The 72,089-nt window shown below is 35.0% G+C and overlaps 2 protein-coding genes and 1 non-coding gene across 4 annotated transcripts; all 3 read right to left on the reverse strand.

The window, feature by feature from the left end:
• Positions 1-3,374: 3,374 nt before the first annotated feature.
• TRNAC-GCA (transfer RNA cysteine (anticodon GCA)) lies at positions 3,375-3,446 on the reverse strand. Its single transcript has one exon. It is a non-coding gene; the product is annotated as a tRNA-Cys (tRNA).
• A 3,905-nt stretch (positions 3,447-7,351) lies between these two features.
• LOC100265153 (MATH domain and coiled-coil domain-containing protein At3g58260) lies at positions 7,352-11,027 on the reverse strand. 2 transcript variants are annotated; one of them, XR_009465395.1, is made up of 7 exons: positions 9,691-11,027; positions 9,440-9,611; positions 9,069-9,354; positions 8,813-8,973; positions 8,472-8,661; positions 8,179-8,251; positions 7,352-7,889 (listed from the first exon to the last, which is right to left on the reverse strand). XR_009465395.1 is itself a non-coding variant. In XM_059735954.1 (6 exons), exons 2-5 carry the CDS (start codon positions 9,465-9,467, stop codon positions 8,504-8,506), a joined length of 633 nt encoding a protein of 210 aa, XP_059591937.1. In that variant the 5' UTR covers positions 9,468-9,611; positions 9,691-11,027; the 3' UTR covers positions 7,352-8,248; positions 8,472-8,503. The 2 variants fall into 2 exon arrangements, 1 of the variants encoding a protein (XP_059591937.1); XM_059735954.1 differs by having other exon boundaries at positions 7,352-8,248.
• A 109-nt stretch (positions 11,028-11,136) lies between these two features.
• On the reverse strand, positions 11,137-18,692 carry LOC100259955 (uncharacterized). The gene is made up of 15 exons (XM_059735377.1): positions 18,440-18,692; positions 18,306-18,353; positions 18,017-18,146; positions 17,767-17,936; positions 17,395-17,680; positions 17,106-17,287; positions 16,812-16,966; positions 14,259-14,468; positions 12,958-13,066; positions 12,821-12,871; positions 12,529-12,658; positions 12,277-12,446; positions 11,906-12,191; positions 11,609-11,790; positions 11,137-11,484 (listed from the first exon to the last, which is right to left on the reverse strand). Exons 1-15 carry the CDS (start codon positions 18,540-18,542, stop codon positions 11,330-11,332), a joined length of 2,367 nt encoding a protein of 788 aa, XP_059591360.1. The 5' UTR covers positions 18,543-18,692; the 3' UTR covers positions 11,137-11,329.
• Positions 18,693-72,089: the final 53,397 nt, after the last annotated feature.

Consider the following 72,089-nt stretch of genomic DNA (forward strand, 5'->3'; position numbering starts at 1 on the left):
CAAGTTGACAACCCATTAAAAACCCTTGAATTAAAAAAGAATGTGCAATGAACAATTGCCAAAAATGCTCATTTTGTCTGGTACATTCAATAATCATCCCTGGATTAATGTCTACCAATCTATGACATAACCATGGCAACAAGATATATGAGTTTTTTGGAAGACCATATATTCTCTCCTTTGCCATTTCTTTGTATGTCCAAGCTTGCTTATAACTGAATGAAACACCATACCGACTCCTGAAATCTTTGCAAATTTGATGGGGCAAATACTGAGGGGTTGCCCTTATTACTTTCTCTATGACACGAGCACCTCTCTTTCCCCGCATTGAAGATTGGCTTGAACACTCAACATCTACACAATGATTGTGTACATCATTGAAGATGTTAACCTTCAAAATTTTGGTTATGCCTACTGAATTAACAGTAATTCTCCAAGGGTACCCATCCACTAAACAACACACAGATATTCGCTTTGGAGAGTTCTTTTTGAATTTGTATTGAAATCTACCAACTAATGACATCGTATATAATGCATTTCTAAATTCATCTGCATTAGGAAAACTATGCCCACACCCAATATTAGGTTGAGGACAAAGACTTAAATCATGTGGCCTAACTTCAGTTTCTGCACATTTGGACATGAAGCCTTGAGAAAGTCCTAAATTAGACTCATTGTTTGCTTGGCATGATGCAATTGAATTGTGTGTCTCCTCCATACTATTATGACTGCATTTTATAGCACACTTAGTTAATTAATATTATAAGCACCTTGCATCATGGAATTAATGACAACTAATACAAGATATATCACTTACCAATAATCATTTTGCACATTGACTATACCTCTTTCAACTTCTACTCTTCGAGTCCGTTTTAATACATCAATACGAGCATAGCCATAACTATGGGATAACATCATATGCATGTCCTCATCATCATCCAACTGTTGAAGTGCAGATGGATCAAACTCAAGGGTATAATGAAATGTATATTCATTTGAATTAATATCCAATCATTCACATGCCTTTGAAACAAAATCAACATATGACATCCCTTGTCCAATGTACATGCCTTTTTGTTGCCCACCCTTGTATTGTATTTGTTTATCCTTCTTAGGTACAATCTCTCCTCCTTCATGAAGGTAGCCATAAATGGATTTTCCCAAGTCCATTTACCAATTCAGAAGTACATTTTTTTCACCAACAATCAAATCAATCTATTTCACAATATTACAACCAAGGAAAATTTTTACAACAAATACAAAATAAACAAATGAAAATTATAATCAATTGAGACATATTTTATATAATAAAGAACAATATTTGTTGTATATTAGACATGTTAGGGGTATGCTAAAGAACCCACAACTGCCCAGTTTCATAAGAAATTTGAAATTTTCAAAATTTTACCTTATCGTAATGTTATTGTATTTGTATTGTAATTGTAGTGTATTTTTATTGTAACTCTATATTTTTATATATATATATATAAAAAAATTTTATAGATTTTTTTATCCATCATTGGATTATCATGAACAACTTCATGTATTGAAATTACAATAGTGTATTTTTATTGTCTTTTTATAATTTTGGCTTGCAAGGATGCTTTATGATAGGAATACAACATGATACCCTAGAAATGCCAGTTCAGTAAAAAACAATTCAATAGTTTGTCATTTTGGTATATTGTAATGTATCGTAATGTTAATGTTTTTTCATTGTAACTGTATTGCATTTGTATTGTACTTGTACTTTATAACTGAAGTAATGGTTCTTTTACACAACCTTCAAACTATTAGGCATTCAACTCATCATACCAAAATAATACTTATACAAAAAGGTAACAAATTCATAACAAAAATATAGTGATCTTAACTTTTTAACAAATTCATAATAAAAGACAAAGTGGTCCCATACAAAGGGGATTTCAGTTTTCAATGAAAATCCAAATATGTTCATAAATACACAAACAAAGTGGTCCCAAACAAACATGAAACAATTGAGAAAATTTTTTCTTCTATCATGTCAAAAAAGTCTTAACAACAAAACTAAAGTGCAAACATTTTCAATGGAAATAAATAATAATCATATCAAACAACCCACCCAGAAAATAAATTAAAAATAAAAATACATCTTCAATATGACCAAAATAATATTAAAAAAATTCAAAATAATAAATTTAAATAACATTTTACACAAAAAATGTAATTTCTTTCTCAAAACCTCCTTCAATATTTCAAATCTAATATCTTAGATCTACATTGTTAAAATTATTAACTTTTCGTTCTTTCAATCTGATTTTTAAATTATTTATTTATTTATTTGCATAAACTAACGTATTTTTGTTTTTTTGGCATTTAAAAAAAAACTTACCTTTAATGGATTTCTTGCTAGATTCACACAAAAAAACAAACTTTGTGTAAATGTTTTAGATCATGACCTAAAGTGCTGAACCTTTTTCCTTTTTCCTTTTTTTCTTCTACAACACAGACAAACTGCAGGTAGGTTAAAGAAGACTCTTTTTTCTTTGCTGTTGCTTTTCACTTATTAATGGTAGTTTTGGAATTTAAACAAAATAAGGACTTTGGAAGAATTATCATAATTTTACCATACCCTTCAGAAGAATTATCAAATTTACCCACCATTTTTTATCATATTTTTCCCTAGCCTACCCTTAAGGGTAATTCTCCCATTTATCTATTAGGTAATTTAATGCAATAAAATATTAAAAGTTAGGATACAGATCAACTCTGAGGTGTGGAACTCAGGTTAATCTCGTTAGACCATGCATTTTGATTACCGTAAGACTATTAAATTACATACCCTTGTTTTGACTAAAGGTTTATACTTGAGATCCCCAATCTTGATTAATTGAATCACAAATCAATAATTATTTTATAATTTAAATAGGTTTATTTAGAAAATTTTCATCTACATCTTATTCTAATTTTTTTGAATTATATATATATATTTGAATCTAAGAACAAATAAACATATTAAAACTGATCTCAGAGGACGACAATGCGAAATACTATAAAGCCGTGGTAATTTTATCTCTGGTTTTTCTTGGTTAGAGTTATCATGTATTTAGGCTTTAGTATTTTATTTACAACAGAGATTTATGGTCACCCATGTCTCTAAGATTAACCCTTGTTTGATTCTCTAATAATATATGTTTGTTTGATTGCCACTAACATTGTATTTGATTTCTCATAAAACAAATAAAAGATGTTTGCTTTATTGCCAACAACATTGTACGTATTTGATTCTTCATAAGTAGAAAAATAAAAAAAAAATAAAAACCCAATAATTCTTTTCATTGAAATTCATATATAATCCACAATCTAGAAAAAAAAAAAAAAAACAAACAAAAAGGGCCCAACCGGGTTCGAACCGGTGACCTCTTGATCTGCAGTCAAATGCTCTACCACTGAGCTATGGACCCTTGATGGCTTGAACAAATAGATATTTATAACCTTAACTCTTATTTCAAAACTATGTGATCTCAATAAGGATGCAACCCACATTTTTTACTTTACAACCAAAAGAAATCAAGTTGATCCAATAATCCTAAATTTTTACCATGAAAGTGTTCATTGTAAATAAAGAACAATTTGTTATGATTACTGTATTATGATGAAAAATTTTCATCATAAGGTTTATAGACAAAAATTCATTACTAATTATCATGATATACAAATCTCTTGTTTTATCATAGAAAGTTAAGCAATGTATGCAAAATTTGAAGTATCACTGAATGATCACATTTTATGATGCAAGAAATCTTCATAAAAAATAACAAACTTTTGTCATTAGATATTGTCATTTCATCACTAAAGAGATATTGTTGTAACAAAAATAATACAATTTTGATAGAAAATGCCTATTTTTTATGATGAAAATTATCATCACCAAAAATATATCTTTAGTAATATTTTTGAGCTTGATTCCATTTCGAAAGTCATGATGCCCATCTTAAGTATATAAGGAAGACATTTTATCCCTTTAATAATTAAGGTATTGACTTGTAATTCCCGTGATTCAAACTCATGACCCTTCACTTTATAATCATTTTGTTTTGTCATATCTTCTATGAAGCATTTGATATTTAAAGAGATATGCTAAACTTTTAATTAAATTTAACATTACCCTTATCTCTACACCTATCTAAAATTAAGATTATTTTTCATAGTTATATTAATAAAATGGTTAAAAGTTGAAAAAAAAAATTAAAGATCTCAAAATAAACTTCATAGAATGATTAATTCTTATGTGTATGCAAACATTTGGTACAACAAATATCCACTTTTACCACAAAAGTGTTTGTCGTAAATAAATAATAGTTCATCATTATGAGTGTTTTGTGATGAAAAAGTTTTATCACGAGGTCTATAGACAAAAGTCTATCACTAAAAATCACGATTTACAATTCTTCTCTTTCATCATGAAAATTTAAACATTGATGACAAAATTGGAATTATTATTGAATAATCACATTTAATGTTGCAAAAAAAAAAAAAATTCATCATAGAAAATAATAAAATTTGTCACTAGATACTACCATTTTGTTACTAAAAGAGCTATTTTTTGTGACAAAAATAATACAATTTCATCACACAAATACGTATTTTTTATGACAAATAATTTTTCATTAATTATGAAAAATGTATCTTTAGTAAGTGAATATTATATATATATTTTTAAAAAGATCGAAGATAAAATGTAGGAATTATGTGAATTGAAATATAAGGAAAGTTAAAATTTTAAGTAAAGAAATATTTTGAAAAATATGGTACTTATGTAATTGAAAGAAAAGGAAAGTTAAAATTTCAATATATATATATATATATATATATATATATATATATATATATATATATATATATATATATATATATATATATATGTTTAGGTAAAAAAATAAGAAAAAAAATTTATTTATTTATTATATGTTTTGTCTTTTATCATAGAATATATGCAATCTCAGACATCATATTCATTTATTTCTTAAATTTTTTGTAATTAAACATCATATGATACAATGGTAAATACACATACAACAAAATATATTTATCAAATAGGATAAAATAATGAATCAAATTCATGACATTATATGTTTGTGAGGTATCCTAGTATTATAAGAATCAGACTTACTTAGGTAAGGTCATGATTTTTATTACTAAATAGAAATTCTCTCAAATTAATCTCATTGTTTTAAACTAGAAAGTTTATAAGACAAGATTTACGTACCTTCTTATTTTATACCTAACTATGAAAGTGGAACTACTTTAAGCAATTCACTTCCATATCTAAGTTAATTGTCTAACCATTACCCTTGACATCATCGTTACTAAATAAAGAGTTTCATCTTAAGAATTAGTCACTTCAATTATTAACATGTATAGTTCAATCAAAATGAAAGTCTACTTCCATTGATTCCTTATTTCAATCTATTTTTAGTCTAGTGAAAAAATAAAATAAAAATGGACTTGAAAATGGAGGCTATGGGCTTGCCAAGGCCTTCTCTCACTTATCTATTAAAATTTAAGAGCTTTTGAAAGTAGCCATCCTTGTTAATAAATTTACCCAATTGCTATTCGCAACACCAATTTTACTAATGCAGCATTTTACATTCCTAAACTACCCTCCCTTATTTCTTTCTCCTCCCCCTCCTCTCCCACTCTTCTCTCTTTTCTCCTCTCTCCTCTCTCTTCCCAACCTCACGTCCCAATTGCACCCTTTTTTTATTTTCTTTTTCTTTTTTTTTCCCCAACCCACCCCACATTTTAGCATTTTTTTCTTTTACTTTTATCTTCCTTTTCATCTCTACCCACCCAACCCTTCACCCCATGTAAACTTTGTTTTTTTTTTTTTTTTTTTTTCATTTCTTTTATTTTTTCACACACAATTGTTTTTCATATTCTTTTTCTATTTTAAAACAAAATAATTTCTTTAAATAATAAATTATAAAATAAATCTTACCTAAAAATTGTCATTAAATGATTGAATTTCATCATTCATTGTCTTTCATATGTTATTTGTAGTCTTAATCAACTAGAATTTAGGTTTAATATGTTGAGAGGAAGTTAAAGAGAGTTTTTTATTTTATTTTATTTTATTTATTAAAAAGGGAATATGTGAAAAAAATATGACAAAAAAGTGTTACGTTTAACAAAATGGATGTTGCGAATAGCAAACCCCCTAAATTTATCAACTAGGGAGAATCTGATTAATTTTAAGGCAATATCTATTTACCTAAATTAGAGATCTAGTGTAATAAAGAAAGTCCCCTTTAAAAATTTGAAAATCCAAAAGAAAACTGAATTTTTAAAAATAAAAGGCATTTCTTAGAAAAAAAAATCATAAAACACTTCAAGAATACTTTATAAGGAAACTTGGCTTTTAAAGAATTCAAGAAACTCTGTTTTTAAAATTTACTTATCTTACAATATTCCAGTTTAATAGACATTCTTAATTGGAATATGAGTATGAAATTATTCATGATAACTCTATTTCAATCAAGGATATATTAGTTTCAATTATCATGCATTCAAGTGCTTGTGCAGGCGCGCATGTGCGCACACACACAAATAGCACGAGATGCAAAATCAAGATAATTGGTGATGTCATATGCAAAATAAAAGGAAGCAAGATGATTGGTCATCCCATATACAAAATATAAGGAAGCAAGATAATTGGTGATCCCATGGCTATAGGTTTCCAATTTTCCTTAAATTAGCAATCATTTGTGGATCATTTTCGACCCTTGAAAAAAATAAAAAATTTTGACATAACTTTTTACCATTTAAAGCCCATATTGTATCCTGATTTCTATCCAAAAACGTAGACCAAATCTTGGCCCATGAAGCTCTAAAAAACCAACAGCTCATGGATGCAATGGGTTTTGGGGACTTGCATTTCTTTGTTCCCATACCCTGAATCAAATAGGTACATGATAACTACCTAGGCCTATGCAATGGAAGTGAAAAATAACAGTTTTAACATTCCAGGATCTAGATTAAAGGCATTAGAAAACTTCAACTCCAATTTGGGTACCGGTGATCCCCAATCAATTTGGGGGACGGGGGGCAGTGGTGAGGGGGTGGGGGTTTATTTTTTTCCTTTCTGGTCACAGTTGTGCAGTTCACTTTCATATCCACAATGGTTACTGTTGGTTTGGGAAAGTACTCCCAGTTTGCATTCTGCATACAATTTTTATGAGAAATGGTTTTAGAGGGATATGCTTTTGCTCTTTGCTGAAAGAACCTTTGTGATAGAGCATTAACTTCATATCTCATTAATATGGAAAGCAAAAGTTAATTGATTAGATCTAGAATCAAGTCTAATAGATTGGATAGAATATTAGCTAAATTAAGAAGATATAAAATATACCAATTGAAGTTTCCAAAAGTAAATGAACAAGAGTGGATAAGCTCCTCTTGTATAGTTGAGAATTCACTCATTACCCACAGAAAGGTACATAAAATTAACAGATTCCATTACCATGTTGAAACACTCGGTGGATTCAGAAACAAAAACTTCCGCTCCAAACATGCATGAGTCATCAACAAGGTACCATTGTTGATGTACCCGGCAAGAGCAGTTTCGAAAAATGCCATTGATTAGTAGGGGCATGTAAGTGCCTTACTTTGCCATTGGCATCTAAAAAGCTGAGATTTATTGATAAATATTAGTGTAGTAATAGACTAAGATGAATTAAAGTTCTGAGTACTTATCATGGATATGATTAAACACGATCAACTTCAAGTTGGCATTCGCCCTCCAGCCCAGGGAAAGAATCCCTATTCACTATTGACAACTAGAGACAGATGTGCGACCCTTCCCATCGCATATCTTGTTTCCATTTGGATAGTAGAGACAGAAGCTCCTGTAAATGTAACAATATTGGATGAACAAACTTGTTTTGAAGCAGGAGTTTGAAAACCATGCTTCTGAACATAACAAGCTTCAAATTCACCAGATTCATATTATTCAATCTGTGTTCAAAAGTAGATAGTAAGAATCTTCCAAATGTGTAATGCGCTGGTGGGATGTATCTCCATGTTTTTAATTTTTGCTGCCATATATTTAGAACAATCATGCATCATGTTAAGGTATATTTCTATTTCAAAACATAACAAGTAGTGTAGTGATGTGCGGTAAATATAAATCTTCACCATGGAATGAGTCTGTTGGGCTTGCTGGTTACAGACAAGACAGGGAAGTGATAATTCCAAAGCTAGCTAGCTGCTAAAAGGAAAAAAAAAAAAAAAAAAAACCAGGAGTTATCTAAAATAAATTAAAAAAAAATTAAAAAATAAAAGAGAAATGCACCATGGCATTTTGTTGTGCAAGTTGAAAACTGCCTTTTGAAATAAGGCAAAACATGCCATGAGTTACTCTCAGCTTCTCTATAATGCGATACATACTTTGGCCTAAACATAATGTATTTAGAATAAGGACATCTTACTTTTTTAATTAGAGATTTCTTTAAATGCCTTATTAGATATTCTTCAAATGCTTCATGAGTGTAATCTGCACTTCAACCATCAAAGTATCCTTTAATATGTAGCCGTTCAGTTTGTCGTGATTGAGATCACTCAGAGAGACCATATCTGGAAATACCCAAATTTTTATCGAGTCACAGAACCAAATCTCAGCTGCAAATAGAGAAATAAAAAGACAGTCATGCTTTTTAGTTAAACAAATCAAACTTCAGAAGGAGGAAATTAAGGATTAATATTTTGTGTAACAAAATCAAAACAATGAAAACAATAATACTAGTTTAACAATGTAAAATATGTAGCTTACCATTTGATTTAGCATGCCTACCGCGGCATTGATTCTTTGTCAACAACTCAAATTCAGCATAAAATTTTGTTGGATGATGAAGTGTTTCAGCCAGCCCTAGAAAGAGGGACAGGCTTTTGTTCTTTGCCTTACCATTACCTTCTGGGTAGAGACTCAACTTCCTGAATCATTTAGGTAGAGCAAGAAATAAACAAACAGCTCAAATTTGCTATACTGTAATCAAGAAAGAGAAATAAGGGAAGTACATAACACATGCCCTTTATATTCTTTAACGTTGAATATTTCAGAGTGAAGGACTTCCTCATTCAGTGTGGAGAAATTCTTAATCACCCAAGTGAAAGTACCACCAACAGGATCCTTTAGCATGGAAGGACACTCCCCTTTGCCACTATATTTAATAACAAAAACCTCTGCTCCGAAAATGCAAGAATCATCCATCAAGTATCCATTACGAGGATCCTTGAGAACATCCAGTGAAAGAAACCGAGCAAACCCACATGGAGTCTTCATCACATTGAAGTGCCTTACCTTCCCATCAGCATCTAAGTAGATGAGTGCATAATATTAGTACATGCTGTCTTCATCATAAAACTGTAAAAGAGGTGTATTAGCTAGGAAAAAGACTACCTTGGACAGTTAAGTACTTTTCATCCATATGATTGAACACAAAAAATTTGAAGTTGACAGTAACCTCCCACCCAGGGGGAAGATTTTGAGCATCTGATATTTCTAAATAGAGGGATATCTGACCTTCCCCGTCACTTTTTTTTTATTCCCATTTAGGTAGATACAGATTCTCCTGCAAATGTACAAGTATTTTAATTTTGAGCAAAAGCAGTAATAAGAAAAGTGGAAAAGAGGATTCAAAAGAAATCCACCATTTGTAGCCACCCGCTTCAAAATCCCCTGAATCATATTTTTTTAATGCTTGTGTTTAGAAGCACGGAAACAGACTCTACCCTGAATAAGTAATGGGCTGGTTGGATCGATCTTAATGTTCTTGAAACTTCTGCAAAATATTCCAAGCATGTAAACATCGTATTAGTGTGTACTTCTGCATGGTAAAGTAATGGCTTGTAAAAACTAATGTTGAAATGTAATAAGGATTGATTTCAAGATCTTCTCTGCCATTAGTAATTGAACACTGTATATTAGCTTTGAGAATATGTATACACACACATGAATATGTGTATGTGTGTGAAGACGTTGAGAGAATGAAGAAACAAAACTGACCAGGTAATTCCTCCTCCATGGCTAGAAACCTCTCTGATCCGAAAGATTGTAAAAGATAAAGATTTGTTAACGAAGGGAGAGGTAGTTTCAAGGGTACAGTGAAGAGACCAATGGTTGTGGTTGTTTGGCTGCAGGCGTGTGGGTGTTTTAATGCTGGGTAAAGTTTGGTTTGGTTGTGGCTAAGTAACCCTATCCATTGTATCATGTCAGTTGGTTCATTTGATACAACATTCCAATCAAAGTTTTGTACCTTCATCATGGGCTATTGTCCCTTAGGTTCCCATGGAATTCCATCAGTCCACTTCGTTAAATGGAACAGTCCCCATTATTAATTAGGGTTGCATTTTTTTTCACAAGTGTTTTCGGCAAGCCAAACACAACACCTCTTTCCCATCTTAGCTTACTCAGCCCATTTTTCATATTGTATTCTCTGTTGTGACTCACTTCTTACTTAATGCATGCTGAAGGGAGTTATGTCTTCAGCTAGCAGTTAAATTTGGTAATATTTTTTAGATTTGTTTATTTCATTTGTTTGCATTCAACCAACTGTTGATGCAAGATCGCTTAAAAGTTAAAGAGTTCGACTTGAGTGGGTAACATTAAACATGGTTAAAAACTTATCGGGGATGTGATTAAACACAAACATTGTTAAGTAATCATTCTCATTGATTTTCTTAATTCCGTTATTCTCCTGCGAATGTAATGATACTGGATGAGCAAATGCTTTGAAGCAGGAGTTAAGAAAACCATATTCTTAGCAAACCCACCATTTGTGGCCACAAGCTTCAAATTCACCTGATTCAAAATTTTCATTCTTTCTATTGAAAAGTATGCATGGTGAATAGCTATGTGTAGAATGGGGAGTTCAGGATTGGGTATAGATCGATATAAGGACTCATGTTTTTATCATTTGTAATATAGTATAATAAACTCTCTTATTCGTAAATGTAGACATGGTTGGTAGAATCACATTATGCTCTTCAGAAACATTAGTACACCTCATTGCTGAGTGGGGAATTGAAAGATACATACTGTGTCCTAGAGCTGAACTGAATTGTCCCTGCTCAGAATCAAAGATTTACTTTAACAGATTGAAACTGGCAAACTAGAAGTGAAATATAATTTCAACTTAAACCAAACAAGCCAAACCATGACATGAGTTAAAGCAGGGGAATATCTCTCCGCTTCTCTATAACTTACTGTAATACATACCTTGGTATAAACACAATGTAATTTAGAATAAGGACATCATACTTTTGCAATTTTGGATCTTTGAATCCATCATTAGATATTCTTCGAATGCATCATGAGCAAAATCTTGGCTTCGACTATCAAACTATCATTCAATAGGAAATCTTTGGATTTGTCATTGAGATCACTCAGAGAGACCATATCAGCAAAACCCCATTCTTTGTTCGAGTCACAGAACCAAACCTTAGCTGCAAATAGACAGTCAAATAAAAAGAAGGAAAAGGATTAATATTTGTTTGACAAAAGAAATATCTAAACATAATACATGGAAAACAATAGCATTTGTTTAAGAAAATAAAATATGTAATGTACCATTTGATTTAACATGCGATGGTTCAACATTTTCATCATTGCATTGATCCTTTATCAACAACTCGAATTCCATATACAATTTCCTTTGATGATGAAGTGTTTCACAATCAGCCAGCTCTAGAAAGAGGCACAGGCTTTTGTTCTTTACTTTACCATTACCTTTTGGGTAGAGACTCAACTTCCTGAATCATTTAGGTAGAGCAAGAAATAAACAAACAAACAACTCACATTTAGAATTTAATCCACTTCACTGCAATCAGGAGAGAAGATAAATGAGGGAAATGCATTAACACATGCCATTTGATTTCTTTAATAGTGAATGTTTCAGAGTATAGGACTTCCTCATTCAGTGTGGAGAAATTCTCAATCACCCAAGTGAAAGTACCATCATCGGGATCCTTTATCATTGAAAGACACTCCCCTTTGCCACTGTATTTAATAACAAAAACCTCTGCTCCGAAAATGCAAGAATCATCCATCAAGTATCCATTACAAGGATCCTTGAGAACATCCAGTGAAAGAAACTGAGCAAACCCACATCGAGACTTCATCACATTGAAGTCCCTTACCTTCCCATCAGCATCTAAGTAGATGAGTGCATTCTATTAGTGTATGCTATCTTGACCATAGAACCGTAAAAGACGTGTATTAGACAAGAAAAAGACTACCTTGGACAGTTAAGTACTTCTCATGTATATGATTAAACACAAACAATTTGAAGTTGACAGTAACCTCCCACCCAACAGGAAGCTTTTGAGCATCTGATATTTCTAAATAGAGGGAGATGTGATCTTCCCCGCCACTTTTTTTATTCCCATTTGGGTAGAGACACAATCTCCTGCAAATATAAAAGTACTTCAATTACGACCAAAAGCAGAAAAAAAAAAAAAGGTAAAAATTAGGATTCAAAATAAACCCACCATCTGTAGCCACCCACTTTAAATGAACCTGATTCATATTTTTCAATATCTGTGTTAAGAAGCACTGACACAGATTCTACCCTGAATAAGTAATGGGCTGGTTTGATAGATCTTAATGTTCTTGATATTGCTGCAAATTAAATATTTAAAAGCATGAAAACATAGTATTAGTATGTACTTGTGGATGGTAAAGTAATGGCTGACCAAAAGTGATCTTCAAGTGTAATAATAAGGCTTGAATATCATCAAGCTTGAAGGCAAACAAGTCATAAAGAAGGAATATAGAGCATACAAGTGGTACTGTTACAGATAGAGGTAGGATGCAAGGTCTTCTCTGCCACGACTAGTTCAACAGTGGAGATTAAGTTTGAGAACTTGTCCGTATAAACCTATCAAGATGTTGAGAGGAGGAAGGAGAGCTACACTGACCTGGTGGTTTTTCATCCGCCATGGCTGGAAACCTCTGATCCCCAAAAGATTGTATGAAATGAGTTGGTAAAGTAGACTTAGATGGGAAGAAAACTGCAGAAGGGGTTGACTAAAGGAGACTAAAGGTTTTATTCTTGTGTGTTTGGCTGCAGGATTGTGGGTGGACCCTCAATGACTTAAATCGTGATGATTCATTTTATTATTTCAATAAATAAAAAAGTAATAATTTTTTATTTTGTAGTCCCACTGAGTCTTTTAACTTCTTTTGCTAATAGCTAGAGAAAGTGAAAAAAATAGGAAACATCATCTACCAATGTTATGGAGCTTGACCACATAAACAATTTTTTTTTTTTTTTTTTGTCTCTCTTAAATTTTTATTTTTTACAATCTCAATTTCTCATATTTCCTTATTGGCATAAGTATTTTTATTTTTTAAAATTTAAATGAAATTTTATTTCCCTCTTACTTTTTCCACATTTCTAATTTTTCTTTGAAACATGCTCATTAAAATTAAGTTCCATATGTTTGTTTTTGTACTTTTTACCTTTTAATATAATATTAATTTTTTTTCCCAAACTTACAATGGTTTTTCACTTAAATGATTACTTATGGTTGTTATTTCCTTAAAGAATATCTTTATTCTTTTTCTAAACTTCAAAGGATTATCCTTATTATATTTTAACTTTTTTTTTATAAGAAAAAATAGCTTATCATGAATGGATATATAATAATATGTCCATGGATAAAGGATAAAGCAAAAGAAATGTTATTTGGTTTTATAGGTTATGTTTGGTTCCTGGAAAATGTTAAGGAAAGGAAAAAAAATCATGTGGAAAATGATTTTCTTTAGTTTGGGTTACATAGAAAATATGATGGAAAAAAAATATAAATGAAAATATTAAAGAAAATATCATAACATTTTTCCTACTATTTTCCTTAAAAAATAAGGGAGAAAATAAGAGAAAAGAGAGGGGAAAAGTTGGGGAAAATTTTATCCGGGTGGTATCGGCTTGCCAGAAGTGAAGGCTTTGCGAATGAGGGGACCGAGATCTTCATTGTTGCAGATGGCGGAGGAGAGGAGAAGTTGATCAAACTTCTCAGATGAGTAGCCGTTGGTGGTCGTCGGGACCACTTTGCAGCGCATTTTCGACGACTCCATCATTGTTTAACCGTTGGAGACGGCAAAGGAGCAGTGGTTGTATCGCTCTGGGTTTCATCAGGAAACTCATTTTCTCGCTCTTTCACTTTCTGGGTCTCTTCGATTTCTTGGAAACTGACGTTTCATGGTCCGAAATGCAAACGCAAGTGTCGGAATACCAGCTTGTATCGGCGGTTCTGATTCGTGAAATCTTTCTGGTGATGAAGTTCGGGGAGGCGGTTTGCGATGGCAACGCGTCGTATGTCTGTACGACTTCGAGGTAGGAGAAGAGATCAGGCGGTTGACCAATTGTAAACACATTTTCCATCGAAGCTGTTTGGACCGTTGGATGGATCACGATCAGAAGTTGTGCCTGATGAGATGCAAGATGAGTTTAATCAACGGCTCAGGGCTGCCTCTGGGATCACATGGGTTTTATTTTATTTTTAAAATTTTGGTATGGTGAGGGTGAGAGGGTTGAACTGTATATACACGAAGAAGGAAAAAAAAATGCCAGGTACCATTAAAAAAGGGTAAGTTTTCAATAGTTATTGAACAATGGACTCCCATAAAATGCGTTCTTCTATAATTATTTTTTAGAAAGTAAGAGTACAAAATTTATTTTATTATTTAATAAATTGATAATCATTTAAGACAAATTATTGATTTTGTTTTCCTTCTATTTTTCCTTAACTTTTTTTCGTGGTTAACCAAACAAAAGAAAATGAATTCAATTTTTTTTTTCCCTGAATTTTTCATAGATAATCAAACAAGTGAAAAAATTTATATTCCTCTCCTTAGTTTTTTCTTTCCTTCCATTTTTTCTCCCGATTTTCTTTCTCTCGCATTTTCTGGGAACCAAACATAACCATAAAGTCTATTTTGAGTTATTTAGAGATTGTTTGGCCTTATGATTAAAAGGTAAATCGTAGTTCTTTGTTTTCGATTCTTAAAAATAAACTAATAAAGTGAAATAAAAAGTAGCTATTGACCCCTCATTTTGGGTCGGGTAAGAAGGCTTTTTTTATTTTTTATTTTATTTTATATTTTTATTTAAGGCCAGCTGGGGCTGTTAAGAGCTATGGAGAAGATATTCTTCGGGGTTCAGATGAGAACACGTGGCAAAAAGGGGATATTCTGGTGGTTTGTTGAGGCAGCTGATATTCTCTGCAGGTGAGGACATGTTTCGTAGGGGGATTGCTTATTCTTTTGGGGTTGGTTAGTGAGCTGAAAAGCAAAAGGAACCAGTAGAGCTTGGGGGTAGCAAGATTTCTAGGGGGGAGCCATTTTTGAGAGGAGGGGAAAACCGGTGGAAGCTGTGGGAAGCACATTCAGAGCTCTTGAGAGAGAGGACTGATACATGAGAGAGCAAAAACAGAGATCTGGAGTGTGTGTCTTAGAGAAAAGAAGAGAAGAACGAGCAGAAGCAGAGGCTGGAGCTGACTGGATTTCGGTTTTAGGAGAAGAAGCAGAGCACCTTGAAGCCAAGTAAATCTTTGTTTGAGGGAAGCTTTCCAGGTATGACTACTGTGAGCTTCTTTTCTTGTCCCTGGTTGTGGCTCCATTGTATCATGTCAGTTGGTTCATTTGATACAACATTCCAATCAAAGTTTTGTACCTTCATCATGGGCTATTGTCCCTTAGGTTCCCATGGAATTCCAACCTAATTATGCTCTAATGTGTAAATTAATAGAGCTTTTGATTCTATATTCTCAATAAAAATATAGCTTTTTCAGATATCTTTGGAAGTAGGTGAGCATTTACAATGATTTTAGTTGATATTTATAAACTCTAATACATGTCATTGCTAAAATGATTCAAAGTTTTTCTTTCCAAAATGAATGAATGATCATTATTGAAGTAGCACTTGGTCACTGAAGATTTTTCCTTTCATAATAATCTAATTCATTGAAGATTTTTTCCATATAAAAATTAAGAGTAATTAAGTGTGAAATTGAAAGATACATATTTAGGGATGAGAATAGGATGGGTTTAGGCGGGTCATCCTCGTCCCAACTCTGCCCTGTTTATTTAAAATAATTTTCATCCCTATCCATTTAAAAATTTAAATAGGTGGGGTGGGGTGGGGTGGGTATAGGAAATTCCCATACCCATCTCGCTATGCCATGTTTAATGTTTTTTTTGAAAAAAAATTAAAAAATTTAAATTACATTAAAATAAATATATTTTATAAATAATTAAAATATTATAATTTTTATAATTTATTTTATTGAAAATATTTATTATTATTCATATTATAGGAAAATATAAATTAAATTAAATTAATTTTATATATAATGAGGATAGGGCGAGGTGAGACGAGACAAGATAATGCTTGAATCCATGTTAAGTTTTTAAAAAATCTCAAACCCACCCCTAATCCGTTTATTTAAACTTCAAATTCATCTTATTAGGGACAGGTACTCGAAACCCCCCGACCCTTCCCCCATTGCCGTCCTTATACGTACTGTGTCCTAGAGCCAAATTGAATTGTCCCTTGCTCAAAATCAAAGATTTACTTTAACAGATTGAAACTGGCAAAGTGGAAGTGAAATATAATTTCAACTTAAACCAAACAAGGCAAACCATGCCATGAGTTAAAGCAGGGTAATATCTCTCCGCTTCTCTATAATACAATACATACCTTGGTATAAACATAATGTACTTTAGAATAAGGACATCATACTTTTGCAATTTGAGATCTTCGAATGCATCATGAGATATTCTTCGAATGCATCATGAGCGAAATCTTGGCTTCGACTATCAAACTGTCATTTAATAAGAAGTATTTGGATTTGTCATTGAGATCACTCAGAGATACCATATTAGGAAAACCCCAATTTTCGATTGTGTCACGGAACCAAACCTTAGCTGCAAATAGACAGACAAATAAAAAGACGGTTAAGCGCTCTTAGTTAACAAATCAATCTTCAGAAGAAGAAAGGATTAATATTTGTTTGACAAAAGAAATCTAAACATAATACATGGAAAAGTAAAATATGCAATGTACCATTTGATTTAACATGCGATGGCATAACAATTTCATCATTGCATTGATCCTTTATCAACAACTCGAATGCAGTATACAGTTTCCTTTGATGAAGTGTTTCACGATTAGTCAGCTCTAGAAAGAGGGACAGGCTTTTGTTCTTTGCCTTATTATTTCCTTTGGGGTAGAGAACCAACCTCCTGCTTCATTTACATGAGCAAGAAATAAACAAACAGTTCACATTTGGACATTAATCCACTTCACTGCAATCAAGAAAGAAGAGAAATGAAGGAAATGCATTAACACATGCCATTTCAATTCTTTAACAGTGAATATTTCAGAGTCTAGGACTTCCTGATTCAGTGCGGAGAAATTCTCAATCGTCCAAGTGAAAGTACCATCAACAGGATCCTTTATCATGGAAAGACTCTCCCCTTTGCCACTATATTTAATAACAAAAACCTCTGCTCCGAAAATGCAAGAATCATCCATCAAGTATCCATTACGAGGATCCTTGAGAACATCCAGTGAAAGAAACTGAGCAAACCCACATCGAGTCTTCATCGCATTGAAGTGCCTTACCTTCCCATCAGCATCTAAGTAGATTGAGTGCATAATATTAGTACATGCTGTCTTCATCATAAAACTGTAAAAGAGATGTATTAGCTAAGAAAAAGACTACCTTGGACAGTTAAGTACTTTTCATGTATATGATTAAACACAAACAATTTGAAGTTGACAGTAACCTCCCACCCAAGAGGAAGATTTTGAGCCTCTGATATTTCTAAATAGAGGGAGATGTGACCTTCCCCGTCACTTTTTTTATTCCCATTTGGGTAGATACACAAGCTCCTGCAAATATAGAAGTACTCCAATTACGAGCAAAAGCAGGAAAAAAAAAGGGTAAAAAAGAGGATTCAAAATAAACCCACCATTTGTAGCCACCCACTTCAAATGAACCTGATTCATATTTTTCAATATCTGTGTTCAGAAGCACTGACAGAGATTCTACCTTGAATAAGTAATGGGCTGGCTGGATAGATCTTAATGTTCTTGATATTGCTTCAATATTTAATTTCAAAAGCATGAAAACATAGTATTAGTATGCACTTATGGATAGTAAAGTAATGGCTGATGAAAAGTGATCTTAAAGTGTAATAATAAGGCTTGAATATCATCAAGCTTGAAGGCTAACAAGTCAAAAGAAGGAAGAGAGCATACAAGTGGTGTTACAGAGAGAGGTAGGATGCAAGGTCTTCTCTGCCACAACTAGTTCAACAGTGGAGATTAAGTTTGAGAACTTGTTCATATGTATGTATCAAGATGTTGAGAGGAGGAAGGAGAGCTACACTGACCTGGTGGTTTTTCATCCGCCATGGCTGGAAACCTCCGATCCCCAAAAGATCGTATGAAATGAGGATTTGGTAAAGAAGATTTAGAAGAGAAGAAAACTTGCATAGACTTGGAAGACAAGAAAAGACTAAAGGTTTGGTTCTTGTGTGTTTGGCTGCAGGATTGTGGGTGTCCCCAGTATTGCTTAAATCGTGATAATTCATTTTATTATTTCAATAAACAAAAAATTAATCTTTTATTTGATTTTAATTTATTTTATTTTTAATCCCACCAAGTCTTTTAACCACCCAAATCATCACCTTTAGTTAATCTGTTTTTTCGGATGATGAAAATATTTGTGATCAGAGATATATTAGTATTTCAATTTTATGGATATATGACGAATATTATTATAAAAATATCTCTAATGTAAAAACTAATTAAAATTATGAAAATATTAAATAAAAACTCTAAAAATTATATAAAAAGTAAAAATAGATATTTTAAAGTTATTTTTTAATTTTTAATATATATATATATAATTTATCATAATAATATCATATACATGGATAAAAAATATAAATTTTATAAGTGTACATTTATTAAGTTGCATTATATTTATTTTACAATAATATTATGACAACATGTCTAATTTTGAAATATATTTAATATTAAAATTATGGTCTATTTTAATTTAAATGTATTCAATGATATCAAATAAATAATAATATATGTATAATTTTTTTTAATATTCTTATTTTTTATATTTAATAAATATATAGATTATATAAAAAAACAGAAAATTATGTTTTTATATAATAAATTAAATCAAATGTAAAAATAAAATAATTAAAATTAAATCATTTAATAATCCAAAAATTAAAAAATGGTGAAATATCGATAAAATATCCAAAAATATCGATTGAAACACGGAAAAAAAATTGAAATATAGATACAATATCAAGAAATATGAATTGATGAATATATCTTTTCAAATTTTGTATCGGGGTTTATAAATATTGGATATATAAAAAATATATCGGCCATATATCCGAATATTTCAAACTTGGTTTTTACTTTTGTATTTAATTATTATATCTCTTTCTTCCTAATGAAGTTATGTTGTTCTTTAGCTAAAAGTTAGAGAATGTGGAAAAATTGACAAAGAAAAGGAAACATCATCTACCAATGTTATGGAGCTTGCACACATAAACAATTTTAATTTTAATTTTTTTTTCCCATTTTGGTCTCTCTCTTAAATTTTTATTTTTTATTCTTTCAATCTCAATTACATCTTTTCTTATTCGCATAAGTATTTTTTTTTTTAAAAAAAAAGATTTTATTGAAATTTCATTTCTTTATTACTTTGTCCACATTTCCAAATTTTCCTATTTTGTTTTGTTTTGTTTTTTTTTTTTGAAACATGCTTGTTAAAATTAAGTTCCATATGTTTATTTTTCTACTTTTTACCTCTTAATATAATATTATTATTTTTTTCAAGTCATGAACTAGCAATGATTTTTTACTTAAATGATTAGTTATGGTTGTTATTTCCTTAAATAATATTTTTATTCTTTTTTTTTTTAACTTTATAGGATTATCCTTATTACACTTTAACTTTTTTTATTTTTTATTTTAGCATATCATTAGAGCATAATAATATATTCACAGATAAAGTAAAAGAAATCTTATTTGATTTCATAAACTCTATTATGAATAATTTAGTTTATTTGCCTTAATGATTAAAAAACATGTCGTGATTCTTTACTTTCAGTTTTTAAAAACAAAGTGAAATAAAGAACATCTTTAAGAGAAGAAATATAAGTTTGTGGACCCTACAATTTCACGCGCATTCCCACTCGACGGTGTGACTCACTTTTTATTTTATTTGGTGAAAATTAGATTTTTTGACAAGACTTAAAGTCATTACTTATTTTTGTTTTATTTTTTAAGGGAAAAACAAAATAAGAAATAAAAACCCTAAGTGTGACTTCTAAAGAAAAAAAAAAACAGGTCTGTGAAAAACCGAGTCTGGGTCCGAGGGTCAGGTTACTTATTGGGAAGGTACAGTGATGAGTCGTAGCACCCCTCTAAGTCCGTATACGTACAACCTCTACTAAACGAATTGAGGGAATTGTGGCAATTAATTAACTCATTATGGATACCAAGAAAAATAATCAATGTACAAGTCATGGTGAAAATTAATATACACAAAATAATGATGAAATCTAATTATAAGAATATACAAAATAAATGACGACGAATTATGCAAAATGATTTATTGAACTAAAAAAAATTAAAAAAAATAGTTTTCAAGAAATTTCAAAGGATTTTATAAAGAATGATTTCGAATTATTGATTTTAATTTATTTATTTACAAAAAATAAGTTTCAATTTATTTTCAATTGATGATTTGTTTCAATTTCATTTGTATTTAATTTTCAAAAAAAGTTATTTGTATTTATTGTATAAAAAAAAATTTATTACAAAATTTTAATTTGGCAACAAAAATTATTTTACTTGCTTTTTTTTAGAAAATAATGAATTTTTACAATTTTATTTACAAAAGTATTTTGATTCATTTTCATTTAAAAAAAAAAGTGATTTTTACAAATTATTTAAAATGACATAACTTTATTTGCAAAAGAAATTTTAATTAAAAACAAAAACAAAGATTTAAATCCTCTATTTCTAAAAAAACACTTTTAATCCCATTTTAATTAAGGAAAAAGAATCCATTTTTAAAAAATATTTTTGGACAATTTTTATCAAACAAAGAAATTTTTGGACAATGTTATTAAAAACAATTCTTTTGGATTTTTCTAAATGCATTTTTCTGAATTTTTATAAATAAATAAAAACTTTCTTTTATTAAAAATAATATTTTAAAATTATTGTTTTATCAAAACACATTTATTGAATTCTTCCTCTCATTTAAACAAAATTTCTAATTTGTTCGATGTTCAATTCTGTACACACTCAATAAATATATACAAACGAATATTTACAAGAACTAAAAAAAATACAACCAAATAAAAGTGAAAAATAAAATATATACCCAAATAAACTTACAACAAGCTCTACGTGTCATAAATTCGTATTAAGCTATCAAGATTGCAGAATGAACCCATGCAAAAACAAAAATAGCACAAATGTAAATATCCAAAAATATGTAGAATCCAAAATAATTATTCAAGTTTCAAATTAGTCCAATAAATTTTAGCAATTAAAAATGGGCTCAAATTAACAAATATAGCCCTACAAAAATATCTCACATGTCATAACCCCTAATATAAAATTTTCAAATTAATAACCAAAATATAAGCTCAATTAATCAAACCCAAAACATGATAAATTAAAATAAATCTAATTCGGTCTAAATTTAATATCTTATAATCCAAGCTCAATTTTATATGCAAACTTAAATCCACAATCGAAATCAACTTAATTTAATATGCAAACTCACATCCAAAATATAGTACAATATTATATCATATCCGAATTAAATAATTAAAAGGAGTATAACCATATAAATTATCAATTAATTTAACCTAAATTAGCCAATTCTAAATTAATTTACCAACAATAAATTATCTCAAATTTTATATTAATTTACCAACAACAAATTAAACTAAATTCCATACTAATTAACAAAGCCCAAACATAAGGTCCATCAACAAACATATAGTGATAACAACAGCAATAACAACAAAAATAATAATAATAATAACAATAATAACAATGATAATAATAATAATAAATGCAAGTGGTGAGTGGCAGTGTGTGGGAAGGACCGTAGGGAGAAGAAAAATGGAAGCTAAAAAAATGGAAGCTGGCGTCTCGATCAGAGTCGTGGAGAAAGGCCAGAAAAGAGGGAGAGAATGGACGGGGGAAGAGAGAAAAGTGACAGTGGGTGTTCGGAGGGAGAAAAAAATAACCAGAAAAAATAGGGAAGAAAAAAAATCTGGAACTGGTCCCCGGCTAGCCGTGTGGAGCAAAATGGAGAAAATGGGGAGGAGGAGAAGAGAAATGGAGAAAAAAAATCGGTTGCCCCCTGTGAGAGTTCTTAGAGAGAAGTAGGGAAAGAAAAAAAAATCCAGCCAAGAATGGGGGCCCGGGCGGTCTTTCTTTTGGGATAGGTGGTTGTGTGTGGGAGGATCTAGAGGAAGAAAGGAGAGGGAAGGGAGAAAAAACCAAAAAAATGGGTGGGTGACTGTTCTTGGGAAATGAGAGAATGGGAGGGAAAAAAATAGGGGAAAAAAATGAGAGGGCCATCTAAAGGGAATTGGGGGTGAGAGAGAAGAGTAGTTGGGAAAGAAAAAGGTTAAAAGAAAAAGAAAAAAAAATGGGATGGTGGCCGATGGTGTTGGGAATGGGGGGAGGTATGGGAGGAGAGAGAAAAAAGAGTGGGGTAGGTGGGGAATGTAAGAAGAGAGGGGAGAGAGATGAAAAATAATAAAAAATAAAATAAAATATAATAATAATAATGGTAATAATAATGATAATAATAATAATGATAATAAGAATAATAATAATAATAATAACAATAATAATAATAATAATAATAAAAGTAATAGTAATAAAATAAAATAAAATAATATACAAAATAATAAAAGCTAATAATTAGATGGTGAGTGGGCAAAAAAAACATATGTGATTGGAATTTAAAATCTGAAGACAAAATTGGGCTTAAAATTAATGTAAAAATAAAATTGAGACAAATTTTAAGGTCTACAAATATGTCCCTCTTCGGTAGAGTTCACGAGTAAAGTAAGTGTATACACAAACGAAACGAAGTGAACTTTGCCGAAAAACAAGAAAGACCACCAAATTTGTCCCAGTATAACATGGGCTCTCTTAAACAAAAACAAGAACAAAGAGGCTCTAAAACCCGGGTGACTCGAAAAATTGATATCGAAGTCGAGTAACAGTCAAACCACCAAAGTGCATTGGAACGAGCACAATGGGAAAAACCATACATGCACCATACGAGGACACAGGGTGTAGGGTGTCTAATAATACAATCAAGACACAAGCTACTAGCTCAAGGGCCATATCACATACAATGGAGAGGGACAAACTCTGGAAAATCACAACTTCGAACGCCCGAAATATGGCTCTAAAAACCAAGACTGAGACAAATGATTTTGAACAACTAAATTATGGATTTGAATGCCTAACTGTGAGAAATGGCTCTGAACACCAAACTATGAAGAGATAGTGGCTCTGAACGTCTGAAACTGGAAGAGATGAGTGGCTCTAAAGGCCTAAAACTGATGAAAGAAATGGCTTTGAAAGCTTAAAACTGGAAAAGCGCCTATGAAGGAAAATGGTGGCTTTGGACACCTAAAGGGTGAAAATGGCTCTAGATCATGAGCTTAAAGCCCTAAATGCTAAGAATGACTCTGGCCATGAATAAGAAGAACGACTCTAGGTCGTGAGCTCAGGGCTCTAAATGCTAAGAATGACTCGAGGTCATAAATGAGAAGAACGACTCTGGGTCGTGAGCTCAGGGCTCTAAATGCTAAGAATGATTCTAAGTCATAAATGAGAATAATGTCTTTGGGTCGTGAACTCAGGGCTCTAAATGGAAAGAATGACTCTGGGTCATGAATGAGAAAAACGAGTCTAGGTCATGAGCTCAAGGCTCTGAATGCTAAGAATGACTCTAGGTCATAAACAAGAAAACAACTTTGGGTCGTGAGCTTAAGCCTCTGAATGCTAAGAATGACTATGGGTCATAAATGACAATAAAGACTCTGCGTCGTGAGCTTAGGGCCTTAAATGGAAAGAATGACTCTAGGTCATGAATGAGAAAAAACGACTCTAGGTCGTGAGCTCAAGGCTCTAAATGGATAGCCGATCAGGATGCTTTCTGGCTCGTGGTGCCGGGTCGAGGCCACTCATAGGTGGCTAGAATGATGAAAATGAAACATCTCAGGGATGTGAAGGATAGGAACGACTTCAGGTCATGAGCTCAAGGCTCGGAATGCCGTGAATGACTTTGGGTCATGATGCAATGAGTAACTCGGGGTTACAATGAATAGCTCAGGGCTAGGTGAACAGCTCAGGGCTATGAGCTCTAGGCTCTATGACTGATCGGCTAGAAAGAGAATGCGATACGCAAACTCCAGGTCATACCACTCATGAGCGACCAAATGATGAAGGCTCAGCTCAGGGCTTTAAATGGAAAGAATGACTCTGGGTCATAGATGAAATGAACGACTCTGGATCATGAGCTCAGGGCTCTAAATGGAAAGAATGACTCTGGGCCATAAATAAGAAGAATGACTTTAGGTCGTAAACTCAGGGCTCTAAACATCTAAAGTGGAGAAGATGACTTTGAACGCTAAACTAAAAGAAAATGACAACTCTAAATGCTAGTAATGTAGCTCTGAATGCCGAACTAAAAGATAATGGCAACTCTAAATGCTAGGAATGTGGTTTTGAACACCAAGCTGACTAATGGATTTGAATGTTTGACTGTGAACGATGACACTCTAAATGTCAAACTATGGAGAGATGGTGGCTCTGAATGCCTGATTGTGAACAATGACTTTAAGTGCCAAACTGTGAACAATGGCTCTGAACGCCAAACTAAGATATGATTCAGAATGCCAAACTAAACAATGGCTCTGAATGCCAAACTAAAAACATGGCTCTAAATGTCAAATTGAAACAAACAACGGCTCTCTAAACGCCAAAATGAAGATGCAGCTCTAAACATCGAACTGAAATAGATATGATGGATTTGAATGCCTAACTAAAGAAAGACATGATGACTCTGAATGTCGTAACTAAGAAGATATGACAGCTCTGAACGCCAAGCTGTAAAGAGATGATGGCTCTGAACACTCAAATTGAGAAGAGATTGTAGCTCTGAGCGCCGAAACTGAGAAGAGATAGTGGCTCTGAATGCCAAAATAAAAAAAGATGGTGGTTGTGAACGTCATAACTGAGGAAGGATGGTGGCTCTAAATACCAATCGGAAAAAAGACATGATAACTCTGAATGCCGAACTAGGAACAAACAATGACTCTGAATGCCAAACTGAAAAAACGGCTCTAAACATCAAACTGAAAAAAAATGGTGGCTCTGAACATTGGAAAGGTGACGACGAATGCCCGATCGTGATAGGATGATGGCTTTGAACGTTAAACCGTGAAGGGATAGTGACTCTGAACACCAAACTAAAAACATGGCTTTGAATACCAAACTAAGAAGATATGGCGGCTCTGAATGCCAAACTAAGAACTGATATCCCTGAATGTCAAACTGAGAAGGATGACTCTGAATGTCGTAACTGAGAAATGATGATGGCCTTAAACATCGAGTTATAAGGAGCTGGTGGCTTTGAACTCCAAAACTGAGGAAGATGACTCTGAACGTTGTAACTGAGAAGCAATGATGACTCTGAATGCCGAGTTGTGAGGAGATGGTGGCTTTGAACGCCATAACTAAGAACTGACATCTCTAAATGCCAAACTAAGAAAGATGACTTTGAACGTTGTAACTGAGAAGGAGTGGTGGATTTGAACGTCAATCGGAAGAACTGACATCTCTGAATGTCAAATTGAGAAGGACGACTCTGAACGTCATAACTGAGAAGAGATGATGGCTTTGAACGCCAAACTGGAGATGCGGCTTTGAACGCCAAACTGAAGAAGATGAAGGCTCTGAATTCCAAATCGAAAACATGGCTCTGAACACCGAACTAAGAAGGATGAAGGCTCTGAACGCCAAACTAAAGATGCTGAAAACTCTAAATGCTAGTGTGGACCCGCATTTTTCACATGCGCCCCCACTCGATCCGCGAGACTCGCTTTTTATTTGTGAAAAAATATTTAGTTTTGGAAAAGTTGGAGCCGCCACTTATTTTATTTTTATTTTAAAGGGAAAATAAAACAAGAAAGAAAAAACCCTAAAATGTGACTTCATAATTTTTGGAAAAAGCATGTCTTTGAAAAACCCGAGTCTAGGTCCGGGGATCAGGTTACTTATTGGGATGGTACCTCTAAGAGGTAGCACCCCTCTAAGCCCTAAAAAGGTCTCTACTAATTAAGTTGAGGGAAATGTGGTAATTAATTGGTTAATTATAAGTACCTAAGTAGGCTAGGTGATTCCAAATAAAATAGCATGCCAAACAAGATCAAATCACAATAAAGGAATGTTAGGATGCGTACCTGGACTGCCTCTCAAGCGCTATCACAAAACATCAGAGTTAGTATAGAGGTATAGCACTCAACATGCATTTTATCCAAGCAAGTCAAGCATGCATCTAACATGGACATAGTACACGAGGACATAGATATTCCTGAATTTTGAAAATAGGGTGATGGAGAGCATACCTGGATAGTAACTTGAGCACTTTATTGGGAAGCAAGGTTAGCTCAACAATAAATATAAAACAAATTCAAACATATCTCCAAGAAGAATCAAAATCAATCAAATACCAAACAATCACCTTTAGAGTCAAAATCAGAGAAGATATCAAGAATGTAGGACTCCCCACCAAAGTCCATATTACTTTTGCACGAATTGATTCAATGAATTCCATTGTTTGGAATCATGAAGTGTATTCATGCTTGTTGAAAATCGAGAAAATCACGAAAATAGTTAAAAATCAAAGAAAACAGTGAAAGTGCATACCCGAAATAAAGTGGCAGCAAATTACATGTTAAAATCTGGATTTTGTACCTAAATGCTTCTAAGGAACCTTAGAGAAAACCAAATTCATTTTTTGATAGAAAAAGGTTTTGAAATCCGGCTTTAAGACGTATAAGATCATAAAAAAGAAGAGGAAACAATAGGAGGAGTACGATGTGAGGCAAGGCGGCCAAGCTGGATTAGTGTCTAAGCTGCTTTTGAGACTGAGTTACTTAGGTTGCCTGATGGAGTGGAGTTCGGGATAGAAAGACCCAATTCGTTGCCAAAGTATTCAGTGATCAGAAGCATTTCCATTTATATGATAACTTGGTTCATAAGCTCAGATGGATTCTTCCCGACACTGGTCAAACACTGAACATGAAGCTCAAAATTCTTACTTTTCTGTATTATTATATTTCCTGCATTCTGTGCTATTTTCTCATCATCAAGGCTTGATTCTGCAGCTCTGTTAGAATACATACCCTTGCTGTTGCCATGAACCAATCAGATTTCATATTATTCAATTTAGCTGTAGTATGATTTATCAGCTCATGAATTCCTTTTACTGAAGCAAAATTCCATTGCCCTTTTAAAAAATGATTGATACCTATTCTGTCTCTTCAAATGTAGAAAGAAAAACAGGGAGCCTTTGCAATTCTCTGAGCTGCAACTATCTTTGCATCACCATCTTGATAGAATCAGCATTATGACCACGTGTGTTTTTGTGATAAACTGTCCAAATTCCTTTGCAACCAGGTAGTTCAACCTCAGTGATCCTTTCTGGACGAATTGATTGCTGCAGAATACAGAGAGCACCATTCTTTCCATGACCGGAACAACACATCAGTTCATAATTACTTTGTTTAACAATGCCAGTTGCTTTTAGGTCAGTATTAATTCGGAGACCATAGGCGAAGTCTTTCAACGGACCAACATTGATGAGTGAATCACTCACTGAAAATGAAAATGTCTTCTGTGATGTGTCTGTGCTATTTGGAGCCAAACCATACAATGGCAGCTTATCACCGTTGTCCATATCTTGCAAAGCATCAGAAGAGGACCTGCGCGATCGCTTTGTTGAAGGCACATCACCTTCACTATCTCCAACCTTTTTCTCCACACTAGAAGACGGTATGGCAGTAAATTGCACAAGCAAACTATCTCCCAACTGACTGCCTGGAAAAGATAATGAACTTCCAATAGCAGCAATTCCCGAAGTAAACACTGATGCCCTAGACTTTGAAAGACCGAGTTTGTAAACCACCCGTCCATCACAAACCAGTGTCAGTAAAAGTAGCTCTCCTGTTTTTGTTTACAGCATAGCCATATCATTTGATAACCAAGTTGCATTGGCAGCATCAAGCTCCACACTAAAAATTTGACTTGGGTATCTCTTGGCTGTTATCAATTGGAGGAGGCACTAGAAGAAGCTTGTAAGCATTATGTGGGAGATCAACAGCAAACCACATGAGAGGATGCTGAGTTGTACTAATACTAAGCGCAGGAATCATGCAAGTATGATGCTTTCATGAGACAGCCCAACCCAAGTAAACTCCCTCTCATGAAAAATTATCATCACAGGCTCAATATAACCATGTACAAATGTGAAGCTGTCCAGTTCTTCGCAATACTAATGACTGGTGGGGCAGGCCGATGTTGAGTGAAGCCTTCTATAGACCAAGATATTATGTAGAACAATAGACATTACTGCAGAAAACTGGGTGAAGTTAAGTCATGGCAATAGCTTGAGTGGAACTTCAATCCCTGATTGTTCCACAAATAATCAGCAAATTTCAGAATTTTCCTTGTTCTATGAACTGGGATCACCACATGAAAGGCTCAAAGTTGGACGATCAGATGGACTTGGAGACATCAAGTACTGCAAAAGGGATGCTTGTTCAGGAAATTCAGCAACCCAAGAAGAAGGGAGCTCTCCCTCCTATTTCAGATCATTAAGAACGATGCTTCTCTCCATTGCTGTTCCAAACGAGTGCCATAGTTCAAAGAATACAACTCCTAAGCTATACATGTCAGCCTTCTCATCAATCTTTGACCACCAGACAGTATTCCATCTGTATATATGAATATGTTGATTTAAGCTTAGTCTCATGCACATTTATATCTGCCGAGTTTGCACATTTGTTGCAAATTGACATATCCTGCAGAAACAACTGGCTATTATCATCTGTATTTGGGCATGGAACAGCAGCGTGTGATTGACCAGCTGGAACAATTTCAGATAGGAACTCTCGAGAGGGAGCTTGCTTCTATCCAAACCATTCCCCTTTTGTTTATTATGTGAAACATCATTAGCCGAATCTTGACCAGCACTGTCACGTGTTATTGGTGAGCTTGTTGGCATCTTGTTTTGGGCAGAATAATGAGATCCCTCAGTTAATTAGAGATCCATATCGACTAAAACACCAGAATCATGGATTTCCCATGCTTTCTGCTGGACAACGATTGTCAGTTCTTTCTCTTGTTCACTTCTACTGGCAGTGGCTTGACTCTCCAATAAAACCCCTGATGCACCCTGTAGCTCCTCATTTAATTCTGGATTCTTATCAGCATCGCTTTCTGTCATTGATGAGCTTCTAGGATGCTTGTTTTTGACAGGATTCTCTGACTGCTCATAATGAGTTACAAATTCCCCACAATAGAATATTATGATCGTCGGCCTTACAATACTGTTCTTTTAAAATTTTCTGCTCACTGGATAGTCATAGTTCAAACCATCTATATCAAAAGGCTTTCCCGGGCACTCATCTTCGAAACCTTCATGTTTGTCAAGGCCAACTACTCGTTCGCAATTATATCTGAATTTCATCTTTGCAAGAGGTTCCAGGTACGGTCTGGTTAAGTATCCACTATTATCAAGCGGTTCCTTATCCAATTTATCCTCACTATCTTTCCCCTCCTCAATTTTCTTAGAAGAAGACTGCCTTGGAGATCCTGTGTCAGATATCCCATGAATGCTCTGACATTAGGACAGAGACTGCACTAAACTTGACACCAAATTCAAAGTAGAGTGAAGACTTGCTTTATTTATGATGCTAGCTCGGTCACCATTCCATCCACTCCTTGCGGAAGCAACATCTTTAATATCATCTGATTCTTTAAAGAATGATTCATCAAAATATTTGTCATCAATCTGTTTGACACCACTGTCTAAAAGAGAGAGATATGACTCAGAATCAGTATCAGATGCTTCGAAAACTATCTCATTTTTCTCTCCGGACAGCTCTATTTCCACTGATTCACACTGTCCATCTAGAACATTTTGGATGGTATCGATTTTTAATTTGCATCTTTCAAGCTTCTGGCACATCCTATATGGACTTTCAATGGGACAGAGCTGCTATTCAGGACCTTCAATCAGACTTGTTTTGTGCATTGGAAGTATTCCTCGCTCATGTACGAGTCGTTGGAGATAGGTTCGCCGCTCACTTTCAGTATGGAGGACCCAGCCATACTTATCTTGATGAACAATTCGCAGCTCAGTATACATTGCTTCACAAACCAATTCAAATGCACATTGCCACTCATTGATTTTTCTGAAGCAACAGACGCAGGGAAGCACTCACAAAGAGGCAGTAGTTGTTCTTTAGTAGAAAACATGGATGCCAAATTTAGAGTGCTTGTCAGTAAGTTCTAAAGAGGAGTCAATCCGAACTGAAGATTCTTAACCAGTTCGGAATTTTTCACCAGTTTGCATCCTCACAAGAAGTGTTGACTAGTATAGAATCTGCTCAACTATGGAATCTTCAGGAGAATGACCTAGGCTCTACACAAGCTGAAAGAATTTCAATAACACAAGCATAATATCGCAAAGAGCGACAGAACTTCTGATTCCCTAGCATCAGGTACATTCCTTGTGTAGTCACCAAGAACAGGATCCATCATTGGAGAAACAAGTTGCTTTCCAATTTGTGACTGATCTTCAGCCTTGTCCAAAAATATCTCAGTGAGCTTGAGAGTCTCTCCCTTAACTGACGGCAAAAGCTTTACGTAGGACGTTTTAGAGGCAAAGGGCCCTCCTTCAGCAATGCTAGAAATTTCTTGATAATCCAATCTTGTTTTTAGCTGCTCTTCTATTATTTCAAACCCATTAAAGGCATCCGCAAGATTTAGCGGAAATGAGCAACCCATGAAATCCTCATCCCTAGTAACAGGTGGTTCTATAATTGATTTTGCTAGAGGGGCAATCAGATCATCTCTAGGAGCAAAACCATTCCTTGCCAACCAGGACAGAATGCTCAATATAGCTTCAGTTCTCACACTTATGCACTACTTTCCAGGAATTTAGCCAGGAATATATTTCTTACCATATTCTGTTTTCCTACTCAATTCAAGCAACCATGGAAGTTGTAATGCTGCAAAAGACAAAAATTTTCCATTCTCTCTCAGAAGAGATTCTCAATCAGTCCCATTTTCCAAGGGTGAATTTTTAGCAACAACAGAAAGCATGGTTTTTTACGTCTTTGAAATGATTTTCTTGATCAACATTGTCAACCCCTTCAACTAGTATAGAGCAATCTCTTAGATTAACAATATCTTGAATACTGTGAACTGGAAGTGAGATAACAGAAGAACCTTGAATTGAGAAATTGAGAGGATTTGTCCCTGTCGACATCATCAATGTCTCACACTGGCCTTGCGTATCTAGATCTTTCCAGGCATGTAGCAGTTCACCAATGGATTCCTCATCACAATGACTCAAGGCAAAACCTAGTAGCTGCTTTCGAGGATTTATATCCATGTTTTCAAGGGCAGGACCCCTTGCTATAGCAGCACATAAGTCCCAAATGGGACCATGTCCTTTCTTTGCCAAACTAAGCCAGAGATCAAAGGTCAATTGTAGATCACCAGCAACCGCTGCTTCTCTTGCAATAACTTCTTCAACAGCTGATACATCATCCTGAGAATTCAATCCAAGGAGTTTAGCAATTTCAATGAGTTCATCAACCTGTAGATAAGCTCCAGTTCGACTTGTTATTGTCTTTTTAATGATTTCCATAGGATCTTTTATTTGCCTAAATTGCATTGGCAAAAGAGTGACTCCTAGTTCTGGAAGTTTAACAGTGAAAGCATCAATTACATCAGCCTCTACTTTGACATTTCTACCATCTGGAAAGAGCTTCAGACATTCCTTAGCCTTCCAGATTTTGGAACAAGTGAGACTGGAAGCTGAGAAAAAATACTCTCTTGTAGCTTAAATGACTAAATTTTCTGCCTTCTTTGATGCCAAAGAAACTGGACCAATACCCTTTAGATAATTCCTTGCGAGGGAAAACTTCCCAACTTTCAGCAGTCCCTTACAGAATTCAATCAACATATACTTTAGATCCAGAAAAGGAAATACTTTTTCTTGCAAGTACTGCATATCATGCCACATGTTTGCCTAATCATTATTTGACCGGTTGGGCTGTCGACGAACAAATTTTGAAAGTATGAGACGAAGAATCTGTTTTACACCCTTTTCATCTGAATATGCCTCTGCAAAGAAATTTAATGGCTTTGGAACCTGGTAATATACCAACAGCCGCCCAGCTTCAATATGTCCTTCAGCCAGCTTTAGTCTTTGCTCCAGGCCCTTCTACATGTGGAAGCTTTGATAAAATGGCACTCATTATACTCTCTGATTCAGAAAAGCTGCTATCTCTACTAGTTCTGAATACATTAGATGATAGTGAGTTCTTGGACATAAATGACAAAGTTGGTTCGTTGTATTCTGTAGGCAAAATCTTAGGATCTTCATGAAGGATATTCCTATCGCTAATTTCATTTTGCTTCCGAGAATGAGGGCTTGACTGATCTAAAATCTTAAGCACATTGCATGGAAACGATTCAGATGGTAGATGACAGATGTTTTCTGAACTATTCAGTCTCTGATCGTTCAGAGGCTAGCAAATCCTCTTTCTTTTGAAAACACACACTACTGATGGGAGATGTGGTAGTTCCTTTCCTATAAAATTGCTATCCCAATAAGTGAAGTTCATGCTCTGTTTCATCCTAGCCAAAAGAAAAACAGCTTCTAAAGCTTCAGCAACATCTCAATTAATAATTCTATTGCACATCACAAAATTCTGTAATGCACAAATTGCCACCGTTTTGTGCAGATTTTAAGAAATGCCCTGACAAAACTGACAAAAATTCGCAGGCAGAGGACTTTAGTGCATTCAAGTTATCACCCATAGTTTGTGAGGTATTTTATCAAACAGCTCCTGAACAAAAGTAAAGCTTCCCACCTCAACATATGCACTGACTGTTATAGTTTGACACGCCATACCTTGCTCACGAATTGAAGAAAAACATCCAGTAGCAAGCAGCCAAGCTGTCCAATCCTGCCACATGTAAACTAAATCACTTCCTGCTTGAACCCATATTTCAGAACAGTGTCATATACAGACGAACTGAAACTTTCACGCAGAGAATACGAAGCTAGACACATTGCTCGTCACTGATTCCCCCATCTAATCATCCTCCTATGTCTTCTTCTCAAATTTAACCCCTGATTTGCTCAAAGATAATAAACAGAAGACCCCGCAATTAATGGTAAACAAGCGCAAAACTCCTCTGCCACATACGAATCTTTAAAATCCCATTAACAAGTCAATCACGGTTCAGGATTCAGCAATAACATCAGTAGAGAATTGGATTGTTTGAAGGGATTGTCGGGCTTGCCAAACAAAATGTCTTTTGAAACATCTTTGCATCGGAAGATTTGGCACCATTAAACTATGGCAGTGGCTTGAGCGGAGCTTCAGTCTTTAATTTCTCAGCAAATTATCAGCAGGTTCTAGAATTTTCCAATATCCGGAATACACTAGGATTACTACACACCTCATCCTTCATCCCTCATATCGACACTTCCGTCATTCCCCAATGCGCACCCAAATACAAAGGCGAGGATTCGAACACCGTGTGGGGAAAGGAATATAGAATAAATAAAATAATAATAATAATAAAAAACGAAGTAAAACTCAGAGAAGGAAAGAGCAGAGGGTATTGATCAGTAAACGTAAATAACCCCCATTTCAAGTGTTAATCCATGGGTTGATAATAGTGGGAATAGAGCAGAATAGGATTTAAACAAAAAAAACGAACATGATCACATTCAGGCATGGAGTCATATACTTTCGAAGACATCTATAAACCCAAAATCAAAACAAGGCAAACAAGCAGGCAACGAATCTCAACAAAACAAATTGTGGCCCTTTTCGTCCACACCAATCAACAATACATTGAATACTCGGAAACGAACACGAGGAAAAATCGAACATAGGTAAAAATTCCAATAGTAACGAAGAGCATACCTCGACAGCCTTGATTGCAATTGCTCTGTTTCCGCTTCCTTTGTGTCTTCTCTTCAAAAATCCTCTGAAATCCTTTGTTGCTTGTTCACTCCTTTCTCCTTTTCTCCCCAATCCTCCTATGCGTGCTGCTCCAAAAAGAATCTCCTCCCTCCATAAAAAAAAAGCTCCTCCTTCTCAACATGCTTTCACGTATATATATCAGCCCCCTCAAAGACCCAAATCTGTTCCCCCTAAAAAAGGCGAAATCTCCTATTTTCTCTCTTCTTTTCTCCTTATCCTTATTTTAAATCTTCCAATTCAAAAGCAATCTTCCAAATTTCAAACTCCCCTCCAAAACCTTCAAGGAGAGTCCCACCTTCCTTAAACTCCAATAGTAAGTTTCCTTGCAAAAGCATGAAATTTTAGAAGTTAAACAATTGCATGAATAGATAAATAAGTAAATAAATTAGAAAATGGTAAAAATAATAAATAAATAAATAAGTTAAGGAAAATAATATAAAGAGGAAGATAACCAATAAAAAGTGACTGAGAATCATAAAACTAAAACTAAAAATAAAAAATAATAATAATTAAAATAAAATAAAAATAAACAAATAAACAAAAAATGGGCCCCACGAGCCATGCAAACACGCAAGTCATATAAGTCACGCTAAAAAAAACCTTAATAGACTCAGTATACCTAAACGGGCCTAAAGTGAGACTAAGTGGGCCTAAGATGATGCCTAATGGGCCAAGTGTATCTAAAAGTTATCCTAAAAAAAGCAAGAAAAGTCTAAATCTAAATCAAAACTGCCAAGGGTCACAATAAGGGATCAAATAATCCCTCAACCAAAGTCTCCGAGGTGACTCAAAAAAAAGTAAATGGTATGAGTAGCTATGGGCCACCAAGGAACTATTGTGGAGCATTGAAAACGAATTTTAAAGACATGTGCTAAATGGACAAAATTGAGGGTCTACAGCTAGGAATGTCGAACTAAGGACAAATGACGGAACCGAATGTCGAAACTGAGAATGCGACTCTGAAAGTCAAAATGAAAAGGTGACTCTGAACGTCAAACGGAAAAGAGACATGATGGCTCTGAATGTCGAACTAAGGATAAATAACGACTTTGAATGCCAAATTGAAGATGTGACTCTGAACGTCAAACGAAAAAGAGACATGATGACTCCAAATGTCGAATTGATGACAAATGATGGCTTTAAACACCAAACTGAAGATGTGGCTCTGAACGCCCAAATGAAAATGCGACTCTGAAAGTAAAACAGAAAAGAGACATGGTGGCTCCGAATGTCGAACTGAGGACAAATGACGGCTCTGAACGCTAAATTGAAGATGCAGCTTTGAACTCCAAAATGAAAATGCGACTTTGAACGTAAAATAGAAAAAAGACATGGTGGCTTCGAATGTTGAACTAAAGACAAATGACGGCTCTAAACACCAAACTGAAGATGCGGCTTTAAACGCCAAAATGAAAATGCGACTCTGAACGTAAAACGGAAAAGAGACATGGTGGCTCCAAATATAGAACTAAAGACAAACGACGACTCTGAACGCCAAACTAAAGATGCAGTTTTGAACGCCAAAATGAAAATCCAACTTTGAATGTCAGACGGAAAAAAGACATGGTGGCTTCGAATGTCAAACTGAGGACAAATGACAGCTCTGAATGCCAAACTGAAGATGCGGCTCTGAACACCAAACTGAAAGAGATAGTGGCTCTGAACACTAAACTGTGAACATGACAACTCCAAATGTCGTAACTGAGAATAGACGATGGCTTTGAAAGGCCGATCTGCAAGGAAATGATGAGAGGAGGAATATGCCCCAGTGTAGCGTGTCGTCACAACTCTCAATCCACTGGAAGGGTCTAAAAGAGGCTCCCTGAGTCTCAAAAGATGCTTCACTAGCGAGTCGGAAAGATCAAATCGACTATGAGTGCAAACTCACAATCGATCTGACTAAATCACGAGGCCTGATGATGTGTCACAATAAGTTAGACGTCTTTAACTCAAAATGATCTACTGGAAGAGTCCATCGTCATCTCAAATGAATGATCCACTAGGGAGTCTCAAGAGAATAGTCTGCTAGGGTAACTACCGTGACCTCAACACAACAATCTACGGAAGAGTCATGGATAGTGGGACAGCCAAAACCCTAAGGTAGTGATCCTCTAGAGGCTCATCTCGACAAAAATCATCGAAACAGTGACCAATAATGCGAATAAACATCACTCGACTGAGTAAAGAAGATTGTAGCAAGTATATGAGAAAACAATCATCTCCACAACTAAAAGAGAGAAATATGCCCCAGTATAGCAAATAATGCATCTGGTCTGTCCTAATAACTTGGGGATAACTCCATGGGGATGTATAAGAGATCTGACATGTTCTCCACTGAAATGATGATATGGGAGGCTATGCATCTAAGGTAACTCTATCCAAGAATCTCAACAATATCAAAAAGTACGAGCCCGACTGAATGACTCATGAAAGGCTCTACTAAAGAACCAGGACAAAATGAAAGCAAATCATTAGCTCGGTGTGTATCTCATAAATGGGGATGATCATGCAAATCAATGACGACCTACAAATCTCAACCAAAATGGAAATATGCCCCAGTATGGCATCAGATGTGTGGTAGGTCAGAAAACCGGATGACACCAAATCATCAATCACCAAGGGTGTAATCCTAGCCAGCTGAATCAGATCAACATATCAAAGAAGCGTCTCCTAGAAAGAAAAACATGATGACATCCAAATGCCAAAAGGTGTGGGTCTGACTGAATGGCTAAAGAAAGGCTACCCTGGGAGATCATGATAAGATAGCAAGCAGGTCATCATCTCGGCTTATATCTCATAGGTAGGGACGATCATGCGACTCCATGAAGATCTGTAAATCTCAATCGAAAGGGAAATATGTCCTAGTATGGAATCAGACGTGGAATAAGTTGAAAATCGAACAACATCAAATCATTCATCATCAAATGTGTGATTTATGTCACCCAAATCCACAACTGAATCGAACCCAAACATCAAGGAGACGTTTCCCGAAAAAAGAAGCATGATGATATCTAAATGCTAAAAAGTGTGAGCCCGACTGAATGATCCAAGAGAGACTCCACTGAGGAATCATGGTAAGATAACAAATAGGTCATCGTCTCGGTGCATATCTCGTAAGTGGAAATGATCATGCAACTCCATGAAGATCTATAAATCTCAACTGAAAGGGAAATATGCCCCAGTATGACATCAGATGTATGGTAAATCGGAAAATCGGACAACCTCAAGTCATCCGTCATCAAATATGCAATCCCAGTCATCCATATCCACAACTAAATCGGGTCCAAACATCAAAGAGGTGTCTCCTAGAAGAAGAAGCATGATGATATCTAAATATCAACCAAATCTCAAATACTTGTCCAAGTAGGGGTTATCGAAGACGACATCTGATCCCATGGCCTCAGGGTGGTCTTAAGACACGGGACGTAATGTAGGCTAGGGTGATAAGGTAATAGAAATGAAGGGAAACTAGGCCCAAGTACCCAATGTTAAAAAAAAAAAAAAACTCATGCCCTCATGTATAGAATGCAACATGTATAGAAAAGCTCGTGAGCCATGGACCTGAGGGTGCCCAATATGAATATAATATCAATAATGAGACGATGAAGCAAATCAAACTGATAATAAGATACGTAAGAATGATGCAAGGGAAATATCAAACCTGGAATAGGTCAGTGTAGGAAAAGAATAATGGGGTGAAGCAAATAGGATAAATCATAAGCAATGACAAGAATGATGGCGAAACAATGAATATACGAAGAAAAGTGATGATCAACTCAAGTCAAACATGGAGTGAAGTCATATCAATAATGAATGTAATGATGGAAAGGACAATGACCCAGAGTCCCTAGGAGAAGACCACTCATCTTACTCTCAAAGAAATATGACAAAGTGAATACAAAAAAAAGAGGATCCCAGAAAGATCACATACGAACTCTCAACAACAAACATCCTCAATAAAATGACCCTCAAATATCAATATACATGTCCAACGATGGAGAATACTGTGCACATACACACATGTGCTTTTTTTTCCTCTATTTTTTTTTTAACATATATACAAATGCACACACACTTAACATAAACAAATGAACCCCAAAGATGATATCAATAATGGATAGACAAACTCTCAAGTGCTAAGGTAACAAAACCTCTCTCTAACGAGATGACCTTCTCAAACTAAGGATCTTTGAATCAATGCCCATGGGATAGATAGTGAAAATGATGTGACTATCCTCCATGTAATGAACTGAGGAGGATCACAATTCAAGGTCGAAAGAATATGAAGCAAAACAAGTAGTAGATAGAACAAAGGAGAAGAGATGAAGAACACAACCAATGGGATATGGAGGAATGCAGTAATGTGATGATGGGAAAAATAATGAGAGAAAGATGCACCTGTAGGTCCACAACTCATGAGATTCCCAAACAATGCATGCATACACTAAAGGGCCCCCATCCCGGTGCAAAAATGTAAGCAAGACGATAAGATAGAAAGACTATAATGCACATGCGAGACTCAATGGGCTAGCAACAGTTTATATATCAAAAGGGAATAACAATGTCTATGGCTAACCGAAATGATGGCCACCCATCTTGCAACCATGGTCTCAAACATAATACTTCTTCAACTGATCTACATTAGTTGGCTCCGAGAATCGGTTTCCATCTAGATCCATCAACCATGCAGCGCCCTCTGGGGTCAGCTCCCTAATGAAGTAAGGTCCGCTCCAATTGGGTCTAAACTTCCCTCTGGGATCTCTGATCAATCCTCTTATGACCCTTAAGACTGAGTCACCTTTCTGTAATGGTCTATCAATAATCTTTGCTATCTTTCCCTGCTAGTGGGAGATGAAGGAAGAAATAGACTCATCTGATCTCTATCTGAAACCCTCAAGCTCTCTCCTCGACACATCTATGACAGTATTAAATGAAAACTGTCACAGAAACTCTTGAGCTAGGTCATCCTATGTCCTACGTCGCGAGGACTCCAAAGATGCGAACCAACGCTAGGCTAGGCCACTCAGAGATAAAGGAAACATGGTGATCATCTATGACTCGTCGAACCCATGGGCCCTCATCACAGTACTATAGAGTCGAAGATGAATGCGGGGACAACCAACGCCCGTGTACCTCTCAATGCCAGACATCCTGAACTTGGCTGGTAGATTGGCCACTAGTATACTATCAAGATCATCCTAAGTCGATAAACTGTCAGATACTCTCAACTGCCTGATACGCTGCTGTGGACCCCGTATTTCGGCTCATGCGCTTCCACTTGATGGTGAGCTCGATTTTTATTTGAAAAATGATTTTTATTTATTAAGAAAATGACTTGGAGTCGCCACTTATTTTTGTTTTATTTTTAAAAGGGTAAAAAAAATAAGAAAGAAACCCTAAGTGTGACTCCTTATTTGGAAAATGTGGTATGTGAAAAACCGGATCGGGTTTAGGGGTCAGGTTACTTATTGGGAAAGTACGACAAAAACCGCAGCACCCCTCTAAGTCCCTAGAAACGGGTCTCTACTAATAAAATGAAGCTGACATGACAATTGATGCGTAGATCAATGAATACCCAGAATGATTATACACGTATGAGAGTCAAAACACTCAATGCAGAATAACCGAAATGAGAGCAGGGCGTACCTTGGTATCAAACGATCAATGCGCTATCACAAAAATAGGATTAGTACACAATAAAGACCATAAACATAGCTCACATGTCACTAAATCGAGTACAAAATCATCAATGGCACGCATGACACTTCATTCGAAATTCATTTTTATTTTAAGGAAAATTTATTTGATGTGGGGCCCCCACCAAAGCCCGTTTTATTTCTGCATGAATTGATTCCATAAATTCCATCACTTGGAATTATGAAATTTAATTTCTGCTTATTTTAAAACATTTTTTTTTTTAAAAAAAAAGGATGATGGCTTGCGGAAAAGAAAATGACAACCAATTTTATTGAAAATGGGACTTGTGAAACCTAAAAGCTCTAAAGATGAAATATGGGAGAGTCGGGATTATTTAAAAAAAAAAGAATTTGAGAAATTATTTGAGGAATGAGAGTGGGAAATTATTTATAAAAGCAAAACAAGGATGAAGAAAGTGGGAGGTGGCACGTGGCCCAAAGGTAGCCATGTAGAGGTGATCCTGCAGTGAGACTGGATGCCTGAATTATCACTTGATCAAACGATGGCATTGTGGGGCTCTGCTCTCCATTGGGATCCCAGTCGAATCATGATTTTAATCTTGACACCAAGGACGTTCCATCTGAGGAGAACATTGCCTCTTAGCTCAGTTAATACAATCCCCCAACAGATTGATCAGAAGAGATCATGTACTCATCCTTAAACGTCACTGACTTGGCATGCTGAATATAGGGCTTTTCATTCACAACAAATCGACGTACTCTCACCTCTCTTTTCATAACAAAACCCAGGACACCATAGCAAATTCTCCGAACAACAGATCCTCCAAGAAGCTTGAATTACGGTGGATATTTTCTGAACCCTTGCAGCCAGTTCTCTTCTTCCCTGCTTACAGAGGACATTCTGAGTCTGGGTGGCATGAATGATAATCTCTGTGAGCATTGGAATTACTCTAACTTCAACGCCAGAGCCTCCGTCCTTAGCAAGCCTTCTAACCAACATCTCATTAAGCCCTGCGAATATGCTTACATCAGAGTGGACATATGCTCTTCATCGTTCGCGTTGGTGGGTGATGTCATCTATGTGCACACCTGCCAAGTTCACTTGCCGAGGACGCACAGATCAGAGTCTTCATCTAGATTGAAATGCACGGTGGTTCTGGTGTAGTTATAATGGATGCCGGCTGTACTGTGCCACTTAGCGAATATGTCATTCTCTAGAGCTGGATCGTCTCTTATAGCTAACAGCTGGGAAATATTTTCAACCTTAGCGGCTACATAAGTAAGAAAAAGTCAGGCGCATTTGACATGACTTTTAGAAGAGGTTGTAGCAGGGTGGAACTGATGTAGGAAGAATTCCTATCAAAACCTATGAGTGACTGCTCTAACTCTTCGATTCGCTATAGGTATTCACCCAGATGCCTCTCAAATTTAGTAACTATTTTCAGCAACACTGGAGACGTTTTCCTCGGGAGTCCACTGCAAAAAAAAAACTAGTGCCATGGAGATGAATATTGATTGATTGCTTGCACTAAGGACCAATGCTGCCCTTGAAACTTGAGTTGGTCTTGGAGGAGGGGGTCTTGAAGGTGGTGGAGCACTGGTGGGTTGTGTAAAGAGAGGAATATCTGATACAATGAGCCACACATCATCAGATGAAGACAAATTCTCTTCAGATCTAGGAGACATCTCTCCCTGGGGATTTGTTTCATTAGGAGTAGCATTCACATGTGAAGGAGGAGAAGACGTCTGACTGAAAGATTTATGAGAATCTGTGGAAATTGTAGGAATGTCAAACAAGATTTGATGAGGTTCCCAATAATTTTCAGCATGCATCTTCTTTTGAGATGGCTATCCTGACCCTCAACTGAGGAATTTTCAATTAGTTCCTTAGTAGCAAAAATTTGAGTCTCACTTGTTGGTTCTGTGCTCGAAGAACTCCTATGGCCAGCACATAACCAACGACATTCATTCTTCTTATCATCTGATCAAGGTTCCTGGAATTCAGAATGGACTGGTCTGATCCAAATATATTGCCCGGTAGCTGCTCATTTGGAGGGTGTGGCTGCATAGATGGATGCATGGGAATTGAACCTATAGGGATAGGCACTAGGACTAGCACTGGAAACGGGTAATAAGGTGGTCTTACAACAACTGAGGGATCAATGGCAGACCATGGTAACATAGCTCTGAGTCTCTGCTGATACTGAACATTAAGGTTCTCAATAGCCGATTTGAGGGATGCCTTCTCTTCTCTGAGATAATTCATCTCCTAAGTTAACTCATGGGATTCTTCATTTAGTGATGCATTCTCAGCTCTCAGTTTCTCAACTTGAGCTGTCAAGTCCTTGAGCAATTGAATTATATCAGAAAGAATGGTAGCTTTATCAAGTTGCAATCTTTTCAGAGCAGCAGGAAGTTGGTTATCAAAGACATGGTAAATTTTATCACCACCTGGGCGCACGCCATCGAGATGCTCTTTGAATATCTGATCGAAGACACGAGAAATTTCCATGATTATGTATAATTTTCCTCCATTCTTCTTCAGTTGCACCAGTGCCAAATCCATATCAGCCAAGGACCCTTCATCTAGATAAAACATCCCTTGCTCATCTCCCAGACTTGGATCAGTTAAACGGCATGATGCTTCATCTTCACATAGAGGCCCTTTATATTCTTCCATATGTAGCAATGGGCTGGATCCATTTTCCGGAGGATTAGCCAGCTTGTTGAATTTGGGACCTAATGATTTGTTCAAAGTTTTAATATTCCTGTCATGACACATTTTGGAGGATTCAATAACAATGTCAGCTGCCTGCATTTGAACCAATTTTCTTCCAGATTCTAGGCCATCACATTTATCAGTCATATCATCAGAGACTCTGACAGAAGAATCTATATTTTCCCCTACATCATGACCATGATTCTAAGATGCTTGTGACCTCTTCGAAACCATGGCATCCTTCCCCTGGGACACACCCATAGCTCATCTTTCTTGCCTGATTTCCAGCACACTGCTTTTATCAAGACACACACTGCCATTAACATCTTCTATTCCACATTGATGCTTATTTTTTAGATGTCCTTCAGATGCTTCTGATATTGACTGTAATGGGCAAGCCACTTCAGGTTCCTTCTCTGATGATCCAGTCAAATTCAAACGAAAGAACCTTTGGTCGAGATCGTTTCATAACCACTAGGTTGCATTGCAGCTCTTCCACGCAGTGCTTTGCTTCTTGCTTCAGCCGTTTATCCAAGACAACCCAGTTTGTTTGAACACTCTTGGCTTCAGTTGCCGCTACTCCACATCGTGAGCCAGAGACAATTTTTATCTTCACATTTATCATATCAGGGTCGTAAACATCATGGAGTTGAAGCATCATTTGGGAGCATGTATCTGTAATATCATCCTTCTAATCTGAGCTGGTTCCTGAATGAAACCTCCTCTGACCAGTGGTACAATCACTACTAAATCTTGGAAAACCCCATAGTTTTTTACCATGGCTGTGAGGAGGGATGACCACCAGAAGCATAATGCAATCCCCGGGCTGAACAATGTGAGTTGAAGCCCACACAAGAGCCCATCTTGGAATTTCACTTGAAGCCTTAACAGCAGCAACAACAACAACAACTTTATCAGCCACATCTGAGCACTTCTTCTTCCCATGCTTCAAAATGAGGAGTGCTAGCAGGTATTCTGATAGCTGAAAGCCCCACAGGAGTTGACTAACTGAGAACAACATCCTGAGTCTTGATTGATAGCGGACCATGTTCAAAGACCTCTTCTAAGACCCATTCAGGTGCAGAAAAATCCCGTCTCAGGAAACACACTCCACAAAACCATCTTCTGGTCCCAAGCTTTAGGAACTATGCCCATATGAAACCAAAAGCTCATGCTGGACCAAAACCCTTCTCCTTGAGGATATGAATGGCCATCGAGAACAGAGTATGAACAGCAAGGGAGCAAGCACAAAAACAGAGCATCCAAATGAACTTAAGAAAACAATTACATGAGCCTCATCTTATATTGAAGTCAGAAGGTTCACGTATAGGTGGGAAAACCAGGTAGAAATAGGACCCAAAGATATGACTCAAACACCCAATGGAGAGATAAAAAGGAATCGGATCACTCTTAAATAAATTTCATATGAAGAACAAGGCACATATTATTTATAACACAGTCACAACAATATCAAGAAAATCAACTGCAATAAGTATGTGGTCCAGAAAACGCACCTGAAAGGCTTCCCTCCAGCTGAAATGAGCAAGGAGACTGTTGAGTTTCTCCTCTCCTGTAACTAGTAGCCTCTCCAGAAAGAATACTCTCAAGCTCCTCTCGCTTCCCTCTGGCCCCCAAACTGAACCAATACTTCCTCTCAAAAATCTCCAACCAGCACCCAAAACCCTTGAATTTCCCTAAAAAAAACCAGCCACCACCTGCAACCTATTCCCTTCATATACACCACATGCCATTTTCCAACCACCCTGGACCCGTTTCTTCCACCTTTGCATGGCTACACATGGCCATGCATGGCCACATTATGTCTACTTCGTGCCCATACCTGTTCCATGCCCACATCCTCCTATCTATATTCATACCCATTGTCATCCACCATACCCATCTTCCATATCAACTACTCTTCCACCCATCCACCCAAATCTCACTGCATGACCACTCAAAATTCCCCCAAAGCCTCCCTTTAAGAGCCCAAACTCTTATTTACCCCCGTACACGAGAATCTTACGTCAATAAACCATCTTTCTCTCCCATGCATGACCAGAGGAAAACGCTTGTGACAGCCTGGATATCGGCAGTGGTGTTGATGATACATGCAATACCTAGCTGATTGTAGAGATTAGAACTGGGATATGGTTTAGTAGGGGCTGCGGTCGTGTTGAACCTGTCGTGGTGGCTGTCTGTTATTTTACAACTTTCCTACGTTTTCATTATAACATCAGATAGTGCTTGGAGCCTGTTCTCAATGCTGGAATTTGTTAATTTGTCGTCAAAAGCATCCTTTGATACAGGTTGGTGCCATCTGTTTGAAGGGAGAGATCACCGGAGCTCTAGATAAAGGAAAGTGGCAATCCCTACCACTAAACTACTCAATTCCAACTACCTCGAGCCAAATTTCCCACATGAAGTTAGAATTTCTGGAAGCATGGAGCGTTTGATCGGTGATGCCACCGAGAATTAAATCACTATGGACCCCACCAACACTGTTTCTGACATAAAGTATCTAATTGGTAAGAGATTCAGTGTTTCCTCTGTTCAAGAATGACATCAAGGTGCAGCCTGTTAAAGTCATCCCTTGACCTGGAGACAAACCCATGATCGTGGTCATCTCCTTCTGATAAATCCATACTCAGCAACAAATAATAAAAAGAAAAAAACAAATTGGTGCAGAGGTGTTTGTTATGGTCAACGGTAGGTCGAATGATTCATCAGTTATAACTATCCGAAGTAACAGCGTCTATGGGTTTGGTCAATTTCCTGATAAATTAATTCCCAAAGTTCATCCTCTTGGCAATGAGAGGAAAGCCAACCCCAATGCATGGAGATGGAAACTCAAATAGATTCCAAGAACTTTGAGATTGCTTGGTTATGAGACAATTGCACTATGGCGATGCTTTGAACCAAGAGATGCCTCAGAAGAAATCAAGAAGCTTTAGAGTTGACACGACGAAAGCAATAGTAGTAGAAGAAGACTTCTGTTCTCTATGAAGCTGTGCGTAGGGGGCAGGCCTTCTGGATCTGTAGCCATACTTTCTGAGGCCGGAACTGCAATAGTTTCCCATTACTATGTGAACCCTACTCGGCTCTATCAATTCGATCTACCTTGTGACGCTGGAAAAGTTCTAGATGCTTCAATATTTCCTTCTAAAGATGATGGTGATGATGTGCATGGGTGGTATCAACAAAAAAAAAAAACCAGGGTTATGGGCAATATCAGAAAAGGCCGTTTTACTCGGTGAAGTTGAACCACCTGAGAGGAGTCTGTCATGTAAAGGAAGTTCAAACGAAGGATCTGCGTAGGAGGGGAGAAGAAATCTTGCTTTTGCAACTAACATTGCTCTTAGAAGAGTTAGTTCTGAAGCTTGGGATGCTGAAGATAGACAAGAGGGCAGCTTTGACAAGGGTTACTCGTCAAACTGCTCGTGATGAAGAATCTGAAGCTTTACTCAGTCATCTTTTCCATGATTTTTCCTTTACCTGGGCATGATTCACTTGAAAAGCTTCAAAATTGTGGGGCCTTTGAAAGGGATGGAGAAACAAACGTCTTTGCCCGAACAAGCAGATCAATTGCCAACATCCTTGCCAAACACCGGATAACAACTAGAAATACTAAGATTACGGCTATGGTTTTTGTGTCAACTCAACTTTCAGATAGGCAGCAGAAGCATAAAAGGTTTCTCCAGTCTCTTGTTTTGTCCAGATAGCCACACTGCTCCAGCAGAGATGATGGCACGGCTCTCATATGGGTCCAATAGCAGAGAGGTCACAGATTACCTGAATTCTGTTTCATCTTCTGAGACTGATTTCCAAGAAATCTCATCGAATTGTGGGCAGTCCGAGTCTAAGTACACGGAGAACAATAACAGCAATGCTAGTTCTGTCAAATCTCCAATTAATGGGCCAAGTGAACATCTGAAGGCTGCGGCATCACCAAAGAATGAATCCATAACTGTCATTGACACTTCCAAGTTTTTGAATGAGGAAGACTTTGAGGGTAAAAATGAAACATCCTTATCAAATCAAGTTTAGATTGAAGATGAAAATTGGGAGGCCCGATTTCCTAATACAGATGCTGGCAGATTGTGATATTGCACTGTTTGTGTATGCCAGTTCTGATAAGTCCTTGTGGAGGAGAGCAGCTGGGTTGCTTGTGGAAGTTGCTAGTCATGGTACAAAATACTAGATATGAGGTGCCTTGCCTTATTGTTGTAGCGACAGATGATCTGGATCCTTATCCGCATGGCAATTCTCACTTGCATGCTGGGCCCACTCATACGTACATCCAGTCGCGTGGCCACCTTTGGCATGCCATTCTTAGTGGCCACTCGTCACTTCCTTTTATTTCTCTTATTTCGCCATTCGAGGCTTTGAAAATAATTTTTCTCAAATCTCATGCTCCGCATAATTTTCCAAATTCTTTTTGAATATTTCTCTTAAATAATTTAGACTCTCCAATTTTCCAAATAATTTTCATTCCTCAAATATTCATCCTTAGAGTTTTCAAGTCCCAAAAATCTCATTTTCAATAAAATTTTGCCGCTATTTTCTTTTCGACAAGCCACTTTCAAATTTTCTTTGATTTTTAAAATGATTTTAAAATAATTGTGAATTTATTTTTGTAATTCTTAATTATAGAATTTACGAAATTAATTCACTCAAAAATAAAATGGGCTTTGTCGGAGGCCCAACATAAGTGATTTCATAATTGATTGATTGATTGATTAATTAATTGATTCAATTGTCATGCATGATTGATTTTATTTTGCTCTATGACATGCTCAAAATTATTCCTTAATTGTGCACTAACCTCACTTCTTGATAGCGCATAGTAGCTCGTTGCCCAGGTACGTACCCATTTTCACTCTGATCAGCGTCTATGCATTTTTCTGATTCTCACATGTGCATGATTTATTCTGGGTATTCATTGATTTATTCATTCATTGTCATGATAGCTTCATCTCATTAGTAGAGACCCAACATTAGGGACTTAGAGGGGTGTTGCGATATTTACCGTACCTTCCCAATAAGTAACCTAACCCCCGAGTCCGATCCCGTTTTTCACAGACCATCTTTTCTAAAATAAGGAGTCACACTTAGGGTTTTCTTTCTTATTTTGTTTACCGTTTTAAAAAAATAAAACAAAAATAAGTGGCGACTCCAAGTCATTTTCTAATGAATAAAATCATGTTTCAAAATAAAAATCAAGCTCGCCATCGAGTGGGAAACGCATGAGCGATAATGCGGGGTCCACAACTGCTCAATATAATCCATACGTGCATGAGTATCCTCAAGGACTGTGGTCTGGACTATTGCAAATGGGGAAACCTCAGAATGACCATGTAATATATAGGGTGGGGCATGTGACACTATCGAAACAGGTGGTAGGGGTGGAGGTGGCAATGAGTCATAAGGCATCTCATCCTAAACTATGGGTTGTCTACTCTGCTGACTCCCTATCTCGTGCCTAAGACTAGTCAAGGCCTCTTGAATAGAAACCATGGCGACCGTGAACTGATCAACCGTGACAACCTGCTGATCTATGTCTGATCTCTCTGAAAATCGGACTAATCTCTCCTTTACTCTTACCCAAGATGGTAAATCCAGACTGAGAACAAAGCATCGATCTGGGAACATGAGAAAGGGAATAAGGGTACGACACAGGGAAAACACAGAAGAAATGTTAATCTGAATTGAAATGAGCAAGGCATCAAAGTGTAGACGAACTGTCCGACCGTAACTCAAACTTGTACTAATCTCGATGCACTCTCAACTGGAGATTAAAAGAAGGAATACTGAATCCAAATTGTGACCAAAAAGGCTTTGAAGGCTCTCAGATGCACCCACGTGTAGGGAGGGAGTCCTAATTGAAGGATCTACGACTCAACCTATAAGGTCAAGATGACTCTAAAAGGATAAGGGTGGACTTTTAAAAATCCCTAGCAGAAACTATCATACCCTTCGGCGGTATGCAACCCTCTGCACACCTCCGAAAAGACGAGGTGTTTCCATGCAAGGTGGTCATCACATCCACACATGCACTACCTCGACATCCCAAGGGGTTTCCTACGATGAAACCTCTCAAAACTCTCAACACTCAATAATAAACTAAAGTGCGTAATGAGCGGTGTGGGTGCATTCGAAAACCCTATGAAGTTAAAACATAAAGAGAAAACATACTGGTCGCACAAATATCCATGAAACCTAGCTCCGGGCTATACAGGTCTTCAATGATTGGACTCCAATCAGCATCGATATGTCGGTCTCCTTCAGAATGCTCCCAAACATCGATATAGCCCGTCGCTAGATCCTATTCCTAACCGCTAGCTCGGTCGAAGAGTAAACAAAGTAACAAGTCTCATATCAAATCGAGATCAAGGGAAACAAGGTCGACTGAGACCAGGGAGTTGGAGGTAAGAGGATAGATGTGTGTCCCACATAAACAAGCAATACATACATCACATAAAAGAATAGCAGTCATGCAAATGACAAGTATATCACTCATATCTACACACAAGCTAGGCAAGAAGATGATAAGCAAGAGAGGAATATAACAAGAATAAACAATATGTTGAGATAAACAAGATAATATACAACAAATAGAATAAATCATGTCAAGATGAATGAGATATACAAAAATGAGAATATACATGTCCAGGAAAGCAAGATAATCATACGACAAGAAGAGTCACTATGCTAAAGTAGGTAAGAGAATCAATCGATGTAATCAACATGTCAACATCACAAATGAACATAACAACCAAACATGTATCATAGATAAACATATCAAAGCTCTCAACGTGTAATCAACAACCAATCATGCCAAGACACATAGAGAGGGGCATCCATCAATCGACCAATCAAACACCACATTCCCCTCAACTCAAGTTCAAGTTTGACCCTCTAAAAATCCCTAGTGGAGTCACCATTTTGTGGACCCCGCAATTTCATGTGCGTTCCCACTCGACGGCGTGACTCACTTTTTATTTTTATTTGGTGAAAATTAGATTTTTTGAAAAGACTTGGAGTCGTCACTTATTTTTTAAAGGAAAAATAAAATAAGAAATAAAAACTCTAAGTGTGACTCCTGAAGAAAAAAAAAAAAAATAGGTTTGTGAAAAATCGAGTTTGGGTCTGGGGGGTCAGGTTAATTATTGGGAAGGTACGATGATGAGCCGTAGCACCCCTCTAAGCCCGTATACGTACGACATCTACTAAACGAATTGAGGGAATTTTAGCAATCAATTAACTAATTATGGATACCAAGAAAAATAATCAATGTACAAGTTATGGTGAAAATTAATATCCACAAAAATAATGATGAAATCTAATTACAAGAATATACAAAATAAATGATGAGGAAAAATAGTTTTCAAGAAATTTCAAAGGATTTTATAAATAATGATTTCGAATTAATGATTTTAATTTATTTATTTACAAAAAAGAAGTTTCAATTTATTTTCAATTAATGATTTGATTCAATTTCATTTGTATTTAATTTTCAAAAAAAGTTATTTGTACTTATTATATAAAAAAAATTATTACAAAATTTTAATTTGGCAACAAAAAATATTTTACTTGCTTTTTAGAAAATAATGAATTTTTACAATTTTATTTACAAAAGTATTTTGATTCATTTTAAAAAAAAAAGTGACTTTTACAAATTATTTAAAATGACATAACTTTATTTGCAAAAGAAATTTTAATTAAAAAGAAAAAACAAACATTTAAATCCTCTATTTCTAAAAAAACACTTTTAATCCCATTTTAATTAAGGAAAAAGAATCCATTTAAAAATATATATATTTTTGGACAATGTTTATCAAACAAAGAAATTTTTGGACAATGTTATTAAAAACAATTTTTCGAATTATATTAAAAACAATTATTTTGGATTTTTCTAAATGCATTTTTCTGAATTTTTATAAATAAAAAAAACTTTCTTTTATTAAGAATAATATTTTAAAATTATTGTTTTATCAAAACACATTTACTGAATTCTTCCTCTTATTTAAACAAAAATTTCTAGTTTGCTCGATGTTCAATTTTGTACACACTCAATAAATATATACAAACGAATATTTACAAGAACTAAAAAAAATACAACCAAATAAAAGTGGAAAATAAAATATATACCCAAATAAACTTATAACAAGCTCCACGTGTCATAAATTCATACTCAGCCAACAAGATTACAGAATGGGCTCATGCAAAAACAAAAATAGCACAAATGTAAATATCCGAAAATATGTAGAATCCAAAATAATTATTCAAGTTTCAAATTAGTCCAATAAATTTCAACAATTAAAAATGGGCCCAAATTAACAAATATAGCCCTACAAAAATATCTCACATGTCATAAGCCCTAATATAAAATTTTCAAATTAATAACCAAAATATAAGCTCAATTAATCATACCCAAAACATGATAAATTAAAATAAATCTCATTAGGCCTAAATTTAATATCTCATAATCCAAGCTCAATTTTATATGCAAACCTAAATCCACAATCAAAATCAACTTAATTTAATATGCAAACCCACATCCAAAATATACCACAATATTATATCATATCCGAATTAAATAATTAAAAGGAGTACAACCATATAAATTATCAATTAATCTAACCCAAATTAATCAATTCTAAATTAATTTACCAACAATAAATTATCTTAATTTACAAACAACAAATTAAATTAAATTCTATACTAATTAAGAAAGGCCAAACATAAGGTCCACCAATAAACATATAGTGATAATAACAACAACAACAACAACAACAACAATAACAATAATAATAATAATAATAATAATAATAATAATAATAAACATATAGTGATAATAACAACAACAATAACAATAATAACAATAATAATAATAATAATAATAAATACGAGTGGTGAGTGGCAGTGTGTGGGAAGGACCGTAGGGAGAAGAAAAATGGAAGTTGGCGTCTCTGCCAGAGTCATGGAAGAAGGCCAGAAAATAGGGAGAGAATGGAGGGGGGAAGAGAGGAAAGTGACAGTGGGTGTTTAGAGGGAGAAAAAAAAACCAGAAAAAAATGGGAAAGAAAAAAAAAATCTAGAGCTGGTCCCCGGCCGACCGTGTGGAGCAAAATGGAGAAAATGGGGGTGGGAGAGGAGAAGAGAAATGGAGAAAAAAAAATCGGTTGCCCCCTGTGAGAGTTCTTGGAGAGAAGCAGGGAAAGAAAAAAAAAATCCAGCCAAGAATGGGGACCCGGGCGGTCTTTCTTTTGGAATAGGTGGTTGTGTGTGGGAGGATCCAGAGGAAGAAAAGAGAGGGAAGAGGAAAAAAACTAAAAAAATGGAGGGGCGGTTGTTCTTGGGAAATGAGAGAATGGGAGGGAAAAAAATGGGGGAAAATGAGGGGGTTGGCCAAAGGGAATTGGGTGTGAGAGAGAAGAGTAGTTAGGGAAGAAAAGGTAAAAGAAAAAAAGAAAAAGAAAAAAAAATGGGATGGTGGTCGATGGTGTTGGGAATGGGGGTGGTATGGGAGGAAAGAGAAGAAGTGGGTGGGGTAGGTGGGGAATGTAAGAAGGGAGAGGATAGAGAAATGAAAATAAATAAATAAATAAATAAAATAGAATATAATAATAATAATAATAACAATAATAATAATAATAATAAAATAAAAGTAATTAAAATAAAATAATATACAAAATAATAAAAGCTAATAATTAGATGGTGAGTGGGTAAAAAAAAATATATATGTGATTGGAATTTAAAATCTAAAGACAAAATTGGACTCAAAATTAATGTAAAAATAAAATTAGAACAAATTTTGAGGTCTACAAAGTTGTTTTTACTAAGTTTTAAAAACATGAAGAAAATTCAAAACATCATAAAAAAAAAAATTAAACATGATGTCATTTTCGTTTTTCTCAACTATTCAATATCAATATCGCAAATCTTCAAATATGATCTTCTTTTAAATTATACATATTTTTCAGAATTTCTTTAACTTTTCAAAAAAATTTATTAAGAAAACAAATTCTAAATTAAACTATACTTGATACATAAATTTTATTAATTTTTTAAAATAATTTAAAACTCAAAAACGGATTTAATTAGTACCACAAAGTTATGAAATTCAATAATATTAGAAAGTCCCAAACCAAAATTTATTTTAAATGACTTGGTTAGTTTCTTCTTTACATATATCATACTTTGATAAATTTTTTACTAGACAAATAAACTTCAAATTAAATAAGATTTAATGTGTTAGATTAACCGGCCTACTAATTTTTAAAAATAACTTAAAACTCATATAATAATCCAATTAATACTAAAAATTTATGGACAAAAATTGGTATAGAATTTCTCGTCCAAATAAAATTATATAAATATTCCATTAGGCAAGAAAACTCCAAAAATCAAATAAGGCTTAATGCATAGGATTTATTAACAAGTCTAGTAATTTTTAAAAATAACTTAAAACTCATATAATAATCCAATTAATACTAAAAATTTATGGACAAAAATTGGTATAGAATTTCTCGTCCAAATAAAATTATATAAATATTCCATTAGGCAAGAAAACTCCAAAAATCAAATAAGGCTTAATGCATAGGATTTATTAACAAGTCTAGTAATTTTTAAAAATAATTTGAAACCCAAGTAGTGAATCCATTAATGCCAAGAATTTATAGCCAAAAATTTATGAGTCACAACTTTATTGTTTCTCCTATATACACAACTATATATATATATATATATATATATATATATATATATATATATATATATATATTTTAATTTTATCACTAGGTAAATAGATTCTAAATTAAATATGGCATAGTTAATAATTTAAATTATTTAATTAATATTTTAATTTTTTAAGAATAATTTGGAATTCAAAAAAGAACCAATCCATTTAATTGATATTAAATCAAAGCATTCTAAAATATTGTGTTCATAATTGAGTATTAAATATGTCCATATAATGAAAAACTTATCTCATTTATCTGTTAAAAAAATTAAACTTTATTTGTTATTCATTTTAAATAAAATGGTATTTACATTTATTATTTTAAAATTATTATTATTATTCGTTTTCAAAAAAAAAAAATCATTTATGCTTTTACAAAGGTGTTATATCCATATTTTTCTAATATATACTAGAATAGTATATTTTTATAAAAAATAATATTATTATTTTATTATAATATTATTGTTCATGTTTTTTTAAAAACTATTTTTTTAAATTTATGTGTAATTATAAAATTATTTTCATTAAGACTTGAAGTAAATTTAATTAATATTATATAAATTAAATTTACAATGTTTTTACAAAATCAAAATAGAAAAATTATTATTAAAAACAACTTATCTAAATAATTTTTTTTGTTTTTATTTTTAAAATAACTTGTCAAACACCTTTATTTTAATAAAATACTTAAAAAACTGTTTTTTGTTCATTAACTCAAAATCAATTCTTTAAATACTTCTATATCAAACTTCATAGAAGATATATCACAATATAATTTTTATTCTTCTAAAAGTATTATAATTTGTCAAATTTTTTGTGTTTTAAATTAAAACATCACTTAATTTAATTATTTATAGCATGAAGTTATGTAGAAAAAGTTAGTAAATAAAAAAATTTAAAACTCATAGGCAAAAACTATTTGAAAAATATTTTACTATAAATAAAAATTATGCATCGTGAAAAGTAATTATTATTATTCATAACCAAAAGTTATGAAAAATTAAAAGTTATATACAAAATATTCAATTATTAAATATAATTGGAAGCTATGTAATTTTTATTATTCATACCCAAAAGTTATGAAAATGAGAATATTAATATTTTTTGTACATAGAGATTATGTCAATGTCTTTTTTCCTAGTTGAGAACGGTAAATCTATTTATTATTGTATGATTAATGATTTGGATTTTTCTTTGGTTTTTTTCTCTTTTTCTAAAACATGGAAAAAATAATCCTTTATGGGTATTTATTAGTCTCTCATTGGTTTTAGAATAATCATAATATAATTAAAATTGACAATTACTTAAAAATATAAATATTTGATTATATATTGATTTTATAAAATGATATATTATTTGAAGAGACTTCTCCACTCCTTATATGCTTAATAATAAAGAATTTGAAAATCAATAAGCTTTTATATATATAATTTTCTATTATATTTTATTATATTTCAATCATACTATGAATTTTTTCGTTATTATAAATGATAATGATGAAAATCCTATCCAAGATGTGTGTAATCTTATCATTAGGTAAAATAAGTTAAACACCATAACAATTTAATTGGAGTTAAATTTCATTAATAATTATTCTTTCTATAATTATATGAAAAATTAGATTAACAATTTTATATAATCTTAGAGTCGGAAGCTATACAAAGATTATTTTAGAACCTAAAAATATGAAGATTTTTAGATTTTTTCAATAAAATTTTTCATAGCCAAAAGCTATAATAAAATTATTCTTTAATTTTTATTATATAATTAATATTCTATAATTATTATGTTAGTTTTTTTAATCTACTATAATTTTTAATTATTTTATTTTATGATAATATAAAATATTATTTCTCATAGCTAGAACCTACATATAAAAAATGTATTTTATTATATTACATAGCCAGAGCCTATGTAAAGAGAAAAAAAATGTTCCCATGTACTCTTATGGTTAGAAATAATATAATAATTATTTTTGTAAAGTGCAACTATATGAAAATTTAATTTAAACATTCTTATAGTTTGAAGCTATTTAAAAAAATATTTTACATATTATTAGGTACCCAATTCATTCATAATCTCATTATAAATGATATTTTAAGCATTCCTTTATGCATTTCAAAATTTCAAACTGATATTTTGAACCAAGGAATTTTAAAAGTTGTTTTCACATCTAAGAAAACAATTAAGTATATAGCTTTTAAGTATAATTTAACTGATTAGATTATTTTAAACCCTAATTTTCAAAATAAGTTTATTAAAGGAGAAAGTTTCATTCCTAATCACTCAACTCGTGGAATTTGCAGGGTTCACAAGACCATGGCCCCTAAAAAGAATACCCAAGCTCCTAACCAGAAAACCCAATCCAGTCAAGTTCCTTCTCCCCATAAAATGCTATGGAGCCAACAAGTTGAAGAAGAAGAAGCAAGGCTTCATTCTTTTAACCCTATGCCTAACACGATGATGACCTTGTACTATGATCATTCTGATCCAGCTAATCCAGTCAAGGCCACCCAGTACCCAGCCATTTCAGGGTCACAGACCTTCAAGCAAGTCAAAACAAACCCAACTTCCCTTCCCGATGGCTCTGATACCATAGACACCCAGGACAAGGTCATATGCAATGAAAACAGGAATTATGTCATGATTCAAAACAAAGAAGAGGGTTAGAAATCAAACAAGATAAATAACCAAAGAAATTTAAAAAGAGAAGGAACCAAAAGCTGTTTAGTTCATAAATATAAAACAACCATCCATGATAGGAGGTAAGTTGGAAACATAAAACAAACCATCCATGATAGGAGGTAAACTTAAAATAAGCTTGAAAATTTACATAATTTAAAGACCATCCATCATAAGAGGTAAATCTTAAAACATAGATACATAAGGAGAAATATCTTACAATGGGAGGAAAGCTTTGAAGAAAGCTTGGGGCTTGAATGGCTTACATGATGAGAGAGAAAAAAGAGAGAAGGGAGAGCATAAGCTTGGGAGAGATTTCAGAGCCATCGGGAAGGGAAGTTGGGTTTGTTTTGAGTGTTTTGACCTATCCTAGGATAGGTAGCAGTGTGCCTAGGAGCGTGAGCCCTGTCGGTTGAGCCGTTGTTAGTCGTGGATAGGCGTTTGTTAGGCTGTAAGAGGGTTGGGGTGACGTCTCATAAGGTTTGTCAATCTGCTATTAGGCTCTAGATCAAAACCCTAAAATGAGTTCAATTTTCAGAACCATGTCTAAGAGATCCAGTGATTCTCATGATACTGTTGTAAACAGTGAAGAGATCAATTATCCTAAGATCCAAAATGATTTAGATGATTGGAAGTTACCCAAGGTGTCTAATCAAGAAATTTATAAGAAATGAACCTTTAAGTTTTTCACAGATTATACCATCAAGACCTCTGAAATGACAGTCAGCTTAGAACAAGACGACCAAGTCATAAGACTTCTAGATAACAGATCCATTGAAAAGCATAAGAGAGATGGCTATAATTTCATACACTTTGGTATGATTCAAGTAGCAGCTAAGCCTTTAACAAGATTAGGTTTAAACACCTCTATTGTCATGTGTTTAAGGGATAATAGGCATCTCGAATATCGAGATTCTATTATAGGCGCAGTCCAAGCTGGACTGAATGATGGCCCAGTTTATTTCCAGTGTTATCCTAACTTCACAGTTAGAATAAGAGATGTAGACATCTTAGATTCTGTTGTCCTGCATATTAAGACCCATGGCTTTAAGATCAAACTAGGAAACAGTCATGTTTCAATCATAACCAGGTTTGCCTATAAGAGCATGAACACAAGTGTTGGATCTGGGGCTCTTTGCACCAGTCCTAAAGGTGAGACCACTTACTTTCACTTGGATAAGCTAGATAAGTCAGATTTCATCATTCCCAAGAAGATCATGTGGAAAGATGTTGAATTTCCTGAAAACTGGCATTTTGCTAATGCTGTTCTAGCCATTGCACAGCGATCTGAAATGATTGAACAAATTGTTCAATATCCTGATGAAGGAGGAGAACTGGTTTTCTCCAACTCTTTCAAACATTCCAATAGTCCTAGAGTTTCAGTTTATGAACCCTCTAGAGCTTCAAGCTCTTCTATCCCAATTAGAACCACTAGGGAAGAAGAAGGTTCCAGCTCAGGAAATCCTAAGAATATTAAGCTAACAGGTGTTAGAAGTCACACCAACGTGGCTAGACCATTTTACACTGAGGAAAATGAGTCTACTCAGGAATCCCAACAAGATGAGTCCCCTGTGATGTCTCCTACCTATTCCCAGATGATTAACACAATAAGCCTAAGTGATGAGGACTTTGAGATCAACAAGGATCTCTTAAGAAAAAACTTCTATTATGATGTCAATAAGCAAAGAAATGATTGGTTCTTTAATACTATCCCTAAAGTCATTAGAGCCATTTACCAAGAAGAATTCTATGCCTACTTAGGACAAGAAAAGAAAAATATTAAGTTTTGAATTTGGTTTGAACTCTTCAAACAAGAGGATTATCCAGATTATCCTTGTAAGCGTGTTAATAACACTAAGAGCACGGATAAAATTAAGTCCTTTGAATTTTCTAAGAAATTCCAGGAAAATCCCCAAATCAACCAGGCTTTTGTTGATAGGATTAATCAGAAGATTAAGGATAATCTTGTTGCCCCTTTGACTGTCCAGCCTCATAAGAGAATCAATATGGTTAAAGATGATATTGGTTCAAAAGAAGAAGCTGATGAACTAATTAAAATGTTTGAGGAACCCCATAATCAAATTATTTCAAAAGATATTAACAATTAGAAGCCTTTAAGACTAGGAATTACTATCCTAGACCTACATTTCCTGACATGCAGTTTGAGGAAAGAAATCAGTATACTCAAGCCTCATACACCAGTGGTACTATCTATGAATGGAACATAGACGGTATGAACGAGTATAACATACTCACTAAGCTTCAAGAAATGACCATGGTAAGTACAACCTATAAATTAAACAATAGACTGCTAGATCATGCTGTAGCTCAGACCATTATTGCTGGGTTTACAGGTCAGCTTAAGGGTTGGTGGGATAATTATCTCACTTTTGATGATAGAAATAATATCCTAAAAGCCTATAGGATTAATGAGAATAGTGAAGTTGTTAAGGACGAATATGGCCAAGATATAGAGGATGCAGTGGCTACTCTAATCTACTCAATATCCAAGCATTTCATTGGAGATCCTGCAAAAATTAAGGATAAAACTGCAGATCTCTTGACCAACCTTAAGTGTCCCAAACTTCATGATTTTAGGTGGTATAAGGAAGTCTTCCTAACCAAAGTCATGCTAAGATCAGATTGTAACCAGTCTTTTTGGAAAGAAAAATTCATCTCAGGATTACCCAAGCTTTTCTCTGAGAGAATTAGGATTAAGATAAGGGAACAGAATAATGGTCAAATCCCTTATGATAAGCTAACCTATGGTGAGATTATAAGCATTGTCACAGCTGAAGGGATTAAGTTGTGCAATGACTTCAAGCTTAAGCAACAAATGAAGAATGAACAAAAAATCTACAAGAATGAATTTGGATCATTCTGTAGCCAGTTTGGTTTCAGCCAAAAGGAAACTATGCCTCCCTCTAAGCAAAAACCAAGCAGGAAGCCTAGCAAAGATAAGTTTTACCACAGTAAGAGAGGTACCCATGACAACTATAGGATGAATGATACTAAGCAGTCAAGACACTTCCAAAGAAGGGTCAACAAAGATACCCAAAAAAAGGTAGAAACTCCTTTAGATGTCAAGCCAATTATCTGTTTTAAATGTGGCAAAGTTGGCCATTATAAAAAAGATTGTAGAGTTGAGCAAAAGATTAATAACTTAAGTGTCTCAGATGACCTAAAAAATATGCTTTGTAAGGTAATGTTAAACTCCACAGATTCTGAATTAAGGACTGATTCAGATAATGAAGATGACATTAATCAACTAGAAAGTAGTGGTGAAGTTTCTAGCTAATCTTCTAGTGACCAAGTAGAATGTATTAAAGGTAATTGTAATTGTCGTCCTAAAACTATAAATGTCATAAGCCAAGATCAGGAATTTATCCTAGATACTTTAAGAAAAGTTGAAGATGAAAAGACTAAGCAAAATCTTTATGAAGTTTTTAAGAAATCTGTTGTTAAGGTAGAAGCCAAGAAGACTGTAAATCCTTATAACCTTAATGATATCTTAAACAGGTTTGACCAACAGTCTCCCAAGGAAATTAGCATTAAGGAACTTCATGATGAAGTTAGGCAGTATGAAAAGGATATTAAGGAATTAAGACAATTCATAGGTTTAGGTCTCTTTGATCTCCAAGAACAAATCAATAGAATTGTCAACCAAAGAAACCTTATGGATATTCCAGAATCTTCTCATGTTAATGATAATGAGACAGATACTTTTTTGAATACTGTGAGTAGGGTTATCTTCCAGAGGTGGGAAGTCTCCCTTACTATAGTAGTCAAAGATAAATTTGTCTTTGATATTATTGCTTTGATTGATTCAAGAGCAGCTGAAAATTGCCTTCAAGAAGGTCTTGTACCTATTCCTTTATGTGAAGAGACTAGTCAGTCTCTATTTGGAGCCAATGGCAAAAGACTTGCCATTAAGTATAAATTAACAGATGTTCATATTCGTAACCATGACATCTGTATTAAGCAAACCTTTATCCTTGTTAAGGATCTTAAGGAAAAAGCCCTCCTAGGAATACCCTTCTTAAGCTCTATTTATCCCTTGTGGGTAGATAACCAAGGTATAAGAACAAAGCTTTTTGATAAGGAAATTCTTTTTGAATTTGCTAGTCCTGTTGAAAACATCACTCCTTGTGATCAAGAAATTAATCTCGTTAGAATAGATGATCCACCTAAGATATTAGGTACCCAATTCATTCATAATCTCATTATAAATGATATTTTAAGCATTCCTTTATGCATTTCAAAATTTCAAACTGATATTTTGAACCAAGGAATTTTAAAAGTTGTTTTCACATTTGAGAAAACAATTAAGTATATAGCTTTTAAGTATAATTTAACTGATTAGATTATTTTAAACCTTAATTTTCAAAATATGTTTATTAAAGGAGAAAGTTTCATTCCTAATCACTCAACTCGTGGAATTTGCAGGGTTCACGAGACCATGGCCCCTAAAAAGAATACCCAAGCTCCTAACAAAAAAACCCAATCCAGTCAAGCTCCTTCTCCCCATAAAATGCTATGGAGCCAACAAGTTGAAGAAGAAGAAGCAAGGCTTCATTCTTCTAACCCTATGCCTAACAAGATGATGACCTTGTACTATGATCATTCTGATCCAGCTAATCCAGTCAAGGCCACCCAGTATCTAGCCATTTTAGGGTCACAGACCTTCAAGCAAGCCACTAAGGCTAATCCCTCTAAAAAGGAATTAGCATCAAGCTCCTCTTTTTCAAACAAGCAAATTGTGGTGGCTGCCAACCCCATACCTCTTTCAACAAAATCAAGATATTGGCAAAATGATTTAAATCAACCTCTTTTGGTTATTGAAAGAGAATTTTTCTCTGAAAACCCTAGAGAGATTGCTGCAAAAGCTTTTCAAGAAAATTTTCATTATCTCTTTGGTGATATTTTAAAAACAAGAGAGTTTTATGAAGCAGTCCTTACAGAAACTGGTTCTGTTAAAATTAAGCATAATGCTGATAAATTCAGCAATATGAGCTTGGCATTCTCCACCTGCCATATCTATAAGATTCTTACTGTCAAGCAATGGGGTGGAAATCCTAATCTTTCAAGGGAATTTTCTGAACCATCAAAGCCAAGGTTTTTTAATTATTGGGATTATCAGAGAGCATGGTTTAATGCTTTTCTGGTCCAGAATAGGGACTTCCATCATTCATGGATGTTCTATTTTCCATAATAGAATCAGTTTTCCTTTTTCCCATTTTGGTTCTACAGTTGGTGGACTTATTATGGTCCGACTATTAAGATTCTTCCTAAGCCCATCCTGGATGGCTTTGAGCTATTCAAAAGTTCTTTTGATATCCCCAGAGAACTTTTAGCAAATTTGGCCTTGCTTGGATAGTCCAATGGGACTATATTATCATTACGGATGAATCAGCGGCCTTTCCATCTCTGGGAAGGACTTTTAAAACTAAATGGTGGGATGCCTTGAAAAATGATGCATCTATTGATGCAGTTAAGCAGTATTTCCTCAAGAACCCCACACAAGTCTCAACTAGTGATGATATGTCTCAATTTCTCCTCAAAAAGCAACAGTTACAAGTCATGCTTGCAGCAGCTAAGACCCCTCAAGATTTCCAGAAAATCCTTGAAGAAGGAAGCTCAAGCTTCTCCCAAGAAAATTCTTGTGCAGAATCTGATGATTCAACAAGCTACCTTCCAGACAATGGTGACGACTGTGAATGAATCATTCCTCCAATAAGAAGATCTAAGTAATCACCAGTCTTATGTCTTCCATCAAGAATATTTTACAAGTTTTGCAGTTTCAGCACCAAAAGCAGCAAACATGTGACTACACAATCTAAAGTAGCCTGTCAGAAGTCTTTTCAACCGAAAGTGGGTTTTTCGGTGGAATTCGTGGAAAAGTGAATTTTACTATTCACTATTTACTATTCACTATTCATGCACGAGATTACTATTCATGGCAGTTAGTCAAAAGGCAAACAGTGCTTTGTCCCCTCTTTTTGGCTATTTAAGGAGACCTGATCCTCATTTGTAAGCACCTAGAATTTCACCTAGAATTTTAGATCTGAAATCTCTCCCAAGCTTATGCTCTCCCTTTTCTCTTCTTTCTCTCTCAACATGTAAGCCCTTCAAGCTCCAAGCTTTCTTCAAAGCTTTCCTCCCATTATAAGATATTTCTCCTTATGTATCTATGTTTTAAGATTTACCTCCTATCATGGATGTTTTGTTTTATGTTTCCAGTTTACCTCCTATCATGGATGGTTTTATATTTATGAACTAAACAAGTTTTTGGTTCCTTCTCTTTTTAAATTTCTTTGGTTATTTATCTTGTTTGATTTCTAACCCTCTTCTTTGTTTTGATATATATATATATATATATACTTAGTTTCTATGAAAACAAATACATATTTCCTCTAAATAGAGATTATAAAGAAATTATTATTTTATAGGTAATTGTAGTTTGAAGTTATTTGCAAAAGTATTCTATATTTTTTCTCATGGTTGAAAGCGATGAGAAAATGTTAATATTATATATTTTCTTATAATCAAAAGCTATGTAGAATAAAGGTTCATTTTGTAATCTCTCATGACTTGAGAATATTTGGAAAATATTTTAAATAGAAAAATTATAGCATAAAGTCATATATGTGAAAAAAAAAATTAATCTTACACATACCGAGAAGCTATGTGTAGACCCCTCGTGCACAATGGGAGAAACAGAGGGTGAAGTCTTCATTTTTTTTAGGGAGGGGAGGGAAGGGAGGCTCTTTATGCTGGGAGAAGCTACACGGACATGTGGCAAGAACACACCACCACCTCGCCATGGTGGTGGTTGAGATAGGATTTGTTTTAGAACGGATGATAGATGATGAGTACGGGAATAGTGGAAGAGATGAGAGGTTTTCATTTTTAGAGAGGAACGAGAGCTGAGAGAAAGGGTGGGAGGTTTTCTTTTGGGGTTTCAGAAAGTGATATCTGGAAAGGGAAAACTGGTTTGGAAGGGCAGTTGGGCGGAACAGAAAAAAGGGGATTGATTTTTATTGGAAAAAAATAAAAATCTGGAGAGTTCAAAGAGAGGAACGAGAAGAGAGGTTAGAGGGAGCTTGAGAGAGAGGGTTGGTACCCGAGAGAGCTGAAAACAGAGAGCTAGTATCTGAGAAAAAAAAAATAGAGCAAGTGAGGGAGGAAGAGGTTGTCCACGGGTGGGAAATTTTTCGGAGGTTTTGAGAGAAAACAGAGCTAGAGAAAGGAAAAGAAAGAAAAACTGGAGCATTGGGTTTGAAGTTTTTTTTTTTTTTTTCCAGGTTTTCGTTTTCAGATGCGGTATCTGCTATCATGGAAACAGTTTGACCGAGCAGTTTCTTCCCTCCAAGCATTCATTTTTTTATTCATCTATCGAGATCTAGTGAACGACATGCTAATGTTCTACTAAAGAGATCAGTTTTTCGGACCTTTGGTATCAACTTTCTCACTTACGGTTTTCTGATCTCCTTGTTTGCACTTTCATTTTGAAGTTTCCATTTTGCAAGCCTTTGTGCATTTGGATTACTTGCATATATTGATTACCTTCTACATGTTTTCCCCCCTGTGTTTTACCTGCACCATTTAAGTGGACTGCTTCTTGTTTTCATTCTCCTGTGGGCGGCCAGCACATATATCTTTAATGTGGCATTCACTTTCTTAAATAAGAAAATGGGGAAGGATATGGAGCTTTGGGAAATTATTGGCTTATGGCATTACCTTATTCCAGGACTTTATCTACTAGCACAATTTTGTCTCGGAGTTCTTATTGCTTTGGGTAATCTTGTGAGCAACTCTGTTTTCTTTTACTTGTCTGATCGAGAAGGACAATCCACAGAGCAAACACAATTGCATCTTGGGCCCCATGTGTGCATGGCCATGTAATCCCACCATCACATTTCATCTCTTTTAATTCTTCATATTCTGATATCAAAATCAATTTCCACTTTTTCAATTTTCAATTTTCAAATTTAATTTCCAAAACTTATATTTCAAAATAATTGTCCATAATCCCAATTTTCAAATAATTTTAAAAACTTTAATTCCTTAATTTAATCTTCAAAACTCTAAATTTTAAAATTCCAATTTTCATTTAATTTCCAAAACTCCAATTCTTAAATCTAATTTCCAAAATCCATTCTCAAAATAATTTTTCCAAGATTTCAATTTTCGAAATTTAATTTTCCGAAATTCCACTCTCAAATTTACTTTATAAAATAATTTCTCAAAATTCCAATTTTCCAAGATTCCAATTTTTTTAAATTTAATTTTTCGAAATTCTATTCTCAAATTTAGTTTTTTTAAATAATTTCTCAAAATTCCAACCATTTTTCAAATTTCCAAAAATTCCAAATTTAATCTTTCTTTCTTTCTTTCTTTCTTTTTTTAAATTCCCTTCTGAAAATATTTTTTATTTTCCCCATTTTTAAATTTAATTTTCTGAAAATCTCAACATTCCAATTTTTTTTTTTTTTTAAATGCCACCTTCAAATGAATTTTAGAAACTCCAATCTCTTTCCAATCTAATTTTCAAAAAATTCATTTCCCAAATAATCCTTCAAAATTCTTTTTTTTTCTTTTTTTTCTTAAATTTAATTTTCAAATTCATCTTCAAATATTTTTTTTGAAATTCCGATCCTTAAATTTAATTTTTAAAAATTCAATCTTTACATAATTTTTCTAAATTTCGATTTCTAAATTTAATTTCTAATTTCTGAAATTCCAATTTTCACATTTATTTATTTAATCATTATTATTTTCATTATTTATTTATTTATTTATTTTTAAAATCCCATCTTTAAATAATTCTTTAAAATTCCGATTTCCAAATTTAATTCCCAATTTCCGAAATTCCAATTTTCCAATTTCCGAATTTCATTTCCAATTTCCAAAATTCCAATTTTCGCATTTATTTATCCAATCATTATTATTTTATTTTTTAAAAAAAAAACTCTATCTTCAAATAATTTTCCAGATTCCAATTCTTAAATTTAATTCCTAAGACTCCAATTTTTAAATAAATTTCAAAAATCCAGTTTTCTCTCGAACGGTTTTAATTCCACTCCGGTTTTCAAATAATCTTCTGTTTTTCTTGGTTTTACATAAGCATGAATGCAATTTTCATAATTCCAAAATAATGGAATTTGTGGGATTAATTCATGCGAAATCAATTGGGCTTTGGTGGGGGCCCGACATCAAAGAGGTTTTATCTAAAATAAAAATGAACTTGAGACAAGTGTCAGGTGTGTCATTGGTGATTTCATATTCGATTTAGTGACATGTGTGCTATATTTTATGCTCATTATTGTGCACTAATTCCATTTCTTGATAGCGCATTATAGCTCGTTGCCAAGGTACGCACCCGTTTTCACTCTAGCCATTCTTATGCATGTTTTGATCTCCCTATTGTGCATGATAGTTCCGGGTATCCGTTGATTTCCTTATCAATTGCCATGATTACTTCATTTTATTAGTAGAGACCCGTTTTTAGGGACTTAGAGGGGTGCTACGGTTTTTACCGTACCTTCCCAATAAGTAACCTGACTCCCGAGTCTTGATCCGGTTTTTCACAAACCACATTTTTCAAAATATGGAGTCACACTTAGGGTTTTCTTTCTTATTTTGTTTACCCTTTAAAAATAAAACAAAAATTAGTGGCTACTCCAAATCTTTTTCAAAAAATCAAAATTTTCACCAAATAAATAAAAAGCAAGTCGCGTCATCAAGTGAGAATGCATCGAATGAAATGCGGGGTCCGTAAAATGGCGACTTCCCTGGGGATCGTTTAGAGGGTCAAGCTTGAACTTAAGATGAGGCAAATGTGGCGTTTGATTGGTCCATCAGTGGGTACCCAATTCTCTTTGTGCGTGTGTTTGCTTGACTGTTGATTACACATTGAGAGCTTTTGGTATCATTATCCTTGATGCATGCTTGGTTGTCGTATTCATTTGAGGCGTCGGTATGTTGATTTTATTGATTGATCATTTCAACTTTTCCTCACATATGGACATTCTCCTTATTGTATGATCACTCTGCTCACCTTGACATGTACATTCTTTTTGTTACTTATCTCGTTCATCTTGACATGATTGATTCTCTTGATTGTATATTATCTTGATTATCATTGCTAGATATTCTTCTCGATTAGTTTGTGTGTAGATTTGGATGATATATACTTATTTTGCATGACTGTATGTTGCATGATTACCCTCATTTTGCGTGATTGCATGTTGTTTGTCCGTGTGGGCCACACAACTATCCCCTTACCTCCAACTCTCTTGGTTTCGGTCATTCCCTTCATTCCAGTTCTCACTTTTGCAAGTGTGAGGCCTTGTGTTTGTTTGTTACTCTGACCGAGCTAGAGGTTAGGAGTAGGGTCTAGCGACGGGCTATACAGATGTTTGGGAGCATTTTGGAGGTGACTGACATGTTGATATCGATTGGAGTCCGATCATTGAAGACCTGTATAGCCCGGAGATAGGTTTTATGGATATTTGTGAGGCTAGTGTGTTTCATCTTCCTATTTAGCTTCATAGGGTTTTCAGATGCACCCACACCTCTCATTGTGCACTCTAGTTGACTATTGAGTGTTGAGATTTTGAGAGGTTTCACCATAGGAAACCCCCCTAGGATGTCGAGGTAGTGCATGTGTGGAGGTGATGACCACCTTGCACGGAAGTGCCTCGTCTCTTCGGAGGCGTGCAGAGGGTTGTGTACCGTCGGAGGGTACGATCTGCTAAGAATCCTTTAAAGTCCACCATTTTTTTCTTTTTAGAGCCACCTTGACCTTGTAGGTTGAGCCTTAGATCCTTTGATCAGGACTTCTTTCCCTACACGTGGGTGCATCTGAGGGCCTTCAAAATTCTTTAGTTACTGTTCAAATCTAGTGTTTTCTCTTTTGGTTTCCATTTGAGAGTGCTTAAAGATTGGTATGAGTTTGGGTATTGGTTGGACCGCCTCTTGTCATGTTGCCTTAGATTATTCTTTCCCCCACTCGATGAGTTTAGCGTGCTTTCTCCCTAGGGCTTTCGTCTTCCTTTCTTGGCTTGGCACATCCTTTCACTTTGTTATCACTTGCTTGATGCTTTGGGATATGTTCATTGATCACTTTTTTACACCGTACATCTATCACTAGCCTAGTACCTCATTCTTTGTTTGATCATTGATTCAATTTTCAACTTGATGCTCATATTGTCATTACGGAAAGGTGAAAGACACATTTTCACATTTACATTTTTTCGAGAGAGTTGCCTTGATCACCTAATCATTTTTCTTTATTGAGCTTGGGTTGAAAGTGAATCAGAGATATTTTGTTATAGATGGAGTATCGATCTCATGACAGTGTTGTTTTTCACACCTCATCCATTTTCTGGATCGTTGATAGAAATTCTTTAGTCACATTTGTAGCCATCTCAAAGTGGACACCTTTATGACCTTAGGGTTTCTGTCATATTTCCAGTTTTAGATTGCCATCATAGGACCATATATCAAATGATGTGTTGTACTTTTGACTTGAGACATCTATTCATTTGCACATCATGATCACTCTGGTCTGACCTATCATAGAGGATATTGAGCTTATTGACCTAGGATTAGGAGATCGACCTAAGGAGTTCGAGATTATGACCCATTTCACCTTTTGATCAGAGCAGTACCATATCTATATAAATATCTTGACTTTGTAGGCTTGATGACCTACCCATTTTGAGCCTGACATGACATCACTCCTTAGTACCATTATACAACCTTACCATCCCTATTCGCCTTTGTATACTACAGTACCATTGCCTATTTTTTCCATCATTTCCTTGATCTGACCAAGTAGAGTCCGAGATGGTTAAACTCGAGGTGAGCTTTGCATGATGATAGATGGATCATGATGAGAGAGTGGTTTGACTACTTGACGGTGTTACTGAGGCAGAGGGGTTATTGTGGAGCATCCAGATCTGAGTCATTGCACATGACTTCAGAGAGTCAAGATGACTAGAGATGGTGATTTTATGAGACGATGGTGAGTGGCATGTGATGATAGAGTGAGGCAATTGTCAGAGGACATTGATGATTATCACAGAGCATATGGAGTAGGAGCTTTCACACAATTTCAGAGCAGTTGATACGACTATGTTGGACTGATGCCAGTCTTTAGTATTGGCCATGTGAGATCTTGAAAGCACGATGTTTGAGGTTGTGGTTAAAGGATGGGTGGCCATCATTTCATGAGCCCATTGACCCTATCACCCTTACGTATAGAGTTACCCATTGCTAGCTCATTGAGCCTCACACGAGCACCATATCCTTTTCTTTCATCACCTCATTTACCTATTACACCAGGTTGGGGACCCTATAGTGTTTGCATGCTTTGATTGGATACATCATGAGTTCTAGACCTGACATACATATGCAGGTCTCATTCCTCACTCTTCATTGTGATATTTTCTTCTTTGACATCATCTCATCACTTTTTCCGACATCATATATCACCACTTGTGATATTCGTTCTCTGTTTTTTCTCTCATCATTGCTTACTCGACATTATCCTTGTTTCACTTTGAGTGATGGTTTTTCACACGTCACTGCATGGAGGATTGTCACATTCTTTCCCCCCATTCACCCCATGGGCAGTGGTTTAGAGATTTCAATTTGAGAGGTTGCCTTGTTAGTGAGGATTCGTGTTACATCCGTATGTGGAGAGGGTTTGATCATTTGGGTATGTATTTTCATGGGAGTTCATTCATTATTGATCAGAGTATGCGTAAAAAAAAACAAAAACAAAAACAAAAAATAAAGAGGAAAAAAAAATGCATTGTTCATTATACCGTTTTCCATTGAGCACATGTATGGATGTGCTAGTTTGATTCATTGAGTTTATGTGTTAGAGAGAGTTCATATGAGAGCTTATCTTTGAGATTCATCTTGATGTATATTTTTTGTGAGAGTATGAGTCGCTCATTCGATTTTTGTGAGAGAGACGAGAGACATTTCTTGAGGATTTCTGGATCCCTGCCCTATTCATCATTATATCCATTCGAATGTGACTACTTTCCATGCTTTGATGTAGGTTGACCATCACTCACTTTTCTATCCCTTTGTTTTCGCCTATCTTTGTCCTATTACGCCATTTCACTCTATCTCCTCTGATTTCTTTCTTTTCTCATCCTACTTGATGTTTGACTTGGGTTTAGCATCCACACTTTATTCTTGCTTATTCGATGTGTCCATTCATTTATCATCACTTTTTGTGTGGGAACCCTTAGGTTCGAGACTCATGACGTTTCCTACGCATTGCATCTCATGCATGAGGGGTATGGGGATTATTATCATTGGGATCTTTGAGCCTAGTTTCCTTTTGTTTCTTTCACCCTATTATCTTAGCCTACGTTACGTCCCGTGTCTGAAGACCACCCTGAGGCCATTACTTCGCATTGTACTTGACAGCTCACACATGGGCAATACTCAAGATTGGTTAGAGATTATTTCTTAAAGCATGATGGATGAGGAGCTATGATATGATTTACACTAGGGCATACCCCTCTTATCAGTGATGGATTTTTAGAGATGACGTTATCTACACTGAGGCATACCCCGCTCATCGATGACATTTTCTTTCGGGATGATGCCTTGCACTGAGGCATAGTCAGTTCACTTCTTCACTTGGATTATGATGGATTAGGAGTTGTGAGATGACCTTACACTAGAGCATAGCCATTTCAGAGAGCGCTTTTATTGGAGATTCAGTCACTCTACTTGATATTCTGCATTGAGACACACTCCACTCATTGATGGTTGATTTTTGATATGATGATTTATTTTGAGGTATAGCCCTCTCATCGGTGATGGACTTTGATTTATCTTGGAGCACAGTCACTTCAGATGGTTTATACTGGGGCATAGCCTGGATGGAGAGCATTTTTCATTGGAGCACAACCACCCTATTGAATCCTTTACACTGGGGCATATCCATATTGTGGAGGGAGATCAGATTGATTCTTAACGTTGGAGCATCTGACGAGTGATATGGAGATTATTGGATTGTTTCATGTTATCCTCATGGCATATTGGGGCATAGCCACCTAGTCAGATGTTTAAACATCGAGACTTGACTTTCTATTTATGATTGCTACTTTTGATGGATTATGGAGCTATTGACACCTTGGGTTTAGTATTCTCGACATACTTGGATTATCTCAAATACCTACCTAGCTTTCATTTCGTACTCAGACATTTCACCCTTGATACTTTTGTGTTTTCTATCTTACTAGAGCTTGATCATTACCTTTTTTTATCCCACACATCTCACCATGACACATGACCTCACACCTCTATCTCCATTAGGAAAAGATGTAGATCAGTCCTCGATTTCTTTGGTTGTGCTTTCATAATTCTTTTGGACTTTGGGTTCAGCATCTTCCATGATGGCAGGGCCTGACAGATTGTTGATTTATTAGTGATGATGCTTTCATTTTGATAGTTAGCATATTGAGTGTTGATTTGCTTCATCTTTGCATTTTGAGCATTGGTCATCATTTGTTTTTATTCATCAGTTAGTTTTGTTTTGTTAGCATGGTATCACAATGCATGGTCCTATTTGGCATTACCTATTTGAGGTTAGACACTTTCATTGCATGATGGATGAGCATATTTTAGAACACAGTTGTTTTAGAGCATTTTGTATCTCAGTTTGTTCATCGTCACATGCTGGGGCATACCCCCTTCTTCGAGAGCACCAAACCTTTCAGTAGACTTTCATTAACCTTTTGATCTAGTTGTTGACCCCTACAGTTGCATACTGGGGCATACCCTCATTCTCTAGGATCATCAAACCTTGCACATGCTTCATTATCTTTTGACCTAGTTGTTAATCCTTATGAGTTGTCATACTAAGGCAAATCTCCTCCTGCCGAGTTTGCTTGCATGGTTATCCTGGTTATCCTTTGGCTTTGGGCGACTTGATTAGATCACCATCATGTCAGTTCAGCTTGAGTCGAGACTGCATCTATATCGATCGATCATCCATCGTGTCAGTTTGAGTTGAGGTCGCACCCCTATCGACCGGCCATCTTCCTATCAGTTTGAGTTCATTTTGAGTTTTCGGGATCACACCTTTATCGATCGACCATTTTTCTATCCGTTTGAGTCAAGACCGCACCTATATCGATCGACCATCTTCCTATCAGTTTGAGTTTGAGTTTTTCGAGTTGGGACCGCACCTATATCAATCGACCACCTTTCTATCATTTCCTCGTCTATTTATGTTTTTGGGACCGCACCTATATCGATCGGTCATTTTCTCATGTCAGTTCGAGTCGGGGCCGCACCTATATTGATCGGCCATGTTCCTATCATTTTTCATGTTAGTTTGAATTTTTGGGATCGCATCTACATCGATCGGTCATTCGTCATGTCAGTTTGAGTTGGGGTTGCACCTATATCTATCAGTCATCTTCCATGTTAGTTTGAGTTCGAGTTTTTCGAGTTGGGACTACACCTATATCGATCGATCATTCGTCGTGTCAGTTTGAGTTGGGACCACACCTATATTGATCGGCCATCTTCCATGTTAGTTTGAGTTCGAGTTTTTCGAGTTGGGACCATACCTATATCGATCGGTCATTCATCGTGTTAGTTTGAGTTGGGGTCGCACCTATATCGGTCGGTCATTTGTCTTATCAGTTTGAGTCGAGGCCGCACCTATATCGATCAACCATCCTCTTGTCAATTTGTGTTCAGTTTGAGTTGGGACCGCACCTATATCGATTGGTCATCATCTTGTCAGTTCGAGTTTGTGTTTTAGGGCCACACACATATCGATCGGCCATATTCCTATCATTCATC

The sequence above is a fragment of the Vitis vinifera genome, chromosome 3 (genome assembly GCF_030704535.1).
Source record: "Vitis vinifera cultivar Pinot Noir 40024 chromosome 3, ASM3070453v1".
In the NCBI taxonomy this organism is placed as follows: domain Eukaryota; kingdom Viridiplantae; phylum Streptophyta; class Magnoliopsida; order Vitales; family Vitaceae; genus Vitis; species Vitis vinifera.

Bases quoted from the DNA above. Each gene is read 5' to 3' on its own strand.
- LOC100265153 (XM_059735954.1), bottom strand. From the start codon at position 9,467: ATGGATGAAAAGTACTTAACTGTCCAAG. The intron at 9,355-9,439 runs GTAGTCTTTTTC...TCATCTACTTAG, and splicing joins AAAGTACTTAACTGTCCAAG to ATGCTGATGGGAAGGTAAGG. The intron at 8,974-9,068 runs GCATGTGTTATG...TAAATGATTCAG, and splicing joins AACGTTAAAGAATATAAAGG to GAAGTTGAGTCTCTACCCAG.
- LOC100259955 (XM_059735377.1), bottom strand. From the start codon at position 18,542: ATGCAAGTTTTCTTCTCTTCTAAATCTTCTTTACCAAATCCTCATTTC. The intron at 18,147-18,305 runs GTATGCTCTCTT...TAAATATTGAAG, and splicing joins CTCTCTCTGTAACACCACTT to CAATATCAAGAACATTAAGA. The intron at 12,872-12,957 runs GTCAGTGTAGCT...CTGTTGAACTAG, and splicing joins GGCGGATGAAAAACCACCAG to TCGTGGCAGAGAAGACCTTG.